This window comes from Electrona antarctica, assembly GCF_951216825.1.
Source record: "Electrona antarctica genome assembly, contig: scaffold_272, whole genome shotgun sequence".
Classification (NCBI taxonomy): Eukaryota; Metazoa; Chordata; class Actinopteri; order Myctophiformes; family Myctophidae; genus Electrona; species Electrona antarctica.
In genome coordinates, this window is record NW_027637832.1 from 62,471 (window position 1) to 134,559 (window position 72,089).

The window sequence follows — 72,089 nt, forward strand, 5'->3', positions numbered from 1 at the left end:
GGGACCCCCATTAGAAGAGATATGCCAGGGACCCCCATTTTAAGAGATATGCCAGGGACCCCCATTTGAAGAGATATGCCAGGGACCCCCATTAGAAGAGATATGCCAGGGACCCCCATTTGAAAAGATATGCCAGGGACCCCCATTAGAAGAGATATGCCAGGGACCCCCATTTGAAGAGATATGCCTGGGACCCCCATTAGAAGAGATATGCCAGGGACCCCCATTTGAAGAGATATGCCAGGGACCCCCATTTGAAGAGATATGCCAGGGACCCCCATTAGAAGAGATATGCCAGGGACCCCCATTTGAAGAGATATGCCAGGGACCCCCATTTGAAGAGATATGCCTGGGACCCCCATTTGAAGAGATATGCCAGGGACCCCCATTTGAAGAGATATGCCAGGGACCCCATTTGAATAGATAATTCCAGGGACCCCCAGTTTGACATGCATTAGGCTACGGACCTCCATTTAATGGCATTTCTATCTCTGGGACCCCAATTTATATTGTAAAATCAATGTTAATTGAACTCTGAGAGTGGACAAATGGAACCAAATGGACCCGTTCCATTTGTACACTCTCAGAGTTACAGACCCATAAGGGTCCATTTGTACACTCTCAGAGTTACAGACCCATAAGGGTCCATTTGTACACTCTCAGAGTTACAGACCCATAAGGGTCCATTTGTACACTCTCAGAGTTACAGACCCATAAAGGGGTCCATTTGGTTCCAAACTATCATTTAGCTGGGGACCCTGGAACTCCCTCAAGGACCCCTGGGGGTCCCCGGACCCCACTTTGGGAACCACACCCCACACACACACGCACGCGCATGCACGCGCGCACACACACACACACACACACACACACACACACACACACACACACACACACACACACACACACACACACACACACACACACACACACACACACACACACACACGAGCAATGAGTCGATCAATATAATAGAATATACGATAAAAGTAAAACTCCTGATTCAGGATAGTTTTATCCTATATTCTATTATATTGATCGACTCACTGCTCGTGTGTGTGTGTGTGTGTGTGTGTGTGTGTGCTATGAGCTTGTAGATCTGCTATTTTTCAATAGCTAAAGCATAACATAATGGTAACACCAAAAGGGGTTCCCGCCCAAAATGGGTTAATGCCACAGGAGGGAAAGCTCAGTTTTTCAGCCTCATTTTACTTCAAACAGGATGTCACTCTTTAAAACATGTGTTTAGTGTCAATTTGGGTCATAATAACTCAAGTGTACACGTAAACTGTGTGTTGGTTTGTTTACTGTTTTACTGTTGAGTGAGACCCACAGTTTGGGAAAACACTGCATTATTGTTTATTGTTTATAAGGATCCCCATTAGCTTTTGCCTTCCTGGGGTCCGACCTTAGACCTTAGAGTATTAATATATACTCTAAGGGTCCGACCTTAGACCTTAGAGTATTAATATATACTCTAAGGGTCCGACCTTAGACCTTAGAGTATTAATATATACTCTAAGGGTCCGACCTTAGAGTATTAATATATACTCTAAGGGTCCGACCTTAGAGTATTAATATATACTCTAAGGGTCCGACCTTAGACCTTAGAGTATTAATATATACTCTAAGGGTCCGACCTTAGAGTATTAATATATACTCTAAGGGTCCGACCTTAGAGTATTAATATATACTCTAAGGGTCCGACCTTAGACCTTAGAGTATTAATATATACTCTAAGGGTCCGACCTTAGACCTTAGAGTATTAATATATACTCTAAGGGTCCGACCTTAGACCTTGGAGTATTAATATATACTCTAAGGGTCCGACCTTAGACCTTAGAGTATTAATATATACTCTAAGGGTCCGACCTTAGACCTTAGAGTATTAATATATACTCTAAGGGTCCGACCTTAGACCTTGGAGTATTAATATATACTCTAAGGGTCCGACCTTTGAGTATTAATATATACTCTAAGGGTCCGACCTTTGAGTATTAATATATACTCTAAGGGTCCGACCTTAGAGTATTAATCGTTTACCCGCCAGGAACATAGGAATTTTAAAACGTAGAATCTTGTAGCCTGCCACAAACGGAAAAGCCGTTTTAACAGCGATGTATTCATTAATGCATGTTTTAATACGATCGTATCGAAATCTACCGTCAGTTAGCTTTGTTATGCTTCTGACACAATGGGCGCGGCCATTTTGAAAATGCGCGCGCATCCACTAACATTGTCGGCTCTGTTTTCAGACGGCTTTATCTCACAGAAGCGACATTGCAGAGGACGCTTTGTCCCAGACAAGCGTTTTCAACGGCCTGTAGCAGGCGCTGTGATACTCGCGGTCCACTTTTTCCACCACCGACCGAGAGAACGAGCACCAGCTTCGTCAACACACACGGAATGGTTTCATAGTAAAATGCGATTACGGATATTTGGCTCTTCAAAGAGCGCGTGATTAAACCATGGCAATACGCAATCGAGGGATTAATTAATGGCGGCAGGCTAAGTTAATATATACTCTAAGGGTCCGACACAGACACACATTTAACATTTAACAAAGGCAATACTTACAATTGTTTACAAACACTAACTCAAAATAAAACATAGTAAAAATACAATATAAAATAAGAAGAAATATAAATAGTATAGCAAAAATAGTATAGCATTAGATCAAAGAGTCTCCCAAATAGAAGGGAGGGAAACAGAATAGATTGTTTTAAATGCTGGCTATTCCAATAAAGTAGAAAACAGGGGGTTATACAAAAAAGGAAGAGCTGTTATGTTATAATTTGCTATTATTTTTTGTGCATGTAAAGGCTGTGATTACAGAGCTGTCTGGGTGCTATAAATATTGATATGACAATTAAAATTGCATTGCTATATCACACAAATTACGTTGTTGTATTACTGTTGTATGGCAGGTAGACAATATATTAAAAGTGAGTTTCAGGTGTGGTAATCTGAACACAGCGTCTTTACACTCTATTGCATTTCATATTGAATGTAAACATACAACAGTACTAAGGTGAGACAGTCAGCAGGTCACAGTGATGTGGCTTCAACAGGACTAAGGTGAGGCAGTCAGCAGGTCACAGCTCTGTAGGGCTTCAACAGGACTAAGGTGAGGCAGTCAGCAGGTCACAGCTCTGTAGGGCTTCAACAGGACTAAGGTGAGGCAGTCAGCAGGTCACAGCGCTGTAGGGCTTCAACAGGACTAAGGTGAGGCAGTCAGCAGGTCACAGCGCTGTAGGGCTTCAACAGGACTAAGGTGAGGCAGTCAGCAGGTCACAGCTCTGTAGGGCTTCAACAGGACTAAGGTGAGGCAGTCAGCAGGTCACAGCTCTGTAGGGCTTCAACAGGACTAAGGTGAGGCAGTCAGCAGGTCACAGCGCTGTAGGGCTTCAACAGGACTAAGGTGAGGCAGTCAGCAGGTCACAGCGCTGTAGGGCTTCAACAGGACTAAGGTGAGGCAGTCAGCAGGTCACAGCTCTGTAGGGCTTCAACAGGACTAAGGTGAGGCAGTCAGCAGGTCACAGCTCTGTAGGGCTTCCAACCAGGACTAAGGTGAGGCAGTCAGCAGGTCACAGCTCTGTAGGGCTTCAACAGGACTAAGGTGAGGCAGTCAGCAGGTCACAGCGCTGTAGGGCTTCCAACCAGGACTAAGGTGAGGCAGTCAGCAGGTCACAGCGCTGTAGGGCTTCCAACCAGGACTAAGGTGAGGCAGTCAGCAGGTCACAGCTCTGTAGGGCTTCAACAGGACTAAGGTGAGGCAGTCAGCAGGTCACAGCTCTGTAGGGCTTCAACAGGACTAAGGTGAGGCAGTCAGCAGGTCACAGCTCTGTAGGGCTTCAACAGGACTAAGGTGAGGCAGTCAGCAGGTCACAGCGCTGTAGGGCTTCAACAGGACTAAGGTGAGGCAGTCAGCAGGTCACAGCGCTGTAGGGCTTCCAACCAGGACTAAGGTGAGGCAGTCAGCAGGTCACAGCTCTGTAGGGCTTCAACAGGACTAAGGTGAGGCAGTCAGCAGGTCACAGCGCTGTAGGGCTTCAACAGGACTAAGGTGAGGCAGTCAGCAGGTCACAGCTCTGTAGGGCTTCGAACCCTATATCCAGCAGAAGCTTGGATAGTACTTATGACTACCAGTGCTTTTTTTTGCTTTGCAACACCATGCCTTTACTTGCATGTGAATTATGTTGTTTTGGCGGTACTTGTAGGTTCTATATTTTTGTCTAAATAAAATAGGCTATTCATTTAATCAATCAATCAAAGTAAACCCATTAATTAACCTGTTACCCTCTAGGAGTCTCAATAACAGTTATATTAAAGTAACTGCTGTTTAATGTAGCAGAAGAGGCAATTCATTGAACACAGTTTTGCACAATTTTATCATCCCATATCGATTGAAATATGAATCCACTGTGCTACACCTCCATGATATAAATATGAATCCACTGTGCTGACTACACCTCCATGATATAAATATGAATCCACTGTGCTGACTACACCTCCATGATATAAATATGAATCCACTGTGCTGACTACACCTCCATGATATAAATATGAATCCACTGTGCTACACCTCCATGATATAAATATGAATCCACTGTGCTGACTACACCTCCATGATATAAATATGAATCCACTGTGCTGACTACACCTCCATGATATAAATATGAATCCACTGTGCTACACCTCCATGATATAAATATGAATCCACTGTGCTACACCTCCATGATATAAATATGAATCCACTGTGCTACACCTCCATGATATCAATATGAATCCACTGTGCTGACTACACCTCCATGATATCAATATGAATCCACTGTGCTGACTACACCTCCATGATACTGTATATAGGAGCACAATACAATTTACAATTTAGGCATTTAGCAGACGCTCTTAATCCAGAGCGATTTACATTAAGCAATAACAAAAAGCATGGCAATACATCACATAGGCCTACATAAAAGTAGTTTATGTATGCATGAAACATGCGTAAGATAAGAACGTAACAGTGGAATAATGAAACTATACATATATACTATATGCTATACATATGTACTATGAAGTGCTATGACTACATACAATGCAATTCTAGTGCTGTCTACGTAACATGCTATAAGTCTGTAATCAAATGCTATAATGACAATAACTTTGCATTTTGAATAAAAACTGTTATATAGTCTCTGAAAGAATCACTCAGTTGTTGGCAAGTAGTACTTTACTTTCGACTCCACATGTAACAACAACAAGCTGTTGTTACCTGACCTGTAACCCACAGTCCCCAAAGATAGTCCGTTGCTGCCCTCTAAAGGCCAGGCTGCATTGGCAGTTCTTGGAAAGTAACCAAAACCCAATATATCACAAAAACGTAACCAGTGTGGTTGCAGTGTAATGCTAAAGGTTTAATCACAGGGCTGTCTGATTATATGTACAACTACAGTACCAGTGCATTCTGGTATTGTGAATCAATGCACCAACTTCAGTGTTTACTGACTGACCTAGCTGACCTACAATCACAATATATAATAGCACAGTGAGTCTCAGACTGCAGGGTCCGTCCGGGGACCCCCAGATTTCATGTTTTTTTTTTTTTTAATATAGCATCAACATCAGCTGTAGCCACTATAAACCCTATAGGCTACACATCGGCTATTTGAAACTAGCCAATCTACGAGCTTGTTGATCAGCCATATGTTCAACAAATCAGACCTTTAAACTCAGTCAAATACATTTCAAATCATATGAAATAAAACATCGGGTCTTTAGTAGGGTCTAAGGGTCTAAGGGTCTTTAGTAGGGTCTAAGGGTCTAAGGGTCTTTAGTAGGGTCTAAGGGTCTAAGGGTCTTTAGTAGGGTCTAAGGGTCTTTAGTAGGGTCTAAGGGTCTTTAGTAGGGTCTAAGGGTCTAAGGGTCTTTAGTAGGGTCTAAGGGTCTTTAGTAGGGTCTAAGGGTCTAAGGGTCTTTAGTAGGGTCTAAGGGTCTAAGGGTCTAAGGGTCTAGGGTCTAAGGGTCTTTAGTAGGGTCTAAGGGTCTAAGGGTCTAGGGTCTAAGGGTCTTTAGTAGGGTCTAAGGGTCTAAGGGTCTTTAGTAGGGTCTAAGGGTCTAAGGGTCTAAGGGTCTTTAGTAGGGTCTAAGGGTCTAAGGGTCTAAGGGTCTTTAGTAGGGTCTAAGGGTCTAAGGGTCTTTAGTAGGGTCTAAGGGTCTAAGGGTCTAGGGTCTAAGGGTCTTTAGTAGGGTCTAAGGGTCTAGGGTCTAAGGGTCTTTAGTAGGGTCTAAGGGTCTTTAGTAGGGTCTAAGGGTCTAAGGGTATTTAGTAGGGTCTAAGGGTCTAAGGGTCTTTAGTAGGGTCTAAGGGTCTAAGGGTCTTTAGTAGGGTCTAAGGAGTAAACAGTGATCCTGTGAGTTATTATTAATCGTCTGCTGGTTGCTATGCAGCGTTCAGCCCCATCATGTACAGTAACAGTCAGCTGGTTGCTATGCAGCGTTCAGCCCCATCATGTACAGTAACAGTCAGCTGGTTGCTATGCAGCGTTCAGCCCCATCATGTACAGTAACAGTCAGCTGGTTGCTATGCAGCGTGCAGCCCCATCATGTACAGTAACAGTCAGCTGGTTGCTATGCAGCGTTCAGCCCCATCATGTACAGTAACAGTCAGCTGGTTGCTATGCAGCGTTCAGCCCCATCATGTACAGTAACAGTCAGCTGGTTGCTATGCAGCGTTCAGCCCCATCATGTACAGTAACAGTCAGCTGGTTGCTATGCAGCGTTCAGCCCCATCATGTACAGTAACAGTCTGCTGGTTGCTATGCAGCGTTCAGCCCCATCATGTACAGTAACAGTCAGCCCAGTGGGCTACAGTAGGCCTATTAAGTATTAACAGATCCCTGATTGATCTAAAAACGAATCCACCATATAGTAATTCACCAAATCACCAAGACTGCAAAGCATTAAAACGTTTCCTTTGGAAAGTCAGAAAGTGATCTATTAGACGTGCAAAATAAAAATAAAATCAGCCAATTTATACACACTACGTTACGTACCTTTTCTGTGGTCAAGAAAAAGCATTTTACCTGTCAGTGCTGCTGCTGCTCGGGTCTTGACTCTTCATGTAGCCTATAGCCTAGTTGTTGCGTAAACACTAAATCCAGGCCAAAATCGCGAGATAGTCAGCTAGTCATTAATTACAGTAAGTATTTCACAGACCTTGATTTGATTGTTCGCTGTGATAAAGGACTAACTAACTAACTAACTAAAAGGTGATCATGAAGAACAGCAGAGGTCAGTTGCAGCGCCACAGCCCATTGACACTCACCCACGTTGTGGCCAGAAATGTCATTCCGTTTATTACACATTTCTAGAGTTTCTCAGAGTTACATTAACCTTGATTTTACAATATAAATTGGGGGTCCCCGAGATAGAAATGCCATTAAATGGGGGTCCGTAGCCTAATGCAGGTCAAACTAACCCTCACAAAAACAAGTAATCCGTGGATGTTGGAAAAGTATCAGAGGGGCCTTGAACTCGCGATGTTGTGAAGTTTGGACTGAAAGACCGGTGTGGAGCGACTAGACCACTGAGAATGCTGCCAATTTGGGGATCAGGCTCTGTAATGACTATTTAAGCCATGACGTCAGCCGCTCTTCCACAGCCACTTCCGGGTCTTACACATCATTTATTACATGGCTTGGTTGAATGCTTGATTCTGATTGGTCAATCGCTTAATTCAGCGGTGAGTTATCTCATGATAATGACCGCTCCGCTGTATAATGACCGCTGCCTAATCAAACCCTCTGAGCACCACCAGCTGCGCCCCGCTTGATTTACTGCCGTTTCCAACATAACAGCCATGTAAACACACACACTAGTGACACACAATGTAATTTACAGCTAAACATTGCTCTTAAAAATGTTTTTGAAAACATTTGAGCGAGAAATAGACGAAGCAGGACCCCAAAATGGATTCTATTTGATCAACTCACTTCCTTGTTTTCCGACAGTGCTGCAGCCCTGCAGCTGGGCAGACGCAGCCAGCGCGAACTTATGGAATACTTTTTGTGTTGTGTTTTGGGTCAATGTATTCATTTATGTTAGTTAGCCATGTAATAAGCGGGATAATATCTGGCTAGGTGGTCATTGTCGGGATATAATTCACCTTCAGGGAGTGTAACCACCTCGGCTTCGCCTCGGTGGTTAAACTCCCTGTCGGTGAATTATCTCCCGACAATGACCACCTAGCCAGATATTATCCCTTACATATTTTATTTGTCGTGGACACTACAGTTACATTAATAATTCTAGTTCGAGTTGGAAGCATTAAGACCCATTTTAACCCTCAATGGCTTCCTTTCTGAAAAATAACGTCATTGTAAAAAGATTCACGCGTTGCTAGTATTTACAATCACAATGAGAAGCGGACGGGAGCTGGTGAGGACTAGGACCCGGATGTAACGTAGTAGGACTACAAATGACTACAACAGACTCGCGGGAAAAACTCGTGGGCGGAGCCTCACACCGGAAAGAAGTGACGCCCCCCATAAATACCGCGCAGACGCATTGCTGCGGGTTTGATCACAGTTTGTTGAGAATGCCACGTCACCCAGCGTGCTCGTCGTCTGCAGGTAAATAATTAATGTTATTTAATACTTAACGCTGTTTTTGTTGTTGTTCAAACATCTGTTATCACTTATAACGTTACTTATTATGTTATTTATATATTGTGGGAAGAAACAAACAGAATTTTTGGTAGTAGTAGGAATCGAACCCGGGCACTCATGTTTACGAGGTGCCGAGACTAACCATTCTACTATCAAGAACTACTAAGCAGTACTATCCACACGTTCCTTGATATGTTATTTATATGGTATGTTACTGCTATGACGTTGCATTGTGGTGGTGTAACCGTGTGGTTAGAATCCGGAGTTTTGTTAACATCAGGACCCGGCTTCTCGTCCCCGTCGAGGCAGGGGTTTTATACCTATTTACCAAACAAACAAACGACATTTTTTCACATCTAGTCGAGGTCCATTATTTATTCAGCATTTGAGCCACGACCATGACCATTGGGTCAAATGGGCCTGAGAGGCTAAATGGACCCAAATGGTGGTCCGTGGCTCAAATGCTGAATAAATAATCGACTAGATGTGAAAAGAGTACTATTTGTTTGTTTGGTAAAAGGACAAATATTCTGTGGAATTGGCGGGAAGCAACAAACATTGTTTGGAACTAGTAGGAATCGAACCCGGGCACTCATGTTTACAAGGTGCCGAGTATAACCATTCGGCTGCAGTAATATATTAGTACTATCAACACGTACCTTGATATTTTATTTCTGTTATGTTACTGCTAATGATCATTGTGGTGGTGTAGCCGTGTGTTTAGAGTCCTGCGTTTTGTTAACATCAGGGCCCGGCTTCTCGTTCCCGTCGAGGCAGGAGTCTTATACCTATTTACCAACCAAACAAAAAAATTCACATCTAGTCGAGGTCCATTATTTATTCAGCATTTGAGCCACGACCACCATTTTATGATATTCATAGACTCTCACAATGGTAGCCAGTGGCTCAAATGGGTCTGAGAGGCTAAATGTCACCAAATGGTGGTCCGTGGCTCAAATGCTGAATAAATAATCGACTAGATGTGAAAAGAGTATTGTTTGGTTGATAAAAGGACAAACATTCTGTGAAATTGGCCGGAAGAAGACAAATATTCTTAGGAATTGGCAGGAACCGAACCAAGGTCCTCAGGGTAACATGGCACAGTCACTAACCGCTTTGCTACAGTAATATATAAATGTTATCAGCATTATACAAACAAACGATCAAAAGTATTAATCTTCTACATTCTAGTTTTTTGGAAATTAAGCAGCTGCTTAACAACAATTAAACTATTGAGAGTGTAAAGATCTACTATTGGGGTCCATTTGGTTACCTAAATTAAATTGTTCTGTATTGTGACAGTAATCATTGCTATAGTGTGTGTTCAGTAACAGTGTTAAATAGCTCTATAGTGTGACAGTAATCATTGCTATAGTGTGTGTTCAGTAACAGTGTTAAATAGCTCTATAGTGTGACAGTAATCATTGCTATAGTGTGTGTTCAGTAACAGTGTTAAATAGCTCTATAGTGTGTGTTCAGTAACAGTGTTAAATAGCTCTATAGTGTGTGTTTAGTAACAGTGTTAAATAGCTCTATAGTGTGACAGTAATCATTGCTATAGTGTGTGTTCAGTAACAGTGTTAAATAGCTCTATAGTGTGACAGTAATCATTGCTATAGTGTGTGTTCAGTAACAGTGTTAAATAGCTCTATAGTGTGACAGTAATCATTGCTATAGAGTGTGTTCAGTAACAGTGTTAAATAGCTCTATATTGTGTGTTCAGTAACAGTGTTAAATAGCTCTATAGTGTGTGTTCAGTAACAGTGTTAAATAGCTCTATAGTGTGTGTTCAGTAACAGTGTTAAATAGCTCTATAGAGTGTGTTCAGTAACAGTGTTAAATAGCTCTATAGAGTGTGTTCAGTAACAGTGTTAAATAGCTCTATAGTGTGTGTTCAGTAACAGTGTTAAATAGCTCTATAGAGTGTGTTCAGTAACAGTGTTAAATAGCTCTATAGAGTGTGTTCAGTAACAGTGTTAAATAGCTCTATAGTGTGTGTTCAGTAACAGTGTTAAATAGCTCTATAGAGTGTGTTCAGTAACAGTGTTAAATAGCTCTATAGTGTGTGTTCAGTAACAGTGTTAAATAGCTCTATAGTGTGTGTTCAGTAACAGTGTTAAATAGCTCTATAGTGTGACAGTAATCATTGCTATAGTGTGTGTTCAGTAACAGTGTTAAATAGCTCTATAGAGTGTGTTCAGTAACAGTGTTAAATAGCTCTATAGTGTGTGTTCAGTAACAGTGTTAAATAGCTCTATAGTGTGTGTTCAGTAACAGTGTTAAATAGCTCTATAGTGTGTGTTCAGTAACAGTGTTAAATAGCTCTATAGTGTGACAGTAATCATTGCTATAGTGTGTGTTCAGTAACAGTGTTAAATAGCTCTATAGTGTGTGTTCAGTAACAGTGTTAAATAGCTCTATAGTGTGTGTTCAGTAACAGTGTTAAACAGCTCTATAGTGTGACAGTAATCATTGCTATAGTGTGTGTTCAGTAACAGTGTTAAATAGCTCTATAGTGTGACAGTAATCATTGCTATAGTGTGTGTTCAGTAACAGTGTTAAATAGCTCTATAGAGTGTGTTCAGTAACAGTGTTAAATAGCTCTATAGTGTGTGTTCAGTAACAGTGTTAAATAGCTCTATAGTGTGTGTTCAGTAACAGTGTTAAATAGCTCTATAGTGTGTGTTCAGTAACAGTGTTAAATAGCTCTATAGTGTGACAGTAATCATTGCTATAGTGTGTGTTCAGTAACAGTGTTAAATAGCTCTATAGAGTGTGTTCAGTAACAGTGTTAAATAGCTCTATAGTGTGTGTTCAGTAACAGTGTTAAATAGCTCTATAGTGTGTGTTCAGTAACAGTGTTAAATAGCTCTATAGTGTGTGTTCAGTAACAGTGTTAAATAGCTCTATAGTGTGACAGTAATCATTGCTATAGTGTGTGTTCAGTAACAGTGTTAAATAGCTCTATAGTGTGTGTTCAGTAACAGTGTTAAATAGCTCTATAGTGTGTGTTCAGTAACAGTGTTAAACAGCTCTATAGTGTGTGTTCAGTAACAGTGTTAAATAGCTCTATAGTGTGTGTTCAGTAACAGTGTTAAATAGCTCTATAGTGTGTGGAATTGTAATGTAACAGACAAAATGAGAACTGGAACATTAAGCTCATAACTAGCTACTTGCTCCTGATTGGCTGACATTTTGTCACCTACCTGATTTTTTTTAAAACCCTTTTCTATTTATTAAAGAGCTGGAGAGACAGGAATATTCCTGTTACTGAACACACACTCTATAGCAATGATTACTGTCACAATATAGAACTATTTAACACTGTTACTGAACACACTCTATAGCAATCATTACTGCACAATATAGAACTATTTAACACTGTTACTGAACACACTCTATAGCAATTATTACTGTCACAATAACTTTGTAATGCTACTGATGTTTGTGTGCAACATTTGAGCTGACAGGCCTTTTTTATGTCAATCAATCAAGTCACCTTAATTCAAGTGATAGATTATATACAGGGTCATGCCATGTGGTCTACCTGCACAGCCTTTGTGATCTACTGGTAGATCACGATGTACCTTTTGGGCACCCCTGCAATACAGGATTCCTGTCCAGAATTGTTTTATTAAATATAGAGGGTTTAAGTCGTTCTGAATTTATGTGTGTTTCTTTTTCTGTCTTTCTTTCTTAGGACGGAGATCAAGGTAGACGCCGTTGGAGGGCTCTAGCCAGCAAGCCCGCTCAGTCAACCAACGCAGTCAGCCAGCCCCGCCAGTCAGCCAGTGTAGAAAGTTAGGCTGCCAAGCCAACGCACTTCAGCCATTGCAGCCAAGGGTTAGGGTTAGTCAGCTCAGCCAGGCCTCTCTCGAGGCCTGGCTCTCTGTCTGCCTGGCCCGGTCTGCCCCGCCCTGCCTTGCAGCAACAGAACCAGCCGGCCTGGCAAGCCAGCCAGCTCAGAATGTGAGCTCAGCAAGTCATCGCAGCGAAAATCTTTACAAGCCCAGACTCAGGATGCCCAGCAGACAGCCAGACCCGCATTTGCAGCAAGCCAGGCTAACAGCCCTCTCAGCCCTAGCCCTAAGTGCAGTGCCTTTGATTAGTCATCCAAGCCAAAGGGTAGGGTTTGACTGCCCAGGCCTGTAGTGCCCTTGATTAGTCATCCAAGCCAAAGGGTAGGGTTTGACTGCCTGGGCCCAGTGCAGTGCCCTTGATTAGTCATCCAAGCCACAGGGTAGGGTTTGACTGCCCGGGCCTCCTGCCAGCTGCCAATGCTTTCCTGCGACCCTTCCTGCTTGCCAAGGTCTGCCACAAACTGTCTGTCCTGTCCTGGCCTGAAACTGTTTTTTTCTGAGTCTGGGCTTGTACATTTTTTCGCTGCGCTGGCTTGCTGAGCTCGGCTGGCTGGCCAGGCCGGCTGGTTCTGTTGCTGCAAGGCAGGGCGGGGCTGACCGGGCCAGGCAGACAGAGAGCCAGGCCTCGAGAGAGGCCTGGCTGAGCTGACTAACCCTAACCCTGGGCTGCCTCGGCCGGCCTACCTGCATGCCTGCCTCGGCCTGCTTGCTTGCCTGTCTCGTCCTGCCTGCCTGCCTGCCTGCCTGCCTGCCTGCCTGCCTGCCTGCCTGCCTGCCTGCCTGCCTGCCTGCCTGCCTGCAACTTGAATGAGGTGTGTAAACACTTATTTTACGGGTGTGGGTGTTGACCGTGGCTTTTGTGTTCTCCAGTTGTTTCTTGAAGGAGAGTGTTCTGTCCAGTGTAACTCCAAGTTACATGGGGTGGGTATGGTTAGGTTTTTGACCATCCCAAGTGACGCTCAGTTCTTTTTTCGCGTCTCGGTTCCTCAGGTGGAAGCTGCATAGTTGGGTTTTTGATGGGTGACTCAATCTTCTGGAAGTCTGCTTGTCGGGTGGTAATGCAGAGGTCGTCGGCGTAGATTAAACGCTGGCATTCTGTGGGTAGTGGCTGGTCGTTTGTGTAGATATTGAAAAGGAGGGGGTGAGCACGCTACCTTGTGGGAGGCCGTTCTTTTGGGATTTCCATTTACTCCTCTGGTCATTTAACTGGACATAGAAGCGCCTGTTGTGGAGGAGGCTTTTGATGACTTGACACAGGTCCAGGTCACCAGTCATGTCCAGTAGTTTCCTGACCATTGTGTGGTGTTGGACAGTGTTGTAGGCAGCAGAGAGATCTATGAATGCTGCTCCAGTTATTTGTTTTCCCTCAGACCCATCCTCAATGTGTTGGGTGAGGTTGAGCTCTGTCCAGCACAGGAGCGGCCGGAAACCAGCTTGGTCTTTAGTCAGCTTGGTGTCTATGAGTGGCATGAGGCGTTGGAGTAGCAGCCTCTCATAGAGCTTGTAGGTGATGCAGAGGTGGGAAATGGGTCGGTAGCTCTTTGGGGATGATGGGTCTTTGCCATGTTTGGGGATTGCAACCACTTTGGCCTTTCTCCAGACAGAAGGGATGGTTTTCTGTGCCATGTATGTGTTCAGCATCCCCAGGAGCCAGGTCTTTGCGTTAGGTCCCAGGTGCTGTATCAGACTCAGCATGCCCAGACAGCCTGTGCAGCCAACAGTCAGCCAGTCAGCCAGGCCTGGCTTGCAGCATTTGCAGCAAGCCAGGATCCAACCCTTGCAGTGCAGCCTTAGGCCGGATAGTCCCCCTGCCTGCACTTTGTTGCTTAACTGCGCCTTGCCTGCTTGCCTCGGTCTGCCACAAACTGTCTGCCCCTGCCTGGCTGCCTGCCTCGGCCGGCCTACCTGTGTGCCTGCCTCGGCCTGCTTGCCTGCTTGCCTGTGTGCTTAAAATGGTAAATGGTAAATGGTGCATTTATATAGCGCCTTTATCCAAGGCGCTTTACATAGATTGTGCATTACATTCACCCATTCACACACACATTCATACACCGATTGCGGCGGAAGCCATGCAAGGTACCAACCAGCACATCGGGAGCAATTTGGGGTTCAGTGTCTTGCCCAAGGACACTTCAACATGTAGACAGGAGGAGCCGGGATTCGAACCGCCGATTCATGGATCATTGGACGACCTGCTCTACCTCTTGAGCCACAGTCGCCCCGTGCTTGCCTGTCTCGTCCTGCCTGCCTGCCTGCCTGCCTGCCTGCCTGCCTGCCTTCCTGCAACTTGAATGAGGTGTGTAAACATTGTGTTGACCTTGGCTTTTGTGTTCTCCAGGTGTTTTTTGAAGGAGAGTGTCTTGTCCAGTGTAACTCCAAGTTACATGGGGTGGGTATGGTTGGAGAGTTTGTGACCATCCCAAGTGACGCTCAGTTCTTTTTTCGCGTCTCGGTTCCTCAGGTGGAAGCTGCATAGTTGGGTTTTTGATGGGTTGGGTTTCAGGTGGTTGTATTGTAGTAGCTTGACATTTCTTGGAGGGCACTTTCAAGGACAGACTCAATCTTCTGGAAGTCTGCTTGTTGGGTGGTGCGGGGGGAGGTGCCTTTCACACAATGTGACTACCAGACCACAGACACCTTCTGAATGTGAACTACAGCGCTTAAAGCGACCAGAGTACCGTCCTGTCCTCCTATCTTTATACCAGAGTACCGTCCTGTCCTATCTTTTCAATGCAACATTGATATTCTCTTCAGGAACACAATTCTTACCGCGCTCTTATAACAACATTTGCTATCGTACCAATACCACAATCGCACAGGGCGTAACTCAATGTCTCAGGACACTCACAGTGAAAACAAAAATTGCGTTTGACTTGTACTTTTTCTGCTGTGTGCACACACGCACGCACACACACATGCACACGCACATACGGCGTGCACGCACATGCTAACCAAATGTAACTCTGAGAGTGTAAAACATGTAACCAAATGGACCCTTTCAGGTCTGTAACTCAGAGTGTACAGATGAAACAAAATGGGAAGGTCCAACACTGGTTATCGAAGCGTGCACACACGCACACACACATACACGTGCACACGCACGTGTAACCAAATGGACCCTTACAGGTCCAACACTGTTTTTGTGTTAATCATCGAATGAAATGTGTGAGGTCGGCAAGAGAAAGTTAAATAAAATCATAGCAAATACCGGTAATTCGAAAATGTTAGTTTTGTCCTATGTTTTTCTTCTTTATATATTACTTTACTGTTGAAATGTAAATTTTACATTTCAACGAATGGACCTGTAAATGACAACAACACAAAAACTAAGGCACTGGTGTCGTACTTCTGGTTTACCGGAACGGGGTTCAACTCCCTGCAGTGCCCTGCTCAATGTGTTGTATTTACATGGTTCAACTCCCTGCAGTGCCCTGCTCAATGTGTTGTATTTACATGGTTCAACTCCCTGCAGTGCCCTGCTCAATGTGTTGTATTTACATGGTTCAACTCCCTGCGGTGCCCTGCTCAATGTGTTGTATTTACATGGTTCAACTCCCTGCAGTGCCCTGCTCAATGTGTTGTATTTACATGGTTCAACTCCCTGCAGTGCCCTGCTCAATGTGTTGTATTTACATGGTTCAACTCCCTGCAGTGGCCTGCTCAATGTGTTGTATTTACATGGTTCAACTCCCTGCGGTGCCCTGCTCAATGTGTTGTATTTACATGGTTCAACTCCCTGCGGTGCCCTGCTCAATGTGTTGTATTTACATGGTTCAACTCCCTGCAGTGCCCTGCTCAATGTGTTGTATTTACATGGTTCAACTCCCTGCAGTGCCCTGCTCAATGTGTTGTATTTACATGGTTCAACTCCCTGCAGTGCCCTGCTCAATGTGTTGTATTTACATGGTTCAACTCCCTGCAGTGCCCTGCTCAATGTGTTGTATTTACATGGTTCAACTCCCTGCAGTGCCGGGAGTTGGTCAAGGTCATTGAGTGGCGCGCTATAGTGCGCGATTCTTCATCATTGTTGAGGATTTGAAAAAAGGTGAAAATCAAGGAAAAGCGAAAGGCAATAGTCCATCGTCTCTGAGCGCATGCTATAGGGTGCCATTTTTCACAATTTCGGAGGATAAAAAAAGAAGGTGAAAATCGCGGAAAAGCAACAGGCTCTAGTCCATAGTCTCGGAGCGCATGCTATAGGGTGCCATTTTTCACGATTTCCAAAGATTTGAAAAAAAAGGTGAAAATCACGGAAAAGCGGCAGGCTATAGTCCATGGTCACGGACCGCATACTAGTCAAGGTCATTTATACTGGTCAAGGTCATTTACTAGTCTTCTAAAGGTCATTTAATAGTCTTATGAAGGTCATTTATACTGGTCAAGGTCATTTATACTGGTCAAGGTCATTCATACTGGTCAAGGTCATTCACTAGTCTTATGAAGGTCATTTATACTGCTCAAGGTCATTCATACTGGTCAAGGTCATTTACTAGTCTTATGAAGGTCATTTATACTGCTCAAGGTCATTGATATTGGTCAAGGTCATTGAGCGGCGCGCTATAGTGCGCAATTCTTCATCATTGTTGAGGATTTGAAAAAAGGTGAAATCGTGGAAAAGCGAAAGGCTATAGTCCATGGTGTCGGAGGGCATACTATAGTATGTTGTTTTTACGATTTAGGAGGATTTGAAAAAAAGGTGAAAATCGTGGAAAAGCGAAAGGCTATAGTCCATGGTCTCGGAGCACATGCTACAGGGTGGCATTTTTCACGGTTTCAGGGGATTTGAAAAAAAGGTGAAAATCACTGAAAAGCGACAGGCTATAGTCCATGGTCTCGGAGCACATGCTACAGGGTGGCATTTTTCACGGTTTCGGAGGATTTGAAAAAAAGGTGAAAATCACTGAAAAGCTACAGGCTATAGTCCATGGTCTCGGAGCACATGCTACAGGGTGGCATTTTTCACGGTTTCAGGGGATTTGAAAAAAAGGTGAAAATCACTGAAAAGCGACAGGCTATAGTCCATGGTCTCGGAGCACATGCTACAGGGTGGCATTTTTCACTGTTTCGGAGGATTTGAAAAAAAGGTGAAAATCACTGAAAAGCGACAGGCTATAGTCCATGGTTTCGGAGCACATGCTACAGGGTGCCATTTTTCACGGTTTCGGAGCATTTGAAAAAAAGGTGAAAATCACTGAAAAGCGACAGGCTATAGTCCATGGTCTCGGAGCACATGCTACAGGGTGGCTTTTTTCACGGTTTTCGGAGGATTTGAAAAAAAGTTGAAAATCACTGAAAAGCGACAGGCTATAGTCCATGGTCTCGGAGCACATGCTACAGGGTTGCATTTTTCACGGTTTTCGGAGGATTTGAAAAAAAGGTGAAAATCACTGAAAAGCGACAGGCTATAGTCCTTGGTCTCGGAGCACATGCTACTGGGTGGCATTTTTCACGGTTTCGAAGGATTTGAGAAAAAGGTGAAAATCACTGAAAAGCGACAGGCTATAGTCCATGGTCTCGGAGCACATGCTACAGGGTGGCATTTTTCACGGTTTCGGAGGATTTGAAAAAAAGGTGAAAATCACTGAAAAGCGACAGGCTATAGTCCATGGTCTCGGAGCACATGCTACAGGGTGGCATTTTTCACGGTTTCGGAGGATTTGAAAAAAAGGTGAAAATCACTGAAAAGCGACAGGCTATAGTCCATGGTCTCGGAGCACATGCTACAGGGTGGCATTTTTCACGGTTTCGGAGGATTAAAAAAAAATGTGAAAATCACTGAAAAGCGACAGGCTATAGTCCATGGTCTCGGAGCACATGCTACAGGGTGGCATTTTTCACTGTTTCGGAGGATTTGAAATTTTTTTGAAAATCACTGAAAAGCGACAGGCTATAGTCCATGGTCTCGGAGCACTTGCTACAGGGTGGAATTTTTCACGGTTTCGGAGGATTTGAAAAAAAGGTGAAAATCACTGAAAAGCGACAGGCTATAGTCCATGGTCTCGGAGCACATGCTACAGGGTGGCATTTTTCACGGTTTCGGAGGATTTGAAAAAAAGGTGAAAATCACTGAAAAGCGACAGGTGATAGTCCATGGTCTCGGAGCACATGCTACAGGGTGGCATTTTTCACGGTTTTCGGAGGATTTGAAAAAAAGGTGAAAATCACTGAAAAGCGACAGGCTATAGTCCATGGTATCGGAGCACATGCTACAGGGTGGCATTTTTCACGGTTTCGGAGGATTTGAAAAAAAGGTGAAAATCACTGAAAAGCGACAGGCTATAGTCCATGGTCTCGGAGCACATGCTACAGGGTGGCATTTTTCACTGTTTCGGAGGATTTGAAAAAAAGGTGAAAATCACTGAAAAGCGACAGGCTATAGTCCATGGTCTCGGAGCACATGCTACAGGGTGCTATTTTTCACGGTTTTGGAGGATTTGAAAAAAAGGTGAAAATCACTGAAAAGCGACAGGCTATAGTCCATGGTCTCGGAGCACATGCTACAGGGTGGCATTTTTCACGGTTTCGGAGGATTTAAAAAAAAGGTGAAAATCACTGAAAAGCGACAGGCTATAGTCCATGGTCTCGGAGCACATGCTACAGGGTGGCATTTTTCACGGTTTTCGGAGGATTTGAAAAAAAGGTGAAAATCACTGAAAAGCGACAGGCTATAGTCCATGGTCTCGGAGCACATGCTACAGGGTGGCATTTTTCAAGGTTTCGGAGGATTTGAAAAAAGGTGAAAATCGTGGAAAAGCGAAAGGCTATATTCCATGGTGTCGGAGGGTCGGAGGATTTGAAAAAAAGGTGAAAATCACTGAAAAGCGACAGGCTATAGTCCATGGTCTCGGAGCACATGCTACAGGGTGGCATTTTTCACGGTTTTCGGAGGATTTGAAAAAAAGGTGAAAATCACTGAAAAGCGACAGGCTATAGTCCATGGTCTCGGAGCACATGCTACAGGGTGGCATTTTTCACGGTTTCAGAGGATTTGAAAAAAAGGTGAAAATCACTGAAAAGCGACAGGCTATAGTCCATGGTCTCGGAGCACATGCTACAGGGTGGCATTTTTCACGGTTTTCGGAGGATTTGAAAAAAAGGTGAAAATCACTGAAAAGCGACAGGCTATAGTCCATGGTCTCGGAGCACATGCTACAGGGTGGCATTTTTCACGGTTTTCGGAGGATTTGAAAAAAAGGTGAAAATCACTGAAAAGCGACAGGCTATAGTCCATGGTCTCGGAGCACATGCTACAGGGTGGCATTTTTCACGGTTTCGGAGGATTTGAAAAAAAGTTGAAAATCACTGAAAAGCGACAGGCTATAGTCCATGGTCTCGGAGCACATGCTACAGGGTGGCATTTTTCACGGTTTCGGAGGATTTGAAAAAAAGGTGAAAATCACTGAAAAGCGACAGGCTATAGTCCATGGTCTCGGAGCACATGCTACAAGGTGGCATTTTTCACGGTTTTCGGAGGATTTGATAAAAAGGTGGAAATCACTGAAAAGCGACAGGCTATAGTCCATGGTTTTGGAGCACATGCTACAGGAGTACAGGGTGCCATTTTTCACGGTTTCGGAGGATTTGAAAAAAAGGGTGAAAATCACTGAAAAGCGACAGGCTATAGTCCATGGTCTCGGAGCACATGCTACAGGGTGGCATTTTTCACGGTTTCGGATGATTTGAAAAAAAAGGTGAAAATCACTGAAAAGCGACAGGCTATAGTCCATGGTCTCGGAGCACATGCTACAGGGTGGCATTTTTCACTGTTTCGGAGGATTTGAAAAAAAGGTGAAAATCACTGAAAAGCGACAGGCTATAGTCCATGGTCTCGGAGCACATGCTACAGGGTTGCATTTTTCACGGTTTTCGGAGGATTTGAAAAAAAGGTGAAAATCACTGAAAAGCGACAGGCTATAGTCCTTGGTCTCGGAGCACATGCTACTGGGTGGCATCTTTCACGGTTTCGAAGGATTTGAGAAAAAGGTGAAAATCACTGAAAAGCGACAGGCTATAGTCCATGGTCTCGGAGCACATGCTACAGGGTGGCATTTTTCACGGTTTCGGAGGATTTGAAAAAAAGGTGAAAATCACTGAAAAGCGACAGGCTATAGTCCATGGTCTCGGAGCACATGCTACAGGGTGGCATTTTTCACGGTTTCGGAGGATTTGAAAAAAAGGTGAAAATCACTGAAAAGCGACAGGCTATAGTCCATGGTCTCGGAGCACATGCTACAGGGTGGCATTTTTCACGGTTTCGGAGGATTAAAAAAAAATGTGAAAATCACTGAAAAGCGACAGGCTATAGTCCATGGTCTCGGAGCACATGCTACAGGGTGGCATTTTTCACTGTTTCGGAGGATTTGAAAAAAAATTGAAAATCACTGAAAAGCGACAGGCTATAGTCCATGGTCTCGGAGCACTTGCTACAGGGTGGAATTTTTCACGGTTTCGGAGGATTTGAAAAAAAGGTGAAAATCACTGAAAAGCGACAGGCTATAGTCCATGGTCTCGGAGCACATGCTACAGGGTGGCATTTTTCACGGTTTCGGAGGATTTGAAAAAAAGGTGAAAATCACTGAAAAGCGACAGGTGATAGTCCATGGTCTCGGAGCACATGCTACAGGGTGCCATTTTTCACGGTTTCGGAGGATTTGAAAAAAAGGTGAAAATCACTGAAAAGCGACAGGCTATAGTCCATGGTCTCGGAGCACATGCTACAGGGTGGCATTTTGCACTGTTTCGGAGGATTTGAAAAAAAGGTGAAAATCACTGAAAAGCGACAGGCTATAGTCCATGGTCTCGGAGCACATGCTACAGGGTGCTATTTTTCACGGTTTTGGAGGATTTGAAAAAAAGGTGAAAATCACTGAAAAGCGACAGGCTATAGTCCATGGTCTCGGAGCACATGCTACAGGGTGGCATTTTTCACGGTTTCGGAGGATTTAAAAAAAAGGTGAAAATCACTGAAAAGCGACAGGCTATAGTCCATGGTCTCGGAGCACATGCTACAGGGTGGCATTTTTCACGGTTTTCGGAGGATTTGAAAAAAAGGTGAAAATCACTGAAAAGCGACAGGCTATAGTCCATGGTCTCGGAGCACATGCTACAGGGTGGCATTTTTCAAGGTTTCGGAGGATTTGAAAAAAGGTGAAAATCGTGGAAAAGCGAAAGGCTATATTCCATGGTGTCGGAGGGTCGGAGGATTTGAAAAAAAGGTGAAAATCACTGAAAAGCGACAGGCTATAGTCCATGGTCTCGGAGCACATGCTACAGGGTGGCATTTTTCACGGTTTTCGGAGGATTTGAAAAAAAGGTGAAAATCACTGAAAAGCGACAGGCTATAGTCCATGGTCTCGGAGCACATGCTACAGGGTGGCATTTTTCACGGTTTCAGAGGATTTGAAAAAAAGGTGAAAATCACTGAAAAGCGACAGGCTATAGTCCATGGTCTCGGAGCACATGCTACAGGGTGGCATTTTTCACGGTTTTCGGAGGATTTGAAAAAAAGGTGAAAATCACTGTAAAGCGACAGGCTATAGTCCATGGTCTCGGAGCACATGCTACAGGGTGGCATTTTTCACGGTTTTCGGAGGATTTGAAAAAAAGGTGAAAATCACTGAAAAGCGACAGGCTATAGTCCATGGTCTCGGAGCACATGCTACAGGGTGGCATTTTTCACGGTTTCGGAGGATTTGAAAAAAAGTTGAAAATCACTGAAAAGCGACAGGCTATAGTCCATGGTCTCGGAGCACATGCTACAGGGTGGCATTTTTCACGGTTTCGGAGGATTTGAAAAAAAGGTGAAAATCACTGAAAAGCGACAGGCTATAGTCCATGGTCTCGGAGCACATGCTACAAGGTGGCATTTTTCACGGTTTTCGGAGGATTTGATAAAAAGGTGGAAATCACTGAAAAGCGACAGGCTATAGTCCATGGTCTCGGAGCACATGCTACAGGGTGGCATTTTTCACGGTTTCGGAGGATTTGAAAAAAGGTGAAAATCGCAGAAAAGCGAAAGGCTATAGTCCATGGTTTTGGAGCACATGCTACAGGAGTACAGGGTGCCATTTTTCACGGTTTCGGAGGATTTGAAAAAAAGGGTGAAAATCACTGAAAAGCGACAGGCTATAGTCCATGGTCTCGGAGCACATGCTACAGGGTGGCATTTTTCACGGTTTCGGATGATTTGAAAAAAAAGGTGAAAATCACTGAAAAGCGACAGGCTATAGTCCATGGTCTCGGAGCACATGCTACAGGGTGGCATTTTTCACTGTTTCGGAGGATTTGAAAAAAAGGTGAAAATCACTGAAAAGCGACAGGCTATAGTCCATGGTCTCGGAGCACATGCTACAGGGTTGCATTTTTCACGGTTTTCGGAGGATTTGAAAAAAAGGTGAAAATCACTGAAAAGCGACAGGCTATAGTCCTTGGTCTCGGAGCACATGCTACTGGGTGGCATTTTTCACGGTTTCGAAGGATTTGAGAAAAAGGTGAAAATCACTGAAAAGCGACAGGCTATAGTCCATGGTCTCGGAGCACATGCTACAGGGTGGCATTTTTCACGGTTTCGGAGGATTTGAAAAAAAGGTGAAAATCACTGAAAAGCGACAGGCTATAGTCCATGGTCTCGGAGCACATGCTACAGGGTGGCATTTTTCACGGTTTCGGAGGATTTGAAAAAAAGGTGAAAATCACTGAAAAGCGACAGGCTATAGTCCATGGTCTCGGAGCACATGCTACAGGGTGGCATTTTTCACGGTTTCGGAGGATTAAAAAAAAATGTGAAAATCACTGAAAAGCGACAGGCTATAGTCCATGGTCTCGGAGCACATGCTACAGGGTGGCATTTTTCACTGTTTCGGAGGATTTGAATTTTTTTTGAAAATCACTGAAAAGCGACAGGCTATAGTCCATGGTCTCGGAGCACTTGCTACAGGGTGGAATTTTTCACGGTTTCGGAGGATTTGAAAAAAAGGTGAAAATCACTGAAAAGCGACAGGCTATAGTCCATGGTCTCGGAGCACATGCTACAGGGTGGCATTTTTCACGGTTTCGGAGGATTTGAAAAAAAGGTGAAAATCACTGAAAAGCGACAGGTGATAGTCCATGGTCTCGGAGCACATGCTACAGGGTGGCATTTTTCACGGTTTTCGGAGGATTTGAAAAAAAGGTGAAAATCACTGAAAAGCGACAGGCTATAGTCCATGGTATCGGAGCACATGCTACAGGGTGGCATTTTTCACGGTTTCGGAGGATTTGAAAAAAAGGTGAAAATCACTGAAAAGCGACAGGCTATAGTCCATGGTCTCGGAGCACATGCTACAGGGTGGCATTTTTCACGGTTTCGGAGGATTTGAAAAAAAGGTGAAAATCACTGAAAAGCGACAGGCTATAGTCCATGGTCTCGGAGCACATGCTACAGGGTGCCATTTTTCACGGTTTCGGAGGATTTGAAAAAAAGGTGAAAATCACTGAAAAGCGACAGGCTATAGTCCATGGTCTCGGAGCACATGCTACAGGGTGGCATTTTTCACTGTTTCGGAGGATTTGAAAAAAAGGTGAAAATCACTGAAAAGCGACAGGCTATAGTCCATGGTCTCGGAGCACATGCTACAGGGTGCTATTTTTCACGGTTTTGGAGGATTTGAAAAAAAGGTGAAAATCACTGAAAAGCGACAGGCTATAGTCCATGGTCTCGGAGCACATGCTACAGGGTGGCATTTTTCACGGTTTCGGAGGATTTAAAAAAAAGGTGAAAAATCACTGAAAAGCGACAGGCTATAGTCCATGGTCTCGGAGCACATGCTACAGGGTGGCATTTTTCACGGTTTCGGAGGATTTGAAAAAAGGTGAAAATCGCAGAAAAGCGAAAGGCTATAGTCCATGGTTTTGGAGCACATGCTACAGGAGTACAGGGTGCCATTTTTCACGGTTTCGGAGGATTTGAAAAAAAGGGTGAAAATCACTGAAAAGCGACAGGCTATAGTCCATGGTCTCGGAGCACATGCTACAGGGTGGCATTTTTCACGGTTTCGGATGATTTGAAAAAAAAGGTGAAAATCACTGAAAAGCGACAGGCTATAGTCCATGGTCTCGGAGCACATGCTACAGGGTGGCATTTTTCACTGTTTCGGAGGATTTGAAAAAAAGGTGAAAATCACTGAAAAGCGACAGGCTATAGTCCATGGTCTCGGAGCACATGCTACAGGGTTGCATTTTTCACGGTTTTCGGAGGATTTGAAAAAAAGGTGAAAATCACTGAAAAGCGACAGGCTATAGTCCTTGGTCTCGGAGCACATGCTACTGGGTGGCATTTTTCACGGTTTCGAAGGATTTGAGAAAAAGGTGAAAATCACTGAAAAGCGACAGGCTATAGTCCATGGTCTCGGAGCACATGCTACAGGGTGGCATTTTTCACGGTTTCGGAGGATTTGAAAAAAAGGTGAAAATCACTGAAAAGCGACAGGCTATAGTCCATGGTCTCGGAGCACATGCTACAGGGTGGCATTTTTCACGGTTTCGGAGGATTTGAAAAAAAGGTGAAAATCACTGAAAAGCGACAGGCTATAGTCCATGGTCTCGGAGCACATGCTACAGGGTGGCATTTTTCACGGTTTCGGAGGATTAAAAAAAAATGTGAAAATCACTGAAAAGCGACAGGCTATAGTCCATGGTCTCGGAGCACATGCAAAAGGGTGGCATTTTTCACTGTTTCGGAGGATTTGAAAAAAAATTGAAAATCACTGAAAAGCGACAGGCTATAGTCCATGGTCTCGGAGCACTTGCTACAGGGTGGAATTTTTCACGGTTTCGGAGGATTTGAAAAAAAGGTGAAAATCACTGAAAAGCGACAGGTGATAGTCCATGGTCTCGGAGCACATGCTACAGGGTGGCATTTTTCACGGTTTTCGGAGGATTTGAAAAAAAGGTGAAAATCACTGAAAAGCGACAGGCTATAGTCCATGGTATCGGAGCACATGCTACAGGGTGGCATTTTTCACGGTTTCGGAGGATTTGAAAAAAAGGTGAAAATCACTGAAAAGCGACAGGCTATAGTCCATGGTCTCGGAGCACATGCTACAGGGTGGCATTTTTCACGGTTTCGGAGGATTTGAAAAAAAGGTGAAAATCACTGAAAAGCGACAGGCTATAGTCCATGGTCTCGGAGCACATGCTACAGGGTGCCATTTTTCACGGTTTCGGAGGATTTGAAAAAAAGGTGAAAATCACTGAAAAGCGACAGGCTATAGTCCATGGTCTCGGAGCACATGCTACAGGGTGGCATTTTTCACTGTTTCGGAGGATTTGAAAAAAAGGTGAAAATCACTGAAAAGCGACAGGCTATAGTCCATGGTCTCGGAGCACATGCTACAGGGTGCTAATTTTCACGGTTTTGGAGGATTTGAAAAAAAGGTGAAAATCACTGAAAAGCGACAGGCTATAGTCCATGGTCTCGGAGCACATGCTACAGGGTGGCATTTTTCAAGGTTTCGGAGGATTTGAAAAAAGGTGAAAATCGTGGAAAAGCGAAAGGCTATATTCCATGGTGTCGGAGGGTCGGAGGATTTGAAAAAAAGGTGAAAATCACTGAAAAGCGACAGGCTATAGTCCATGGTCTCGGAGCACATGCTACAGGGTGGCATTTTTCACGGTTTTCGGAGGATTTGAAAAAAAGGTGAAAATCACTGAAAAGCGACAGGCTATAGTCCATGGTCTCGGAGCACATGCTACAGGGTGGCATTTTTCACGGTTTCAGAGGATTTGAAAAAAAGGTGAAAATCACTGAAAAGCGACAGGCTATAGTCCATGGTCTCGGAGCACATGCTACAGGGTGGCATTTTTCACGGTTTTCGGAGGATTTGAAAAAAAGGTGAAAATCACTGAAAAGCGACAGGCTATAGTCCATGGTCTCGGAGCACATGCTACAGGGTGGCATTTTTCACGGTTTTCGGAGGATTTGAAAAAAAGGTGAAAATCACTGAAAAGCGACAGGCTATAGTCCATGGTCTCGGAGCACATGCTACAGGGTGGCATTTTTCACGGTTTCGGAGGATTTGAAAAAAAGTTGAAAATCACTGAAAAGCGACAGGCTATAGTCCATGGTCTCGGAGCACATGCTACAGGGTGGCATTTTTCACGGTTTCGGAGGATTTGAAAAAAGGTGAAAATCGCAGAAAAGCGAAAGGCTATAGTCCATGGTTTTGGAGCACATGCTACAGGAGTACAGGGTGCCATTTTTCACGGTTTCGGAGGATTTGAAAAAAAGGGTGAAAATCACTGAAAAGCGACAGGCTATAGTCCATGGTCTCGGAGCACATGCTACAGGGTGGCATTTTTCACGGTTTCGGATGATTTGAAAAAAAGTTGAAAATCACTGAAAAGCGACAGGCTATAGTCCATGGTCTCGGAGCACATGCTACAGGGTGGCATTTTTCACGGTTTCGGAGGATTTGAAAAAAAGGTGAAAATCACTGAAAAGCGACAGGCTATAGTCCATGGTCTCGGAGCACATGCTACAAGGTGGCATTTTTCACGGTTTTCGGAGGATTTGATAAAAAGGTGGAAATCACTGAAAAGCGACAGGCTATAGTCCATGGTCTCGGAGCACATGCTACAGGGTGGCATTTTTCACGGTTTCGGAGGATTTGAAAAAAGGTGAAAATCGCAGAAAAGCGAAAGGCTATAGTCCATGGTTTTGGAGCACATGCTACAGGAGTACAGGGTGCCATTTTTCACGGTTTCGGAGGATTTGAAAAAAAGGGTGAAAATCACTGAAAAGCGACAGGCTATAGTCCATGGTCTCGGAGCACATGCTACAGGGTGGCATTTTTCACGGTTTCGGAGGATTTGAAAAAAAGGTGAAAATCACTGAAAAGCGACAGGCTATAGTCCATGGTCTCGGAGCACATGCTACAGGGTGGCATTTTTCACGGTTTCGGAGGATTTGAAAAAAAGGTGAAAATCACTGAAAAGCGACAGGCTATAGTCCATGGTCTCGGAGCACATGCTACAGGGTGGCATTTTTCACGGTTTCGGAGGATTAAAAAAAAATGTGAAAATCACTGAAAAGCGACAGGCTATAGTCCATGGTCTCGGAGCACATGCTACAGGGTGGCATTTTTCACTGTTTCGGAGGATTTGAAAAAAAATTGAAAATCACTGAAAAGCGACAGGCTATAGTCCATGGTCTCGGAGCACTTGCTACAGGGTGGAATTTTTCACGGTTTCGGAGGATTTGAAAAAAAGGTGAAAATCACTGAAAAGCGACAGGCTATAGTCCATGGTCTCGGAGCACATGCTACAGGGTGGCATTTTTCACGGTTTCGGAGGATTTGAAAAAAAGGTGAAAATCACTGAAAAGCGACAGGTGATAGTCCATGGTCTCGGAGCACATGCTACAGGGTGCCATTTTTCACGGTTTCGGAGGATTTGAAAAAAAGGTGAAAATCACTGAAAAGCGACAGGCTATAGTCCATGGTCTCGGAGCACATGCTACAGGGTGGCATTTTTCACTGTTTCGGAGGATTTGAAAAAAAGGTGAAAATCACTGAAAAGCGACAGGCTATAGTCCATGGTCTCGGAGCACATGCTACAGGGTGCTATTTTTCACGGTTTTGGAGGATTTGAAAAAAAGGTGAAAATCACTGAAAAGCGACAGGCTATAGTCCATGGTCTCGGAGCACATGCTACAGGGTGGCATTTTTCACGGTTTCGGAGGATTTAAAAAAAAGGTGAAAATCACTGAAAAGCGACAGGCTATAGTCCATGGTCTCGGAGCACATGCTACAGGGTGGCATTTTTCACGGTTTTCGGAGGATTTGAAAAAAAGGTGAAAATCACTGAAAAGCGACAGGCTATAGTCCATGGTCTCGGAGCACATGCTACAGGGTGGCATTTTTCAAGGTTTCGGAGGATTTGAAAAAAGGTGAAAATCGTGGAAAAGCGAAAGGCTATATTCCATGGTGTCGGAGGGTCGGAGGATTTGAAAAAAAGGTGAAAATCACTGAAAAGCGACAGGCTATAGTCCATGGTCTCGGAGCACATGCTACAGGGTGGCATTTTTCACGGTTTTCGGAGGATTTGAAAAAAAGGTGAAAATCACTGAAAAGCGACAGGCTATAGTCCATGGTCTCGGAGCACATGCTACAGGGTTGCATTTTTCACGGTTTTCGGAGGATTTGAAAAAAAGGTGAAAATCACTGAAAAGCGACAGGCTATAGTCCTTGGTCTCGGAGCACATGCTACTGGGTGGCATTTTTCACGGTTTCGAAGGATTTGAGAAAAAGGTGAAAATCACTGAAAAGCGACAGGCTATAGTCCATGGTCTCGGAGCACATGCTACAGGGTGGCATTTTTCACGGTTTCGGAGGATTTGAAAAAAAGGTGAAAATCACTGAAAAGCGACAGGCTATAGTCCATGGTCTCGGAGCACATGCTACAGGGTGGCATTTTTCACGGTTTCGGAGGATTTGAAAAAAAGGTGAAAATCACTGAAAAGCGACAGGCTATAGTCCATGGTCTCGGAGCACATGCTACAGGGTGGCATTTTTCACGGTTTCGGAGGATTAAAAAAAAATGTGAAAATCACTGAAAAGCGACAGGCTATAGTCCATGGTCTCGGAGCACATGCTACAGGGTGGCATTTTTCACTGTTTCGGAGGATTTGAATTTTTTTTGAAAATCACTGAAAAGCGACAGGCTATAGTCCATGGTCTCGGAGCACTTGCTACAGGGTGGAATTTTTCACGGTTTCGGAGGATTTGAAAAAAAGGTGAAAATCACTGAAAAGCGACAGGCTATAGTCCATGGTCTCGGAGCACATGCTACAGGGTGGCATTTTTCACGGTTTCGGAGGATTTGAAAAAAAGGTGAAAATCACTGAAAAGCGACAGGTGATAGTCCATGGTCTCGGAGCACATGCTACAGGGTGGCATTTTTCACGGTTTTCGGAGGATTTGAAAAAAAGGTGAAAATCACTGAAAAGCGACAGGCTATAGTCCATGGTATCGGAGCACATGCTACAGGGTGGCATTTTTCACGGTTTCGGAGGATTTGAAAAAAAGGTGAAAATCACTGAAAAGCGACAGGCTATAGTCCATGGTCTCGGAGCACATGCTACAGGGTGGCATTTTTCACGGTTTCGGAGGATTTGAAAAAAAGGTGAAAATCACTGAAAAGCGACAGGCTATAGTCCATGGTCTCGGAGCACATGCTACAGGGTGCCATTTTTCACGGTTTCGGAGGATTTGAAAAAAAGGTGAAAATCACTGAAAAGCGACAGGCTATAGTCCATGGTCTCGGAGCACATGCTACAGGGTGGCATTTTTCACTGTTTCGGAGGATTTGAAAAAAAGGTGAAAATCACTGAAAAGCGACAGGCTATAGTCCATGGTCTCGGAGCACATGCTACAGGGTGCTATTTTTCACGGTTTTGGAGGATTTGAAAAAAAGGTGAAAATCACTGAAAAGCGACAGGCTATAGTCCATGGTCTCGGAGCACATGCTACAGGGTGGCATTTTTCACGGTTTCGGAGGATTTAAAAAAAAGGTGAAAAATCACTGAAAAGCGACAGGCTATAGTCCATGGTCTCGGAGCACATGCTACAGGGTGGCATTTTTCACGGTTTCGGAGGATTTGAAAAAAGGTGAAAATCGCAGAAAAGCGAAAGGCTATAGTCCATGGTTTTGGAGCACATGCTACAGGAGTACAGGGTGCCATTTTTCACGGTTTCGGAGGATTTGAAAAAAAGGGTGAAAATCACTGAAAAGCGACAGGCTATAGTCCATGGTCTCGGAGCACATGCTACAGGGTGGCATTTTTCACGGTTTCGGATGATTTGAAAAAAAAGGTGAAAATCACTGAAAAGCGACAGGCTATAGTCCATGGTCTCGGAGCACATGCTACAGGGTGGCATTTTTCACTGTTTCGGAGGTTTTGAAAAAAAGGTGAAAATCACTGAAAAGCGACAGGCTATAGTCCATGGTCTCGGAGCACATGCTACAGGGTTGCATTTTTCACGGTTTTCGGAGGATTTGAAAAAAAGGTGAAAATCACTGAAAAGCGACAGGCTATAGTCCTTGGTCTCGGAGCACATGCTACTGGGTGGCATTTTTCACGGTTTCGAAGGATTTGAGAAAAAGGTGAAAATCACTGAAAAGCGACAGGCTATAGTCCATGGTCTCGGAGCACATGCTACAGGGTGGCATTTTTCACGGTTTCGGAGGATTTGAAAAAAAGGTGAAAATCACTGAAAAGCGACAGGCTATAGTCCATGGTCTCGGAGCACATGCTACAGGGTGGCATTTTTCACGGTTTCGGAGGATTTGAAAAAAAGGTGAAAATCACTGAAAAGCGACAGGCTATAGTCCATGGTCTCGGAGCACATGCTACACGGTGGCATTTTTCACGGTTTCGGAGGATTAAAAAAAAATGTGAAAATCACTGAAAAGCGACAGGCTTGCTACAGGGTGGCATTTTTCACTGTTTCGGAGGATTTGAAAAAAATTTGAAAATCACTGAAAAGCGACAGGCTATAGTCCATGGTCTCGGAGCACTTGCTACAGGGTGGAATTTTTCACGGTTTCGGAGGAAAAGCGACAGGCTATAGTCCATGGTCTCGGAGCACATGCTACAGGGTGGCATTTTTCACTGTTTCGGAGGATTTGAAAAAAAGGTGAAAATCACTGAAAAGCGACAGGCTATAGTCCATGGTCTCGGAGCACATGCTACAGGGTGCTAATTTTCACGGTTTTGGAGGATTTGAAAAAAAGGTGAAAATCACTGAAAAGCGACAGGCTATAGTCCATGGTCTCGGAGCACATGCTACAGGGTGGCATTTTTCAAGGTTTCGGAGGATTTGAAAAAAGGTGAAAATCGTGGAAAAGCGAAAGGCTATATTCCATGGTGTCGGAGGGTCGGAGGATTTGAAAAAAAGGTGAAAATCACTGAAAAGCGACAGGCTATAGTCCATGGTCTCGGAGCACATGCTACAGGGTGGCATTTTTCACGGTTTTCGGAGGATTTGAAAAAAAGGTGAAAATCACTGAAAAGCGACAGGCTATAGTCCATGGTCTCGGAGCACATGCTACAGGGTGCTAATTTTCACGGTTTTGGAGGATTTGAAAAAAAGGTGAAAATCACTGAAAAGCGACAGGCTATAGTCCATGGTCTCGGAGCACATGCTACAGGGTGGCATTTTTCAAGGTTTCGGAGGATTTGAAAAAAGGTGAAAATCGTGGAAAAGCGAAAGGCTATATTCCATGGTGTCGGAGGGTCGGAGGATTTGAAAAAAAGGTGAAAATCACTGAAAAGCGACAGGCTATAGTCCATGGTCTCGGAGCACATGCTACAGGGTGGCATTTTTCACGGTTTTCGGAGGATTTGAAAAAAAGGTGAAAATCACTGAAAAGCGACAGGCTATAGTCCATGGTCTCGGAGCACATGCTACAGGGTGGCATTTTTCACGGTTTCAGAGGATTTGAAAAAAAGGTGAAAATCACTGAAAAGCGACAGGCTATAGTCCATGGTCTCGGAGCACATGCTACAGGGTGGCATTTTTCACGGTTTTCGGAGGATTTGAAAAAAAGGTGAAAATCACTGAAAAGCGACAGGCTATAGTCCATGGTCTCGGAGCACATGCTACAGGGTGGCATTTTTCACGGTTTTCGGAGGATTTGAAAAAAAGGTGAAAATCACTGAAAAGCGACAGGCTATAGTCCATGGTCTCGGAGCACATGCTACAGGGTGGCATTTTTCACGGTTTCGGAGGATTTGAAAAAAAGTTGAAAATCACTGAAAAGCGACAGGCTATAGTCCATGGTCTCGGAGCACATGCTACAGGGTGGCATTTTTCACGGTTTCGGAGGATTTGAAAAAAAGGTGAAAATCACTGAAAAGCGACAGGCTATAGTCCATGGTCTCGGAGCACATGCTACAGGGTGGCATTTTTCACTGTTTCGGAGGATTTGAAAAAAAGGTGAAAATCACTGAAAAGCGACAGGCTATAGTCCATGGTCTCGGAGCACATGCTACAGGGTGCTATTTTTCACGGTTTTGGAGGATTTGAAAAAAAGGTGAAAATCACTGAAAAGCGACAGGCTATAGTCCATGGTCTCGGAGCACATGCTACAGGGTGGCATTTTTCACGGTTTCGGAGGATTTAAAAAAAAGGTGAAAAATCACTGAAAAGCGACAGGCTATAGTCCATGGTCTCGGAGCACATGCTACAGGGTGGCATTTTTCACGGTTTCGGAGGATTTGAAAAAAGGTGAAAATCGCAGAAAAGCGAAAGGCTATAGTCCATGGTTTTGGAGCACATGCTACAGGAGTACAGGGTGCCATTTTTCACGGTTTCGGAGGATTTGAAAAAAAGGGTGAAAATCACTGAAAAGCGACAGGCTATAGTCCATGGTCTCGGAGCACATGCTACAGGGTGGCATTTTTCACGGTTTCGGATGATTTGAAAAAAAAGGTGAAAATCACTGAAAAGCGACAGGCTATAGTCCATGGTCTCGGAGCACATGCTACAGGGTGGCATTTTTCACTGTTTCGGAGGTTTTGAAAAAAAGGTGAAAATCACTGAAAAGCGACAGGCTATAGTCCATGGTCTCGGAGCACATGCTACAGGGTTGCATTTTTCACGGTTTTCGGAGGATTTGAAAAAAAGGTGAAAATCACTGAAAAGCGACAGGCTATAGTCCTTGGTCTCGGAGCACATGCTACTGGGTGGCATTTTTCACGGTTTCGAAGGATTTGAGAAAAAGGTGAAAATCACTGAAAAGCGACAGGCTATAGTCCATGGTCTCGGAGCACATGCTACAGGGTGGCATTTTTCACGGTTTCGGAGGATTTGAAAAAAAGGTGAAAATCACTGAAAAGCGACAGGCTATAGTCCATGGTCTCGGAGCACATGCTACAGGGTGGCATTTTTCACGGTTTCGGAGGATTTGAAAAAAAGGTGAAAATCACTGAAAAGCGACAGGCTATAGTCCATGGTCTCGGAGCACATGCTACACGGTGGCATTTTTCACGGTTTCGGAGGATTAAAAAAAAATGTGAAAATCACTGAAAAGCGACAGGCTTGCTACAGGGTGGCATTTTTCACTGTTTCGGAGGATTTGAAAAAAATTTGAAAATCACTGAAAAGCGACAGGCTATAGTCCATGGTCTCGGAGCACTTGCTACAGGGTGGAATTTTTCACGGTTTCGGAGGAAAAGCGACAGGCTATAGTCCATGGTCTCGGAGCACATGCTACAGGGTGGCATTTTTCACTGTTTCGGAGGATTTGAAAAAAAGGTGAAAATCACTGAAAAGCGACAGGCTATAGTCCATGGTCTCGGAGCACATGCTACAGGGTGCTAATTTTCACGGTTTTGGAGGATTTGAAAAAAAGGTGAAAATCACTGAAAAGCGACAGGCTATAGTCCATGGTCTCGGAGCACATGCTACAGGGTGGCATTTTTCAAGGTTTCGGAGGATTTGAAAAAAGGTGAAAATCGTGGAAAAGCGAAAGGCTATATTCCATGGTGTCGGAGGGTCGGAGGATTTGAAAAAAAGGTGAAAATCACTGAAAAGCGACAGGCTATAGTCCATGGTCTCGGAGCACATGCTACAGGGTGGCATTTTTCACGGTTTTCGGAGGATTTGAAAAAAAGGTGAAAATCACTGAAAAGCGACAGGCTATAGTCCATGGTCTCGGAGCACATGCTACAGGGTGCTAATTTTCACGGTTTTGGAGGATTTGAAAAAAAGGTGAAAATCACTGAAAAGCGACAGGCTATAGTCCATGGTCTCGGAGCACATGCTACAGGGTGGCATTTTTCAAGGTTTCGGAGGATTTGAAAAAAGGTGAAAATCGTGGAAAAGCGAAAGGCTATATTCCATGGTGTCGGAGGGTCGGAGGATTTGAAAAAAAGGTGAAAATCACTGAAAAGCGACAGGCTATAGTCCATGGTCTCGGAGCACATGCTACAGGGTGGCATTTTTCACGGTTTTCGGAGGATTTGAAAAAAAGGTGAAAATCACTGAAAAGCGACAGGCTATAGTCCATGGTCTCGGAGCACATGCTACAGGGTGGCATTTTTCACGGTTTCAGAGGATTTGAAAAAAAGGTGAAAATCACTGAAAAGCGACAGGCTATAGTCCATGGTCTCGGAGCACATGCTACAGGGTGGCATTTTTCACGGTTTTCGGAGGATTTGAAAAAAAGGTGAAAATCACTGAAAAGCGACAGGCTATAGTCCATGGTCTCGGAGCACATGCTACAGGGTGGCATTTTTCACGGTTTTCGGAGGATTTGAAAAAAAGGTGAAAATCACTGAAAAGCGACAGGCTATAGTCCATGGTCTCGGAGCACATGCTACAGGGTGGCATTTTTCACGGTTTCGGAGGATTTGAAAAAAAGTTGAAAATCACTGAAAAGCGACAGGCTATAGTCCATGGTCTCGGAGCACATGCTACAGGGTGGCATTTTTCACGGTTTCGGAGGATTTGAAAAAAGGTGAAAATCGCAGAAAAGCGAAAGGCTATAGTCCATGGTTTTGGAGCACATGCTACAGGAGTACAGGGTGCCATTTTTCACGGTTTCGGAGGATTTGAAAAAAAGGGTGAAAATCACTGAAAAGCGACAGGCTATAGTCCATGGTCTCGGAGCACATGCTACAGGGTGGCATTTTTCACGGTTTCGGATGATTTGAAAAAAGTTGAAAATCACTGAAAAGCGACAGGCTATAGTCCATGGTCTCGGAGCACATGCTACAGGGTGGCATTTTTCACGGTTTCGGAGGATTTGAAAAAAAGGTGAAAATCACTGAAAAGCGACAGGCTATAGTCCATGGTCTCGGAGCACATGCTACAAGGTGGCATTTTTCACGGTTTTCGGAGGATTTGATAAAAAGGTGGAAATCACTGAAAAGCGACAGGCTATAGTCCATGGTCTCGGAGCACATGCTACAGGGTGGCATTTTTCACGGTTTCGGAGGATTTGAAAAAAGGTGAAAATCGCAGAAAAGCGAAAGGCTATAGTCCATGGTTTTGGAGCACATGCTACAGGAGTACAGGGTGCCATTTTTCACGGTTTCGGAGGATTTGAAAAAAAGGGTGAAAATCACTGAAAAGCGACAGGCTATAGTCCATGGTCTCGGAGCACATGCTACAGGGTGGCATTTTTCACGGTTTCGGAGGATTTGAAAAAAAGGTGAAAATCACTGAAAAGCGACAGGCTATAGTCCATGGTCTCGGAGCACATGCTACAGGGTGGCATTTTTCACGGTTTCGGAGGATTTGAAAAAAAGGTGAAAATCACTGAAAAGCGACAGGCTATAGTCCATGGTCTCGGAGCACATGCTACAGGGTGGCATTTTTCACGGTTTCGGAGGATTAAAAAAAAATGTGAAAATCACTGAAAAGCGACAGGCTATAGTCCATGGTCTCGGAGCACATGCTACAGGGTGGCATTTTTCACGGTTTCGGAGGATTTGAAAAAAAGGTGAAAATCACTGAAAAGCGACAGGCTATAGTCCATGGTCTCGGAGCACATGCTACAGGGTGGCATTTTTCACGGTTTCGGAGGATTTGAAAAAAAGGTGAAAATCACTGAAAAGCGACAGGTGATAGTCCATGGTCTCGGAGCACATGCTACAGGGTGCCATTTTTCACGGTTTCGGAGGATTTGAAAAAAAGGTGAAAATCACTGAAAAGCGACAGGCTATAGTCCATGGTCTCGGAGCACATGCTACAGGGTGGCATTTTTCACGGTTTTGGAGGATTTGAAAAAAAGGTGAAAATCACTGAAAAGCGACAGGCTATAGTCCATGGTCTCGGAGCACATGCTACAGGGTGGCATTTTTCACGGTTTCGGAGGATTTAAAAAAAAGGTGAAAATCACTGAAAAGCGACAGGCTATAGTCCATGGTCTCGGAGCACATGCTACAGGGTGGCATTTTTCACGGTTTTCGGAGGATTTGAAAAAAAGGTGAAAATCACTGAAAAGCGACAGGCTATAGTCCATGGTCTCGGAGCACATGCTACAGGGTGGCATTTTTCAAGGTTTCGGAGGATTTGAAAAAAGGTGAAAATCGTGGAAAAGCGAAAGGCTATATTCCATGGTGTCGGAGGGTCGGAGGATTTGAAAAAAAGGTGAAAATCACTGAAAAGCGACAGGCTATAGTCCATGGTCTCGGAGCACATGCTACAGGGTGGCATTTTTCACGGTTTTCGGAGGATTTGAAAAAAAGGTGAAAATCACTGAAAAGCGACAGGCTATAGTCCATGGTCTCGGAGCACATGCTACAGGGTGGCATTTTTCACGGTTTCAGAGGATTTGAAAAAAAGGTGAAAATCACTGAAAAGCGACAGGCTATAGTCCATGGTCTCGGAGCACATGCTACAGGGTGGCATTTTTCACGGTTTTCGGAGGATTTGAAAAAAAGGTGAAAATCACTGTAAAGCGACAGGCTATAGTCCATGGTCTCGGAGCACATGCTACAGGGTGGCATTTTTCACGGTTTTCGGAGGATTTGAAAAAAAAGGTGAAAATCACTGAAAAGCGACAGGCTATAGTCCATGGTCTCGGAGCACATGCTACAGGGTGGCATTTTTCACGGTTTCGGAGGATTTGAAAAAAAGTTGAAAATCACTGAAAAGCGACAGGCTATAGTCCATGGTCTCGGAGCACATGCTACAGGGTGGCATTTTTCACGGTTTCGGAGGATTTGAAAAAAAGGTGAAAATCACTGAAAAGCGACAGGCTATAGTCCATGGTCTCGGAGCACATGCTACAAGGTGGCATTTTTCACGGTTTTCGGAGGATTTGATAAAAAGGTGGAAATCACTGAAAAGCGACAGGCTATAGTCCATGGTCTCGGAGCACATGCTACAGGGTGGCATTTTTCACGGTTTCGGAGGATTTGAAAAAAGGTGAAAATCGCAGAAAAGCGAAAGGCTATAGTCCATGGTTTTGGAGCACATGCTACAGGAGTACAGGGTGCCATTTTTCACGGTTTCGGAGGATTTGAAAAAAAGGGTGAAAATCACTGAAAAGCGACAGGCTATAGTCCATGGTCTCGGAGCACATGCTACAGGGTGGCATTTTTCACGGTTTCGGATGATTTGAAAAAAAAGGTGAAAATCACTGAAAAGCGACAGGCTATAGTCCATGGTCTCGGAGCACATGCTACAGGGTGGCATTTTTCACTGTTTCGGAGGATTTGAAAAAAAGGTGAAAATCACTGAAAAGCGACAGGCTATAGTCCATGGTCTCGGAGCACATGCTACAGGGTTGCATTTTTCACGGTTTTCGGAGGATTTGAAAAAAAGGTGAAAATCACTGAAAAGCGACAGGCTATAGTCCTTGGTCTCGGAGCACATGCTACTGGGTGGCATTTTTCACGGTTTCGAAGGATTTGAGAAAAAGGTGAAAATCACTGAAAAGCGACAGGCTATAGTCCATGGTCTCGGAGCACATGCTACAGGGTGGCATTTTTCACGGTTTCGGAGGATTAAAAAAAAATGTGAAAATCACTGAAAAGCGACAGGCTATAGTCCATGGTCTCGGAGCACATGCTACAGGGTGGCATTTTTCACTGTTTCGGAGGATTTGAAATTTTTTTGAAAATCACTGAAAAGCGACAGGCTATAGTCCATGGTCTCGGAGCACTTGCTACAGGGTGGAATTTTTCACGGTTTCGGAGGATTTGAAAAAAAGGTGAAAATCACTGAAAAGCGACAGGCTATAGTCCATGGTCTCGGAGCACATGCTACAGGGTGGCATTTTTCACGGTTTCGGAGGATTTGAAAAAAAGGTGAAAATCACTGAAAAGCGACAGGCTATAGTCCATGGTCTCGGAGCACATGCTACAGGGTGGCATTTTTCACGGTTTCGGAGGATTTGAAAAAAAGGTGAAAATCACTGAAAAGCGACAGGCTATAGTCCATGGTCTCGGAGCACATGCTACAGGGTGCCATTTTTCACGGTTTCGGAGGATTTGAAAAAAAGGTGAAAATCACTGAAAAGCGACAGGCTATAGTCCATGGTCTCGGAGCACATGCTACAGGGTGGCATTTTTCACTGTTTCGGAGGATTTGAAAAAAAGGTGAAAATCACTGAAAAGCGACAGGCTATAGTCCATGGTCTCGGAGCACATGCTACAGGGTGCTATTTTTCACGGTTTTGGAGGATTTGAAAAAAAGGTGAAAATCACTGAAAAGCGACAGGCTATAGTCCATGGTCTCGGAGCACATGCTACAGGGTGGCATTTTTCACGGTTTCGGAGGATTTAAAAAAAAGGTGAAAAATCACTGAAAAGCGACAGGCTATAGTCCATGGTCTCGGAGCACATGCTACAGGGTGGCATTTTTCACGGTTTCGGAGGATTTGAAAAAAGGTGAAAATCGCAGAAAAGCGAAAGGCTATAGTCCATGGTTTTGGAGCACATGCTACAGGAGTACAGGGTGGCATTTTTCACGGTTTTCGGAGGATTTGAAAAAAAGGTGAAAATCACTGAAAAGCGACAGGCTATAGTCCATGGTCTCGGAGCACATGCTACAGGGTGGCATTTTTCACGGTTTCAGAGGATTTGAAAAAAAGGTGAAAATCACTGAAAAGCGACAGGCTATAGTCCATGGTCTCGGAGCACATGCTACAGGGTGGCATTTTTCACGGTTTTCGGAGGATTTGAAAAAAAGGTGAAAATCACTGAAAAGCGACAGGCTATAGTCCATGGTCTCGGAGCACATGCTACAGGGTGGCATTTTTCACGGTTTTCGGAGGATTTGAAAAAAAGGTGAAAATCACTGAAAAGCGACAGGCTATAGTCCATGGTCTCGGAGCACATGCTACAGGGTGGCATTTTTCACGGTTTCGGAGGATTTGAAAAAAAGTTGAAAATCACTGAAAAGCGACAGGCTATAGTCCATGGTCTCGGAGCACATGCTACAGGGTGGCATTTTTCACGGTTTCGGAGGATTTGAAAAAAGGTGAAAATCGCAGAAAAGCGAAAGGCTATAGTCCATGGTTTTGGAGCACATGCTACAGGAGTACAGGGTGCCATTTTTCACGGTTTCGGAGGATTTGAAAAAAAGGGTGAAAATCACTGAAAAGCGACAGGCTATAGTCCATGGTCTCGGAGCACATGCTACAGGGTGGCATTTTTCACGGTTTCGGATGATTTGAAAAAAGTTGAAAATCACTGAAAAGCGACAGGCTATAGTCCATGGTCTCGGAGCACATGCTACAGGGTGGCATTTTTCACGGTTTCGGAGGATTTGAAAAAAAGGTGAAAATCACTGAAAAGCGACAGGCTATAGTCCATGGTCTCGGAGCACATGCTACAAGGTGGCATTTTTCACGGTTTTCGGAGGATTTGATAAAAAGGTGGAAATCACTGAAAAGCGACAGGCTATAGTCCATGGTCTCGGAGCACATGCTACAGGGTGGCATTTTTCACGGTTTCGGAGGATTTGAAAAAAGGTGAAAATCGCAGAAAAGCGAAAGGCTATAGTCCATGGTTTTGGAGCACATGCTACAGGAGTACAGGGTGGCATTTTTCACGGTTTCGGAGGATTTGAAAAAAAGGGTGAAAATCACTGAAAAGCGACAGGCTATAGTCCATGGTCTCGGAGCACATGCTACAGGGTGGCATTTTTCACGGTTTCGGAGGATTTGAAAAAAAGGTGAAAATCACTGAAAAGCGACAGGCTATAGTCCATGGTCTCGGAGCACATGCTACAGGGTGGCATTTTTCACGGTTTCGGAGGATTTGAAAAAAAGGTGAAAATCACTGAAAAGCGACAGGCTATAGTCCATGGTCTCGGAGCACATGCTACAGGGTGGCATTTTTCACGGTTTCGGAGGATTAAAAAAAAATGTGAAAATCACTGAAAAGCGACAGGCTATAGTCCATGGTCTCGGAGCACATGCTACAGGGTGGCATTTTTCACGGTTTCGGAGGATTTGAAAAAAAGGTGAAAATCACTGAAAAGCGACAGGCTATAGTCCATGGTCTCGGAGCACATGCTACAGGGTGGCATTTTTCACGGTTTCGGAGGATTTGAAAAAAAGGTGAAAATCACTGAAAAGCGACAGGTGATAGTCCATGGTCTCGGAGCACATGCTACAGGGTGCCATTTTTCACGGTTTCGGAGGATTTGAAAAAAAGGTGAAAATCACTGAAAAGCGACAGGCTATAGTCCATGGTCTCGGAGCACATGCTACAGGGTGGCATTTTTCACGGTTTTGGAGGATTTGAAAAAAAGGTGAAAATCACTGAAAAGCGACAGGCTATAGTCCATGGTCTCGGAGCACATGCTACAGGGTGGCATTTTTCACGGTTTCGGAGGATTTAAAAAAAAGGTGAAAATCACTGAAAAGCGACAGGCTATAGTCCATGGTCTCGGAGCACATGCTACAGGGTGGCATTTTTCACGGTTTTCGGAGGATTTGAAAAAAAGGTGAAAATCACTGAAAAGCGACAGGCTATAGTCCATGGTCTCGGAGCACATGCTACAGGGTGGCATTTTTCAAGGTTTCGGAGGATTTGAAAAAAGGTGAAAATCGTGGAAAAGCGAAAGGCTATATTCCATGGTGTCGGAGGGTCGGAGGATTTGAAAAAAAGGTGAAAATCACTGAAAAGCGACAGGCTATAGTCCATGGTCTCGGAGCACATGCTACAGGGTGGCATTTTTCACGGTTTTCGGAGGATTTGAAAAAAAGGTGAAAATCACTGAAAAGCGACAGGCTATAGTCCATGGTCTCGGAGCACATGCTACAGGGTGGCATTTTTCACGGTTTCAGAGGATTTGAAAAAAAGGTGAAAATCACTGAAAAGCGACAGGCTATAGTCCATGGTCTCGGAGCACATGCTACAGGGTGGCATTTTTCACGGTTTTCGGAGGATTTGAAAAAAAGGTGAAAATCACTGTAAAGCGACAGGCTATAGTCCATGGTCTCGGAGCACATGCTACAGGGTGGCATTTTTCACGGTTTTCGGAGGATTTGAAAAAAAAGGTGAAAATCACTGAAAAGCGACAGGCTATAGTCCATGGTCTCGGAGCACATGCTACAGGGTGGCATTTTTCACGGTTTCGGAGGATTTGAAAAAAAGTTGAAAATCACTGAAAAGCGACAGGCTATAGTCCATGGTCTCGGAGCACATGCTACAGGGTGGCATTTTTCACGGTTTCGGAGGATTTGAAAAAAAGGTGAAAATCACTGAAAAGCGACAGGCTATAGTCCATGGTCTCGGAGCACATGCTACAAGGTGGCATTTTTCACGGTTTTCGGAGGATTTGATAAAAAGGTGGAAATCACTGAAAAGCGACAGGCTATAGTCCATGGTCTCGGAGCACATGCTACAGGGTGGCATTTTTCACGGTTTCGGAGGATTTGAAAAAAGGTGAAAATCGCAGAAAAGCGAAAGGCTATAGTCCATGGTTTTGGAGCACATGCTACAGGAGTACAGGGTGCCATTTTTCACGGTTTCGGAGGATTTGAAAAAAAGGGTGAAAATCACTGAAAAGCGACAGGCTATAGTCCATGGTCTCGGAGCACATGCTACAGGGTGGCATTTTTCACGGTTTCGGATGATTTGAAAAAAAAGGTGAAAATCACTGAAAAGCGACAGGCTATAGTCCATGGTCTCGGAGCACATGCTACAGGGTGGCATTTTTCACTGTTTCGGAGGATTTGAAAAAAAGGTGAAAATCACTGAAAAGCGACAGGCTATAGTCCATGGTCTCGGAGCACATGCTACAGGGTTGCATTTTTCACGGTTTTCGGAGGATTTGAAAAAAAGGTGAAAATCACTGAAAAGCGACAGGCTATAGTCCTTGGTCTCGGAGCACATGCTACTGGGTGGCATTTTTCACGGTTTCGAAGGATTTGAGAAAAAGGTGAAAATCACTGAAAAGCGACAGGCTATAGTCCATGGTCTCGGAGCACATGCTACAGGGTGGCATTTTTCACGGTTTCGGAGGATTAAAAAAAAATGTGAAAATCACTGAAAAGCGACAGGCTATAGTCCATGGTCTCGGAGCACATGCTACAGGGTGGCATTTTTCACTGTTTCGGAGGATTTGAATTTTTTTTGAAAATCACTGAAAAGCGACAGGCTATAGTCCATGGTCTCGGAGCACTTGCTACAGGGTGGAATTTTTCACGGTTTCGGAGGATTTGAAAAAAAGGTGAAAATCACTGAAAAGCGACAGGCTATAGTCCATGGTCTCGGAGCACATGCTACAGGGTGGCATTTTTCACGGTTTCGGAGGATTTGAAAAAAAGGTGAAAATCACTGAAAAGCGACAGGTGATAGTCCATGGTCTCGGAGCACATGCTACAGGGTGGCATTTTTCACGGTTTTCGGAGGATTTGAAAAAAAGGTGAAAATCACTGAAAAGCGACAGGCTATAGTCCATGGTATCGGAGCACATGCTACAGGGTGGCATTTTTCACGGTTTCGGAGGATTTGAAAAAAAGGTGAAAATCACTGAAAAGCGACAGGCTATAGTCCATGGTCTCGGAGCACATGCTACAGGGTGGCATTTTTCACGGTTTCGGAGGATTTGAAAAAAAGGTGAAAATCACTGAAAAGCGACAGGCTATAGTCCATGGTCTCGGAGCACATGCTACAGGGTGCCATTTTTCACGGTTTCGGAGGATTTGAAAAAAAGGTGAAAATCACTGAAAAGCGACAGGCTATAGTCCATGGTCTCGGAGCACATGCTACAGGGTGGCATTTTTCACTGTTTCGGAGGATTTGAAAAAAAGGTGAAAATCACTGAAAAGCGACAGGCTATAGTCCATGGTCTCGGAGCACATGCTACAGGGTGCTATTTTTCACGGTTTTGGAGGATTTGAAAAAAAGGTGAAAATCACTGAAAAGCGACAGGCTATAGTCCATGGTCTCGGAGCACATGCTACAGGGTGGCATTTTTCACGGTTTCGGAGGATTTAAAAAAAAGGTGAAAAATCACTGAAAAGCGACAGGCTATAGTCCATGGTCTCGGAGCACATGCTACAGGGTGGCATTTTTCACGGTTTCGGAGGATTTGAAAAAAGGTGAAAATCGCAGAAAAGCGAAAGGCTATAGTCCATGGTTTTGGAGCACATGCTACAGGAGTACAGGGTGCCATTTTTCACGGTTTCGGAGGATTTGAAAAAAAGGGTGAAAATCACTGAAAAGCGACAGGCTATAGTCCATGGTCTCGGAGCACATGCTACAGGGTGGCATTTTTCACGGTTTCGGATGATTTGAAAAAAAAGGTGAAAATCACTGAAAAGCGACAGGCTATAGTCCATGGTCTCGGAGCACATGCTACAGGGTGGCATTTTTCACTGTTTCGGAGGATTTGAAAAAAAGGTGAAAATCACTGAAAAGCGACAGGCTATAGTCCATGGTCTCGGAGCACATGCTACAGGGTTGCATTTTTCACGGTTTTCGGAGGATTTGAAAAAAAGGTGAAAATCACTGAAAAGCGACAGGCTATAGTCCTTGGTCTCGGAGCACATGCTACTGGGTGGCATTTTTCACGGTTTCGAAGGATTTGAGAAAAAGGTGAAAATCACTGAAAAGCGACAGGCTATAGTCCATGGTCTCGGAGCACATGCTACAGGGTGGCATTTTTCACGGTTTCGGAGGATTTGAAAAAAAGGTTAAAATCACTGAAAAGCGACAGGCTATAGTCCATGGTCTCGGAGCACATGCTACAGGGTGGCATTTTTCACGGTTTCGGAGGATTTGAAAAAAAGGTGAAAATCACTGAAAAGCGACAGGCTATAGTCCATGGTCTCGGAGCACATGCTACAGGGTGGCATTTTTCACGGTTTCGGAGGATTAAAAAAAAATGTGAAAATCACTGAAAAGCGACAGGCTATAGTCCATGGTCTCGGAGCACATGCTACAGGGTGGCATTTTTCACTGTTTCGGAGGATTTGAAAAAAAATTGAAAATCACTGAAAAGCGACAGGCTATAGTCCATGGTCTCGGAGCACTTGCTACAGGGTGGAATTTTTCACGGTTTCGGAGGATTTGAAAAAAAGGTGAAAATCACTGAAAAGCGACAGGCTATAGTCCATGGTCTCGGAGCACATGCTACAGGGTGGCATTTTTCACGGTTTCGGAGGATTTGAAAAAAAGGTGAAAATCACTGAAAAGCGACAGGTGATAGTCCATGGTCTCGGAGCACATGCTACAGGGTGGCATTTTTCACGGTTTTCGGAGGATTTGAAAAAAAGGTGAAAATCACTGAAAAGCGACAGGCTATAGTCCATGGTATCGGAGCACATGCTACAGGGTGGCATTTTTCACGGTTTCGGAGGATTTGAAAAAAAGGTGAAAATCACTGAAAAGCGACAGGCTATAGTCCATGGTCTCGGAGCACATGCTACAGGGTGGCATTTTTCACGGTTTCGGAGGATTTGAAAAAAAGGTGAAAATCACTGAAAAGCGACAGGCTATAGTCCATGGTCTCGGAGCACATGCTACAGGGTGCCATTTTTCACGGTTTCGGAGGATTTGAAAAAAAGGTGAAAATCACTGAAAAGCGACAGGCTATAGTCCATGGTCTCGGAGCACATGCTACAGGGTGGCATTTTTCACTGTTTCGGAGGATTTGAAAAAAAGGTGAAAATCACTGAAAAGCGACAGGCTATAGTCCATGGTCTCGGAGCACATGCTACAGGGTGCTAATTTTCACGGTTTTGGAGGATTTGAAAAAAAGGTGAAAATCACTGAAAAGCGACAGGCTATAGTCCATGGTCTCGGAGCACATGCTACAGGGTGGCATTTTTCACGGTTTCGGAGGATTTTAAAAAAAGGTGAAAAATCACTGAAAAGCGACAGGCTATAGTCCATGGTCTCGGAGCACATGCTACAGGGTGGCATTTTTCAAGGTTTCGGAGGATTTGAAAAAAGGTGAAAATCGTGGAAAAGCGAAAGGCTATATTCCATGGTGTCGGAGGGTCGGAGGATTTGAAAAAAAGGTGAAAATCACTGAAAAGCGACAGGCTATAGTCCATGGTCTCGGAGCACATGCTACAGGGTGGCATTTTTCACGGTTTTCGGAGGATTTGAAAAAAAGGTGAAAATCACTGAAAAGCGACAGGCTATAGTCCATGGTCTCGGAGCACATGCTACAGGGTGGCATTTTTCACGGTTTCAGAGGATTTGAAAAAAAGGTGAAAATCACTGAAAAGCGACAGGCTATAGTCCATGGTCTCGGAGCACATGCTACAGGGTGGCATTTTTCACGGTTTTCGGAGGATTTGAAAAAAAGGTGAAAATCACTGAAAAGCGACAGGCTATAGTCCATGGTCTCGGAGCACATGCTACAGGGTGGCATTTTTCACGGTTTTCGGAGGATTTGAAAAAAAGGTGAAAATCACTGAAAAGCGACAGGCTATAGTCCATGGTCTCGGAGCACATGCTACAGGGTGGCATTTTTCACGGTTTCGGAGGATTTGAAAAAAAGTTGAAAATCACTGAAAAGCGACAGGCTATAGTCCATGGTCTCGGAGCACATGCTACAGGGTGGCATTTTTCACGGTTTCGGAGGATTTGAAAAAAGGTGAAAATCGCAGAAAAGCGAAAGGCTATAGTCCATGGTTTTGGAGCACATGCTACAGGAGTACAGGGTGCCATTTTTCACGGTTTCGGAGGATTTGAAAAAAAGGGTGAAAATCACTGAAAAGCGACAGGCTATAGTCCATGGTCTCGGAGCACATGCTACAGGGTGGCATTTTTCACGGTTTCGGATGATTTGAAAAAAAGTTGAAAATCACTGAAAAGCGACAGGCTATAGTCCATGGTCTCGGAGCACATGCTACAGGGTGGCATTTTTCACGGTTTCGGAGGATTTGAAAAAAAGGTGAAAATCACTGAAAAGCGACAGGCTATAGTCCATGGTCTCGGAGCACATGCTACAAGGTGGCATTTTTCACGGTTTTCGGAGGATTTGATAAAAAGGTGGAAATCACTGAAAAGCGACAGGCTATAGTCCATGGTCTCGGAGCACATGCTACAGGGTGGCATTTTTCACGGTTTCGGAGGATTTGAAAAAAGGTGAAAATCGCAGAAAAGCGAAAGGCTATAGTCCATGGTTTTGGAGCACATGCTACAGGAGTACAGGGTGCCATTTTTCACGGTTTCGGAGGATTTGAAAAAAAGGGTGAAAATCACTGAAAAGCGACAGGCTATAGTCCATGGTCTCGGAGCACATGCTACAGGGTGGCATTTTTCACGGTTTCGGATGATTTGAAAAAAAAGGTGAAAATCACTGAAAAGCGACAGGCTATAGTCCATGGTCTCGGAGCACATGCTACAGGGTGGCATTTTTCACTGTTTCGGAGGATTTGAAAAAAAGGTGAAAATCACTGAAAAGCGACAGGCTATAGTCCATGGTCTCGGAGCACATGCTACAGGGTTGCATTTTTCACGGTTTTCGGAGGATTTGAAAAAAAGGTGAAAATCACTGAAAAGCGACAGGCTATAGTCCTTGGTCTCGGAGCACATGCTACTGGGTGGCATTTTTCACGGTTTCGAAGGATTTGAGAAAAAGGTGAAAATCACTGAAAAGCGACAGGCTATAGTCCATGGTCTCGGAGCACATGCTACAGGGTGGCATTTTTCACGGTTTCGGAGGATTTGAAAAAAAGGTGAAAATCACTGAAAAGCGACAGGCTATAGTCCATGGTCTCGGAGCACATGCTACAGGGTGGCATTTTTCACGGTTTCGGAGGATTTGAAAAAAAGGTGAAAATCACTGAAAAGCGACAGGCTATAGTCCATGGTCTCGGAGCACATGCTACAGGGTGGCATTTTTCACGGTTTCGGAGGATTAAAAAAAAATGTGAAAATCACTGAAAAGCGACAGGCTATAGTCCATGGTCTCGGAGCACATGCTACAGGGTGGCATTTTTCACTGTTTCGGAGGATTTGAAAAAAATTTGAAAATCACTGAAAAGCGACAGGCTATAGTCCATGGTCTCGGAGCACTTGCTACAGGGTGGAATTTTTCACGGTTTCGGAGGATTTGAAAAAAAGGTGAAAATCACTGAAAAGCGACAGGCTATAGTCCATGGTCTCGGAGCACATGCTACAGGGTGGCATTTTTCACGGTTTCGGAGGATTTGAAAAAAAGGTGAAAATCACTGAAAAGCGACAGGTGATAGTCCATGGTCTCGGAGCACATGCTACAGGGTGGCATTTTTCACGGTTTTCGGAGGATTTGAAAAAAAGGTGAAAATCACTGAAAAGCGACAGGCTATAGTCCATGGTATCGGAGCACATGCTACAGGGTGGCATTTTTCACGGTTTCGGAGGATTTGAAAAAAAGGTGAAAATCACTGAAAAGCGACAGGCTATAGTCCATGGTCTCGGAGCACATGCTACAGGGTGGCATTTTTCACGGTTTCGGAGGATTTGAAAAAAAGGTGAAAATCACTGAAAAGCGACAGGCTATAGTCCATGGTCTCGGAGCACATGCTACAGGGTGCCATTTTTCACGGTTTCGGAGGATTTGAAAAAAAGGTGAAAATCACTGAAAAGCGACAGGCTATAGTCCATGGTCTCGGAGCACATGCTACAGGGTGGCATTTTTCACTGTTTCGGAGGATTTGAAAAAAAGGTGAAAATCACTGAAAAGCGACAGGCTATAGTCCATGGTCTCGGAGCACATGCTACAGGGTGCTAATTTTCACGGTTTTGGAGGATTTGAAAAAAAGGTGAAAATCACTGAAAAGCGACAGGCTATAGTCCATGGTCTCGGAGCACATGCTACAGGGTGGCATTTTTCACGGTTTCGGAGGATTTAAAAAAAAGGTGAAAAATCACTGAAAAGCGACAGGCTATAGTCCATGGTCTCGGAGCACATGCTACAGGGTGGCATTTTTCAAGGTTTCGGAGGATTTGAAAAAAGGTGAAAATCGTGGAAAAGCGAAAGGCTATATTCCATGGTGTCGGAGGGTCGGAGGATTTGAAAAAAAGGTGAAAATCACTGAAAAGCGACAGGCTATAGTCCATGGTCTCGGAGCACATGCTACAGGGTGGCATTTTTCACGGTTTTCGGAGGATTTGAAAAAAAGGTGAAAATCACTGAAAAGCGACAGGCTATAGTCCATGGTCTCGGAGCACATGCTACAGGGTGGCATTTTTCACGGTTTCAGAGGATTTGAAAAAAAGGTGAAAATCACTGAAAAGCGACAGGCTATAGTCCATGGTCTCGGAGCACATGCTACAGGGTGGCATTTTTCACGGTTTTCGGAGGATTTGAAAAAAAGGTGAAAATCACTGAAAAGCGACAGGCTATAGTCCATGGTCTCGGAGCACATGCTACAGGGTGGCATTTTTCACGGTTTTCGGAGGATTTGAAAAAAAGGTGAAAATCACTGAAAAGCGACAGGCTATAGTCCATGGTCTCGGAGCACATGCTACAGGGTGGCATTTTTCACGGTTTCGGAGGATTTGAAAAAAAGTTGAAAATCACTGAAAAGCGACAGGCTATAGTCCATGGTCTCGGAGCACATGCTACAGGGTGGCATTTTTCACGGTTTCGGAGGATTTGAAAAAAGGTGAAAATCGCAGAAAAGCGAAAGGCTATAGTCCATGGTTTTGGAGCACATGCTACAGGAGTACAGGGTGCCATTTTTCACGGTTTCGGAGGATTTGAAAAAAAGGGTGAAAATCACTGAAAAGCGACAGGCTATAGTCCATGGTCTCGGAGCACATGCTACAGGGTGGCATTTTTCACGGTTTCGGATGATTTGAAAAAAAAGTGAAAATAACTGAAAAGCGACAGGCTATAGTCCATGGTCTCGGAGCACATGCTACAGGGTGGCATTTTTCACGGTTTCGGAGGATTTGAAAAAAAGGTGAAAATCACTGAAAAGCGACAGGCTATAGTCCATGGTCTCGGAGCACATGCTACAGGGTGCTAATTTTCACGGTTTTGGAGGATTTGAAAAAAAGGTGAAAATCACTGAAAAGCGACAGGCTATAGTCCATGGTCTCGGAGCACATGCTACAGGGTGGCATTTTTCACGGTTTCGGAGGATTTAAAAAAAAGGTGAAAAATCACTGAAAAGCGACAGGCTATAGTCCATGGTCTCGGAGCACATGCTACAGGGTGGCATTTTTCAAGGTTTCGGAGGATTTGAAAAAAGGTGAAAATCGTGGAAAAGCGAAAGGCTATATTCCATGGTGTCGGAGGGTCGGAGGATTTGAAAAAAAGGTGAAAATCACTGAAAAGCGACAGGCTATAGTCCATGGTCTCGGAGCACATGCTACAGGGTGGCATTTTTCACGGTTTTCGGAGGATTTGAAAAAAAGGTGAAAATCACTGAAAAGCGACAGGCTATAGTCCATGGTCTCGGAGCACATGCTACAGGGTGGCATTTTTCACGGTTTCAGAGGATTTGAAAAAAAGGTGAAAATCACTGAAAAGCGACAGGCTATAGTCCATGGTCTCGGAGCACATGCTACAGGGTGGCATTTTTCACGGTTTTCGGAGGATTTGAAAAAAAGGTGAAAATCACTGAAAAGCGACAGGCTATAGTCCATGGTCTCGGAGCACATGCTACAGGGTGGCATTTTTCACGGTTTTCGGAGGATTTGAAAAAAAGGTGAAAATCACTGAAAAGCGACAGGCTATAGTCCATGGTCTCGGAGCACATGCTACAGGGTGGCATTTTTCACGGTTTCGGAGGATTTGAAAAAAAGTTGAAAATCACTGAAAAGCGACAGGCTATAGTCCATGGTCTCGGAGCACATGCTACAGGGTGGCATTTTTCACGGTTTCGGAGGATTTGAAAAAAGGTGAAAATCGCAGAAAAGCGAAAGGCTATAGTCCATGGTTTTGGAGCACATGCTACAGGAGTACAGGGTGCCATTTTTCACGGTTTCGGAGGATTTGAAAAAAAGGGTGAAAATCACTGAAAAGCGACAGGCTATAGTCCATGGTCTCGGAGCACATGCTACAGGGTGGCATTTTTCACGGTTTCGGATGATTTGAAAAAAAAGTGAAAATAACTGAAAAGCGACAGGCTATAGTCCATGGTCTCGGAGCACATGCTACAGGGTGGCATTTTTCACGGTTTCGGAGGATTTGAAAAAAAGGTGAAAATCACTGAAAAGCGACAGGCTATAGTCCATGGTCTCGGAGTATTTGCTACAGGGTGGCATTTTTCACGGTTTCGGAGGATTAAAAAAAATGTGAAAATCACTGAAAAGCGACAGGCTATAGTCCATGGTCTCGGAGCACATGCTACAGGGTGGCATTTTTCACGGTTTTGGACGATTTGATAAAAAGGTGGAAATCACTGAAAAGCGACAGGCTATAGTCCATGGTCTCGGAGCACATGCTACAGGGTGGAATTTTTCACGGTTTTCGGAGGATTTGAAAAAAAGGTGGAAATCACTGAAAAGCGACAGGCTATAGTCCATGGTCTCGGAGCACATGCTACAGGGTGGCATTTTTCACGGTTTTGGAGGATTTGAGAAAAGGGTGAAAATCACTGAAAAGCGACAGGCTATAGTCCATGGTCTCGGAGCACATGCTACAGGGTGGCATTTTTCACGGTTTCGGAGGATTTGAAAAAAGGTGAAAATCGCGGAAAAGCGAAAGGCTATAGTCCATGGTGTCGGAGGGCATACTATAGTATGTTGTTTTTACGATTTCGGAGGATTTGAAAAAAAGGTGAAAATCACGGAAAAGCGAAAGGCTATAGTCCATGGTCTCGGAGCACATGCTACAGGGTGGCATTTTTCACGGTTTCGGAGGATTTGAAAAAAAGGTGAAAATCACTGAAAAGCGACAGGCTATAGTCCATGGTCTCGGAGCACATGCTACAGGGTGGCATTTTTCACGGTTTCGGAGGATTTGAAAAAAAGGTGAAAATCACTGAAAAGCGACAGGCTATAGTCCATGGTCTCGGAGCACATGCTACAGGGTGGCATTTTTCACGGTTTCGGAGGATTTGAAAAAAAGGTGAAAATCACTGAAAAGCGACAGGCTATAGTCCATGGTCTCGGAGCACATGCTACAGGGTGGCATTTTTCACGGTTTCGGAGGATTTGAAAAAAAGGTGAAAATCACTGAAAAGCTACAGGCTATAGTCCATGGTCTCGGAGCACATGCTACAGGGTGGCATTTTTCACGGTTTCAGGGGATTTGAAAAAAAGGTGAAAATCACTGAAAAGCGACAGGCTATAGTCCATGGTCTCGGAGCACATGCTACTGGGTGGCATTTTTCACGGTTTCGAAGGATTTGAGAAAAAGGTGAAAATCACTGAAAAGCGACAGGCTATAGTCCATGGTCTCGGAGCACATGCTACAGGGTGGCATTTTTCACGGTTTCGGAGGATTTGAAAAAAAGGTGAAAATAACTGAAAAGCGACAGGCTATAGTCCATGGTCTCGGAGCACATGCTACAGGGTGGCATTTTTCACGGTTTCGGAGGATTTGAAAAAAAGGTGAAAATCACTGAAAAGCGACAGGCTATAGTCCATGGTCTCGGAGCACATGCTACAGGGTGGCATTTTTCACGGTTTCGGAGGATTTGAAAAAAAGGTGAAAATCACTGAAAAGCGACAGGCTATAGTCCATGGTCTCGGAGCACATGCTACAGGGTGGCATTTTTCACGGTTTCGGAGGATTAAAAAAAAATGTGAAAATCACTGAAAAGCGACAGGCTATAGTCCATGGTCTCGGAGCACATGCTACAGGGTGGCATTTTTCACTGTTTCGGAGGATTTGAAAAAAAAATTAAAATCACTGAAAAGCGACAGGCTATAGTCCATGGTCTCGGAGCACTTGCTACAGGGTGGAATTTTTCACGGTTTCGGAGGATTTGAAAAAAAGGTGAAAATCACTGAAAAGCGACAGGCTATAGTCCATGGTCTCGGAGCACATGCTACAGGGTGGCATTTTTCACGGTTTCGGAGGATTTGAAAAAAAGGTGAAAATCACTGAAAAGCGACAGGTGATAGTCCATGGTCTCGGAGCACATGCTACAGGGTGGCATTTTTCACGGTTTTCGGAGGATTTGAAAAAAAGGTGAAAATCACTGAAAAGCGACAGGCTATAGTCCATGGTATCGGAGCACATGCTACAGGGTGGCATTTTTCACGGTTTCGGAGGATTTGAAAAAAAGGTGAAAATCACTGAAAAGCGACAGGCTATAGTCCATGGTCTCGGAGCACATGCTACAGGGTGCCATTTTTCACGGTTTCGGAGGATTTGAAAAAAAGGTGAAAATCACTGAAAAGCGACAGGCTATAGTCCATGGTCTCGGAGCACATGCTACAGGGTGGCATTTTTCACTGTTTCGGAGGATTTGAAAAAAAGGTGAAAATCACTGAAAAGCGACAGGCTATAGTCCATGGTCTCGGAGCACATGCTACAGGGTGGCATTTTTCACGGTTTCGGAGGATTTAAAAAAAGGTGAAAATCGTGGAAAAGCGAAAGGCTATATTCCATGGTGTCGGAGGGTCGGAGGATTTGAAAAAAAGGTGAAAATCACTGAAAAGCGACAGGCTATAGTCCATGGTCTCGGAGCACATGCTACAGGGTGGCATTTTTCACGGTTTTCGGAGGATTTGAAAAAAAGGTGAAAATCACTGAAAAGCGACAGGCTATAGTCCATGGTCTCGGAGCACATGCTACAGGGTGGCATTTTTCACGGTTTCAGAGGATTTGAAAAAAAGGTGAAAATCACTGAAAAGCGACAGGCTATAGTCCATGGTCTCGGAGCACATGCTACAGGGTGGCATTTTTCACGGTTTTCGGAGGATTTGAAAAAAAGGTGAAAATCACTGAAAAGCGACAGGCTATAGTCCATGGTCTCGGAGCACATGCTACAGGGTGGCATTTTTCACGGTTTTCGGAGGATTTGAAAAAAAGGTGAAAATCACTGAAAAGCGACAGGCTATAGTCCATGGTCTCGGAGCACATGCTACAGGGTGGCATTTTTCACGGTTTCGGAGGATTTGAAAAAAAGTTGAAAATCACTGAAAAGCGACAGGCTATAGTCCATGGTGTCGGAGCACATGCTACAGGGTGGCATTTTTCACGGTTTCGGAGGATTTGAAAAAAAGGTGAAAATCACTGAAAAGCGACAGGCTATAGTCCATGGTCTCGGAGCACTTGCTACAGGGTGGAATTTTTCACGGTTTCGGAGGATTTGAAAAAAAGGTGAAAATCACTGAAAAGCGACAGGCTATAGTCCATGGTCTCGGAGCACATGCTACAGGGTGGCATTTTTCACGGTTTCGGAGGATTTGAAAAAAAGGTGAAAATCACTGAAAAGCGACAGGTGATAGTCCATGGTCTCGGAGCACATGCTACAGGGTGGCATTTTTCACGGTTTTCGGAGGATTTGAAAAAAAGGTGAAAATCACTGAAAAGCGACAGGCTATAGTCCATGGTATCGGAGCACATGCTACAGGGTGGCATTTTTCACGGTTTCGGAGGATTTGAAAAAAAGGTGAAAATCACTGAAAAGCGACAGGCTATAGTCCATGGTCTCGGAGCACATGCTACAGGGTGCCATTTTTCACGGTTTCGGAGGATTTGAAAAAAAGGTGAAAATCACTGAAAAGCGACAGGCTATAGTCCATGGTCTCGGAGCACATGCTACAGGGTGGCATTTTTCACTGTTTCGGAGGATTTGAAAAAAAGGTGAAAATCACTGAAAAGCGACAGGCTATAGTCCATGGTCTCGGAGCACATGCTACAGGGTGGCATTTTTCACGGTTTCGGAGGATTTAAAAAAAGGTGAAAATCGTGGAAAAGCGAAAGGCTATATTCCATGGTGTCGGAGGGTCGGAGGATTTGAAAAAAAGGTGAAAATCACTGAAAAGCGACAGGCTATAGTCCATGGTCTCGGAGCACATGCTACAGGGTGGCATTTTTCACGGTTTTCGGAGGATTTGAAAAAAAGGTGAAAATCACTGAAAAGCGACAGGCTATAGTCCATGGTCTCGGAGCACATGCTACAGGGTGGCATTTTTCACGGTTTCAGAGGATTTGAAAAAAAGGTGAAAATCACTGAAAAGCGACAGGCTATAGTCCATGGTCTCGGAGCACATGCTACAGGGTGGCATTTTTCACGGTTTTCGGAGGATTTGAAAAAAAGGTGAAAATCACTGAAAAGCGACAGGCTATAGTCCATGGTCTCGGAGCACATGCTACAGGGTGGCATTTTTCACGGTTTTCGGAGGATTTGAAAAAAAGGTGAAAATCACTGAAAAGCGACAGGCTATAGTCCATGGTCTCGGAGCACATGCTACAGGGTGGCATTTTTCACGGTTTCGGAGGATTTGAAAAAAAGTTGAAAATCACTGAAAAGCGACAGGCTATAGTCCATGGTGTCGGAGCACATGCTACAGGGTGGCATTTTTCACGGTTTCGGAGGATTTGAAAAAAAGGTGAAAATCACTGAAAAGCGACAGGCTATAGTCCATGGTCTCGGAGCACATGCTACAAGGTGGCATTTTTCACGGTTTTCGGAGGATTTGATAAAAAGGTGGAAATCACTGAAAAGCGACAGGCTATAGTCCATGGTCTCGGAGCACATGCTACAGGGTGGCATTTTTCACGGTTTTCGGAGGATTTGAAAAAAAGGTGAAAATCACTGAAAAGCGACAGGCTATAGTCCATGGTCTCGGAGCACATGCTACAGGGTGGCATTTTTCAAGGTTTCGGAGGATTTGAAAAAAGGTGAAAATCGTGGAAAAGCGAAAGGCTATATTCCATGGTGTCGGAGGGTCGGAGGATTTGAAAAAAAGGTGAAAATCACTGAAAAGCGACAGGCTATAGTCCATGGTCTCAGAGCACATGCTACAGGGTGGCATTTTTCACGGTTTTCGGAGGATTTGAAAAAAAGGTGAAAATCACTGAAAAGCGACAGGCTATAGTCCATGGTCTCGGAGCACATGCTACAGGGTGGCATTTTTCACGGTTTCAGAGGATTTGAAAAAAAGGTGAAAATCACTGAAAAGCGACAGGCTATAGTCCATGGTCTCGGAGCACATGCTACAGGGTGGCATTTTTCACGGTTTTCGGAGGATTTGAAAAAAAGGTGAAAATCACTGAAAAGCGACAGGCTATAGTCCATGGTCTCGGAGCACATGCTACAGGGTGGCATTTTTCACGGTTTCGGAGGATTTGAAAAAAAGTTGAAAATCACTGAAAAGCGACAGGCTATAGTCCATGGTCTCGGAGCACATGCTACAGGGTGGCATTTTTCACGGTTTCGGAGGATTTGAAAAAAAGGTGAAAATCACTGAAAAGCGACAGGCTATAGTCCATGGTCTCGGAGCACATGCTACAGGGTGCCATTTTTCACGGTTTCGGAGGATTTGAAAAAAAGGTGAAAATCACTGAAAAGCGACAGGCTATAGTCCATGGTCTCGGAGCACATGCTACAGGGTGGCATTTTTCACTGTTTCGGAGGATTTGAAAAAAAGGTGAAAATCACTGAAAAGCCACAGGCTATAGTCCATGGTCTCGGAGCACATGCTACAGGGTGCTAATTTTCACGGTTTTGGAGGATTTGAAAAAAATGTGAAAATCACTGAAAAGCGACAGGCTATAGTCCATGGTCTCGGAGCACATGCTACAGGGTGGCATTTTTCACGGTTTCGGAGGATTTAAAAAAAAGGTGAAAAATCACTGAAAAGCGACAGGCTATAGTCCATGGTCTCGGAGCACATGCTACAGGGTGGCATTTTTCAAGGTTTCGGAGGATTTGAAAAAAGGTGAAAATCGTGGAAAAGCGAAAGGCTATATTCCATGGTGTCGGAGGGTCGGAGGATTTGAAAAAAAGGTGAAAATCACTGAAAAGCGACAGGCTATAGTCCATGGTCTCGGAGCACATGCTACAGGGTGGCATTTTTCACGGTTTTCGGAGGATTTGAAAAAAAGGTGAAAATCACTGAAAAGCGACAGGCTATAGTCCATGGTCTCGGAGCACATGCTACAGGGTGGCATTTTTCACGGTTTTCGGAGGATTTGAAAAAAAGGTGAAAATCACTGAAAAGCGACAGGCTATAGTCCATGGTCTCGGAGCACATGCTACAGGGTGGCATTTTTCAAGGTTTTCGGAGGATTTGAAAAAAAGGTGAAAATCACTGAAAAGCGACAGGCTATAGTCCATGGTCTCGGAGCACATGCTACAGGGTGGCATTTTTCACGGTTTCGGAGGATTTGAAAAAAAGTTGAAAATCACTGAAAAGCGACAGGCTATAGTCCATGGTCTCGGAGCACATGCTACAGGGTGGCATTTTTCACGGTTTCGGAGGATTTGAAAAAAAGGTGAAAATCACTGAAAAGCGACAGGCTATAGTCCATGGTCTCGGAGCACATGCTACAGGGTGCCATTTTTCACGGTTTCGGAGGATTTGAAAAAAAGGTGAAAATCACTGAAAAGCGACAGGCTATAGTCCATGGTCTCGGAGCACATGCTACAGGGTGGCATTTTTCACTGTTTCGGAGGATTTGAAAAAAAGGTGAAAATCACTGAAAAGCGACAGGCTATAGTCCATGGTCTCGGAGCACATGCTACAGGGTGCTAATTTTCACGGTTTTGGAGGATTTGAAAAAAATGTGAAAATCACTGAAAAGCGACAGGCTATAGTCCATGGTCTCGGAGCACATGCTACAGGGTGGCATTTTTCACGGTTTCGGAGGATTTAAAAAAAAGGTGAAAAATCACTGAAAAGCGACAGGCTATAGTCCATGGTCTCGGAGCACATGCTACAGGGTGGCATTTTTCACGGTTTTCGGAGGATTTGAAAAAAGGTGAAAATCGTGGAAAAGCGAAAGGCTATATTCCATGGTGTCGGAGGGTCGGAGGATTTGAAAAAAAGGTGAAAATCACTGAAAAGCGACAGGCTATAGTCCATGGTCTCGGAGCACATGCTACAGGGTGGCATTTTTCACGGTTTTCGGAGGATTTGAAAAAAAGGTGAAAATCACTGAAAAGCGACAGGCTATAGTCCATGGTCTCGGAGCACATGCTACAGGGTGGCATTTTTCACGGTTTCAGAGGATTTGAAAAAAAGGTGAAAATCACTGAAAAGCGACAGGCTATAGTCCATGGTCTCGGAGCACATGCTACAGGGTGGCATTTTTCACGGTTTTCGGAGGATTTGAAAAAAAGGTGAAAATCACTGAAAAGCGACAGGCTATAGTCCATGGTCTCGGAGCACATGCTACAGGGTGGCATTTTTCACGGTTTTCGGAGGATTTGAAAAAAAGGTGAAAATCACTGAAAAGCGACAGGCTATAGTCCATGGTCTCGGAGCACATGCTACAGGGTGGCATTTTTCACGGTTTCGGAGGATTTGAAAAAAAGTTGAAAATCACTGAAAAGCGACAGGCTATAGTCCATGGTCTCGGAGCACATGCTACAGGGTGGCATTTTTCACGGTTTCGGAGGATTTGAAAAAAAGGTGAAAATCACTGAAAAGCGACAGGCTATAGTCCATGGTCTCGGAGCACATGCTACAAGGTGGCATTTTTCACGGTTTTCGGAGGATTTGATAAAAAGGTGGAAATCACTGAAAAGCGACAGGCTATAGTCCATGGTCTCGGAGCACATGCTACAGGGTGGCATTTTTCACGGTTTCGGAGGATTTGAAAAAAGGTGAAAATCGCAGAAAAGCGAAAGGCTATAGTCCATGGTTTTGGAGCACATGCTACAGGAGTACAGGGTGCCATTTTTCACGGTTTCGGAGGATTTGAAAAAAAGGGTGAAAATCACTGAAAAGCGACAGGCTATAGTCCATGGTCTCGGAGCACATGCTACAGGGTGGCATTTTTCACGGTTTCGGATGATTTGAACAAAAAGTGAAAATAACTGAAAAGCGACAGGCTATAGTCCATGGTCTCGGAGCACATGCTACAGGGTGGCATTTTTCACGGTTTCGGAGGATTTGAAAAAAAGGTGAAAATCACTGAAAAGCGACAGGCTATAGTCCATGGTCTCGGAGTATTTGCTACAGGGTGGCATTTTTCACGGTTTCGGAGGATTAAAAAAAATGTGAAAATCACTGAAAAGCGACAGGCTATAGTCCATGGTCTCGGAGCACATGCTACAGGGTGGCATTTTTCACGGTTTTGGACGATTTGATAAAAAGGTGGAAATCACTGAAAAGCGACAGGCTATAGTCCATGGTCTCGGAGCACATGCTACAGGGTGGCATTTTTCACTGTTTTGGAGGATTTGAAAAAAATGTGAAAATCACTGAAAAGCGACAGGCTATAGTCCATGGTCTCGGAGCACATGCTACAGGGTGCTAATTTTCACGGTTTTGGAGGATTTGAAAAAAATGTGAAAATCACTGAAAAGCGACAGGCTATAGTCCATGGTCTCGGAGCACATGCTACAGGGTGGCATTTTTCACGGTTTCGGAGGATTTAAAAAAAAGGTGAAAAATCACTGAAAAGCGACAGGCTATAGTCCATGGTCTCGGAGCACATGCTACAGGGTGGCATTTTTCAAGGTTTCGGAGGATTTGAAAAAAGGTGAAAATCGTGGAAAAGCGAAAGGCTATATTCCATGGTGTCGGAGGGTCGGAGGATTTGAAAAAAAGGTGAAAATCACTGAAAAGCGACAGGCTATAGTCCATGGTCTCGGAGCACATGCTACAGGGTGGCATTTTTCACGGTTTTCGGAGGATTTGCAAAAAAGGTGAAAATCACTGAAAAGCGACAGGCTATAGTCCATGGTCTCGGAGCACATGCTACAGGGTGGCATTTTTCACGGTTTCAGAGGATTTGAAAAAAAGGTGAAAATCACTGAAAAGCGACAGGCTATAGTCCATGGTCTCGGAGCACATGCTACAGGGTGGCATTTTTCACGGTTTTCGGAGGATTTGAAAAAAAGGTGAAAATCACTGAAAAGCGACAGGCTATAGTCCATGGTCTCGGAGCACATGCTACAGGGTGGCATTTTTCACGGTTTTCGGAGGATTTGAAAAAAAGGTGAAAATCACTGAAGAGCGACAGGCTATAGTCCATGGTCTCGGAGCACATGCTACAGGGTGGCATTTTTCACGGTTTCGGAGGATTTGAAAAAAAGTTGAAAATCACTGAAAAGCGACAGGCTATAGTCCATGGTCTCGGAGCACATGCTACAGGGTGGCATTTTTCACGGTTTCGGAGGATTTGAAAAAAAGGTGAAAATCACTGAAAAGCGACAGGCTATAGTCCATGGTCTCGGAGCACATGCTACAAGGTGGCATTTTTCACGGTTTTCGGAGGATTTGATAAAAAGGTGGAAATCACTGAAAAGCGACAGGCTATAGTCCATGGTCTCGGAGCACATGCTACAGGGTGGCATTTTTCACGGTTTCGGAGGATTTGAAAAAAGGTGAAAATCGCAGAAAAGCGAAAGGCTATAGTCCATGGTTTTGGAGCACATGCTACAGGAGTACAGGGTGCCATTTTTCACGGTTTCGGAGGATTTGAAAAAAAGGGTGAAAATCACTGAAAAGCGACAGGCTATAGTCCATGGTCTCGGAGCACATGCTACAGGGTGGCATTTTTCACGGTTTCGGATGATTTGAACAAAAAGTGAAAATAACTGAAAAGCGACAGGCTATAGTCCATGGTCTCGGAGCACATGCTACAGGGTGGCATTTTTCACGGTTTCGGAGGATTTGAAAAAAAGGTGAAAATCACTGAAAAGCGACAGGCTATAGTCCATGGTCTCGGAGTATTTGCTACATGGTGGCATTTTTCACGGTTTCGGAGGATTAAAAAAAATGTGAAAATCACTGAAAAGCGACAGGCTATAGTCCATGGTCTCGGAGCACATGCTACAGGGTGGCATTTTTCACGGTTTTGGACGATTTGATAAAAAGGTGGAAATCACTGAAAAGCGACAGGCTATAGTCCATGGTCTCGGAGCACATGCTACAGGGTGGCATTTTTCACGGTTTTGGAGGATTTGAGAAAAGGGTGAAAATCACTGAAAAGCGACAGGCTATAGTCCATGGTCTCGGAGCACATGCTACAGGGTGGCATTTTTCACGGTTTCGGAGGATTTGAAAAAAGGTGAAAATCGCGGAAAAGCGAAAGGCTATAGTCCATGGTGTCGGAGGGCATACTATAGTATGTTGTTTTTACGATTTCGGAGGATTTGAAAAAAAGGTGAAAATCACGGAAAAGCGAAAGGCTATAGTCCATGGTCTCGGAGCACATGCTACAGGGTGGCATTTTTCACGGTTTCGGAGGATTTGAAAAAAAGGTGAAAATCACTGAAAAGCGACAGGCTATAGTCCATGGTCTCGGAGCACATGCTACAGGGTGGCATTTTTCACGGTTTCGGAGGATTTGAAAAAAAGGTGAAAATCACTGAAAAGCGACAGGCTATAGTCCATGGTCTCGGAGCACATGCTGCAGGGTGGCATTTTTCACGGTTTCGGAGGATTTGAAAAAAAGGTGAAAATCACTGAAAAGCGACAGGCTATAGTCCATGGTCTCGGAGCACATGCTACAGGGTGGCATTTTTCACGGTTTCGGAGGATTTGAAAAAAAGGTGAAAATCACTGAAAAGCTACAGGCTATAGTCCATGGTCTCGGAGCACATGCTACAGGGTGGCATTTTTCACGGTTTCAGGGGATTTGAAAAAAAGGTGAAAATCACTGAAAAGCGACAGGCTATAGTCCATGGTCTCGGAGCACATGCTACTGGGTGGCATTTTTCACGGTTTCGAAGGATTTGAGAAAAAGGTGAAAATCACTGAAAAGCGACAGGCTATAGTCCATGGTCTCGGAGCACATGCTACAGGGTGGCATTTTTCACGGTTTCGGAGGATTTGAAAAAAAGGTGAAAATAACTGAAAAGCGACAGGCTATAGTCCATGGTCTCGGAGCACATGCTACAGGGTGGCATTTTTCACGGTTTCGGAGGATTTGAAAAAAAGGTGAAAATCACTGAAAAGCGACAGGCTATAGTCCATGGTCTCGGAGCACATGCTACAGGGTGGCATTTTTCACGGTTTCGGAGGATTTGAAAAAAAGGTGAAAATCACTGAAAAGCGACAGGCTATAGTCCATGGTCTCGGAGCACATGCTACAGGGTGGCATTTTTCACGGTTTCGGAGGATTAAAAAAAAAAGTGAAAATCACTGAAAAGCGACAGGCTATAGTCCATGGTCTCGGAGCACATGCTACAGGGTGGCATTTTTCACTGTTTCGGAGGATTTGAAAAAAATTTGAAAATCACTGAAAAGCGACAGGCTATAGTCCATGGTCTCGGAGCACTTGCTACAGGGTGGAATTTTTCACGGTTTCGGAGGATTTGAAAAAAAGGTGAAAATCACTGAAAAGCGACAGGCTATAGTCCATGGTCTCGGAGCACATGCTACAGGGTGGCATTTTTCACGGTTTCGGAGGATTTGAAAAAAAGGTGAAAATCACTGAAAAGCGACAGGCTATAGTCCATGGTCTCGGAGCACATGCTACAGGGTGGCATTTTTCACGGTTTCGGAGGATTTGAAAAAAAGGTGAAAATCACTGAAAAGCGACAGGTGATAGTCCATGGTCTCGGAGCACATGCTACAGGGTGGCATTTTTCACGGTTTTCGGATGATTTGAAAAAAAGGTGAAAATCACTGAAAAGCGACAGGCTATAGTCCATGGTATCGGAGCACATGCTACAGGGTGGCATTTTTCACGGTTTCGGAGGATTTGAAAAAAAGGTGAAAATCACTGAAAAGCGACAGGCTATAGTCCATGGTCTCGGAGCACATGCTACAGGGTGGCATTTTTCACGGTTTCGGAGGATTTGAAAAAAAGGTGAAAATCACTGAAAAGCGACAGGCTATAGTCCATGGTCTCGGAGCACATGCTACAGGGTGCCATTTTTCACGGTTTCGGAGGATTTGAAAAAAAGGTGAAAATCACTGAAAAGCGACAGGCTATAGTCCATGGTCTCGGAGCACATGCTACAGGGTGGCATTTTTCACTGTTTCGGAGGATTTGAAAAAAAGGTGAAAATCACTGAAAAGCGACAGGTGATAGTCCATGGTCTCGGAGCACATGCTACAGGGTGGCATTTTTCACGGTTTCGGAGGATTTAAAAAAAAGGTGAAAATCACTGAAAAGCGACAGGCTATAGTCCATGGTCTCGGAGCACATGCTACAGGGTGGCATTTTTCACGGTTTTCGGAGGATTTGAAAAAAAGGTGAAAATCACTGAAAAGCGACAGGCTATAGTCCATGGTCTCGGAGCACATGCTACAGGGTGGCATTTTTCAAGGTTTCGGAGGATTTGAAAAAAGGTGAAAATCGTGGAAAAGCGAAAGGCTATATTCCATGGTGTCGGAGGGTCGGAGGATTTGAAAAAAAGGTGAAAATCACTGAAAAGCGACAGGCTATAGTCCATGGTCTCGGAGCACATGCTACAGGGTGGCATTTTTCACGGTTTTCGGAGGATTTGAAAAAAAGGTGAAAATCACTGAAAAGCGACAGGCTATAGTCCATGGTCTCGGAGCACATGCTACAGGGTGGCATTTTTCACGGTTTCAGAGGATTTGAAAAAAAGGTGAAAATCACTGAAAAGCGACAGGCTATAGTCCATGGTCTCGGAGCACATGCTACAGGGTGGCATTTTTCACGGTTTTCGGAGGATTTGAAAAAAAGGTGAAAATCACTGAAAAGCGACAGGCTATAGTCCATGGTCTCGGAGCACATGCTACAGGGTGGCATTTTTCACGGTTTTCGGAGGATTTGAAAAAAAGGTGAAAATCACTGAAAAGCGACAGGCTATAGTCCATGGTCTCGGAGCACATGCTACAGGGTGGCATTTTTCACGGTTTCGGAGGATTTGAAAAAAAGTTGAAAATCACTGAAAAGCGACAGGCTATAGTCCATGGTCTCGGAGCACATACTACAGGGTGGCATTTTTCACGGTTTCGGAGGATTTGAAAAAAAGGTGAAAATCACTGAAAAGCGACAGGCTATAGTCCATGGTCTCGGAGCACATGCTACAAGGTGGCATTTTTCACGGTTTTCGGAGGATTTGATAAAAAGGTGGAAATCACTGAAAAGCGACAGGCTATAGTCCATGGTCTCGGAGCACATGCTACAGGGTGGCATTTTTCACGGTTTCGGAGGATTTGAAAAAAGGTGAAAATCGCAGAAAAGCGAAAGGCTATAGTCCATGGTTTTGGAGCACATGCTACAGGAGTACAGGGTGCCATTTTTCACGGTTTCGGAGGATTTGAAAAAAAGGGTGAAAATCACTGAAAAGCGACAGGCTATAGTCCATGGTCTCGGAGCACATGCTACAGGGTGGCATTTTTCACGGTTTCGGATGATTTGAAAAAAAAGGTGAAAATCACTGAAAAGCGACAGGCTATAGTCCATGGTCTCGGAGCACATGCTACAGGGTGGCATTTTTCACTGTTTCGGAGGATTTGAAAAAAAGGTGAAAATCACTGAAAAGCGACAGGCTATAGTCCATGGTCTCGGAGCACATGCTACAGGGTTGCATTTTTCACGGTTTTCGGAGGATTTGAAAAAAAGGTGAAAATCACTGAAAAGCGACAGGCTATAGTCCTTGGTCTCGGAGCACATGCTACTGGGTGGCATTTTTCACGGTTTCGAAGGATTTGAGAAAAAGGTGAAAATCACTGAAAAGCGACAGGCTATAGTCCATGGTCTCGGAGCACATGCTACAGGGTGGCATTTTTCACGGTTTCGGAGGATTTGGAAAAAAAGGTGAAAATCACTGAAAAGCGACAGGCTATAGTCCATGGTCTCGGAGCACATGCTACAGGGTGGCATTTTTCACGGTTTCGGAGGATTTGAAAAAAAGGTGAAAATCACTGAAAAGCGACAGGCTATAGTCCATGGTCTCGGAGCACATGCTACAGGGTGGCATTTTTCACGGTTTCGGAGGATTAAAAAAAAATGTGAAAATCACTGAAAAGCGACAGGCTATAGTCCATGGTCTCGGAGCACATGCTACAGGGTGGCATTTTTCACTGTTTCGGAGGATTTGAAAAAAAATTGAAAATCACTGAAAAGCGACAGGCTATAGTCCATGGTCTCGGAGCACTTGCTAAAGGGTGGAATTTTTCACGGTTTCGGAGGATTTGAAAAAAAGGTGAAAATCACTGAAAAGCGACAGGCTATAGTCCATGGTCTCGGAGCACATGCTACAGGGTGGCATTTTTCACGGTTTCGGAGGATTTGAAAAAAAGGTGAAAATCACTGAAAAGCGACAGGTGATAGTCCATGGTCTCGGAGCACATGCTACAGGGTGGCATTTTTCACGGTTTTCGGAGGATTTGAAAAAAAGGTGAAAATCACTGAAAAGCGACAGGCTATAGTCCATGGTATCGGAGCACATGCTACAGGGTGGCATTTTTCACGGTTTCGGAGGATTTGAAAAAAAGGTGAAAATCACTGAAAAGCGACAGGCTATAGTCCATGGTCTAGGAGCACATGCTACAGGGTGGCATTTTTCACGGTTTCGGAGGATTTGAAAAAAAGGTGAAAATCACTGAAAAGCGACAGGCTATAGTCCATGGTCTCGGAGCACATGCTACAGGGTGCCATTTTTCACGGTTTCGGAGGATTTGAAAAAAAGGTGAAAATCACTGAAAAGCGACAGGCTATAGTCCATGGTCTCGGAGCACATGCTACAGGGTGGCATTTTTCACTGTTTCGGAGGATTTGAAAAAAAGGTGAAAATCACTGAAAAGCGACAGGCTATAGTCCATGGTCTCGGAGCACATGCTACAGGGTGCTATTTTTCACGGTTTTGGAGGATTTGAAAAAAAGGTGAAAATCACTGAAAAGCGACAGGCTATAGTCCATGGTCTCGGAGCACATGCTACAGGGTGGCATTTTTCACGGTTTCGGAGGATTTAAAAAAAAAGGTGAAAATCACTGAAAAGCGACAGGCTATAGTCCATGGTCTCGGAGCACATGCTACAGGGTGGCATTTTTCACGGTTTTCGGAGGATTTGAAAAAAAGGTGAAAATCACTGAAAAGCGACAGGCTATAGTCCATGGTCTCGGAGCACATGCTACAGGGTGGCATTTTTCAAGGTTTCGGAGGATTTGAAAAAAGGTGAAAATCGTGGAAAAGCGAAAGGCTATATTCCATGGTGTCGGAGGGTCGGAGGATTTGAAAAAAAGGTGAAAATCACTGAAAAGCGACAGGCTATAGTCCATGGTCTCGGAGCACATGCTACAGGGTGGCATTTTTCACGGTTTTCGGAGGATTTGAAAAAAAGGTGAAAATCACTGAAAAGCGACAGGCTATAGTCCATGGTCTCGGAGCACATGCTACAGGGTGGCATTTTTCACGGTTTCAGAGGATTTGAAAAAAAGGTGAAAATCACTGAAAAGCGACAGGCTATAGTCCATGGTCTCGGAGCACATGCTACAGGGTGGCATTTTTCACGGTTTTCGGAGGATTTGAAAAAAAGGTAAAAAACACTGAAAAGCGACAGGCTATAGTCCATGGTCTCGGAGCACATGCTACAGGGTGGCATTTTTCACGGTTTTCGGAGGATTTGAAAAAAAGGTGAAAATCACTGAAAAGCGACAGGCTATAGTCCATGGTCTCGGAGCACATGCTACAGGGTGGCATTTTTCACGGTTTCGGAGGATTTGAAAAAAAGTTGAAAATCACTGAAAAGCGACAGGCTATAGTCCATGGTCTCGGAGCACATGCTACAGGGTGGCATTTTTCACGGTTTCGGAGGATTTGAAAAAAAGGTGAAAATCACTGAAAAGCGACAGGCTATAGTCCATGGTCTCGGAGCACATGCTACAAGGTGGCATTTTTCACGGTTTTCGGAGGATTTGATAAAAAGGTGGAAATCACTGAAAAGCGACAGGCTATAGTCCATGGTCTCGGAGCACATGCTACAGGGTGGCATTTTTCACGGTTTTCGGAGGATTTGAAAAAAAGGTGAAAATCACTGAAAAGCGACAGGCTATAGTCCATGGTCTCGGAGCACATGCTACAGGGTGGCATTTTTCAAGGTTTCGGAGGATTTGAAAAAAGGTGAAAATCGTGGAAAAGCGAAAGGCTATATTCCATGGTGTCGGAGGGTCGGAGGATTTGAAAAAAAGGTGAAAATCACTGAAAAGCGACAGGCTATAGTCCATGGTCTCGGAGCACATGCTACAGGGTGGCATTTTTCACGGTTTTCGGAGGATTTGAAAAAAAGGTGAAAATCACTGAAAAGCGACAGGCTATAGTCCATGGTCTCGGAGCACATGCTACAGGGTGGCATTTTTCACGGTTTCAGAGGATTTGAAAAAAAGGTGAAAATCACTGAAAAGCGACAGGCTATAGTCCATGGTCTCGGAGCACATGCTACAGGGTGGCATTTTTCACGGTTTTCGGAGGATTTGAAAAAAAGGTGAAAATCACTGAAAAGCGACAGGCTATAGTCCATGGTCTCGGAGCACATGCTACAGGGTGGCATTTTTCACGGTTTCGGAGGATTTGAAAAAAAGTTGAAAATCACTGAAAAGCGACAGGCTATAGTCCATGGTCTCGGAGCACATGCTACAGGGTGGCATTTTTCACGGTTTCGGAGGATTTGAAAAAAAGGTGAAAATCACTGAAAAGCGACAGGCTATAGTCCATGGTCTCGGAGCACATGCTACAGGGTGCCATTTTTCACGGTTTCGGAGGATTTGAAAAAAAGGTGAAAATCACTGAAAAGCGACAGGCTATAGTCCATGGTCTCGGAGCACATGCTACAGGGTGGCATTTTTCACTGTTTCGGAGGATTTGAAAAAAAGGTGAAAATCACTGAAAAGCGACAGGCTATAGTCCATGGTCTCGGAGCACATGCTACAGGGTGCTAATTTTCACGGTTTTGGAGGATTTGAAAAAAAGGTGAAAATCACTGAAAAGCGACAGGCTATAGTCCATGGTCTCGGAGCACATGCTACAGGGTGGCATTTTTCACGGTTTCGGAGGATTTAAAAAAAAGGTGAAAAATCACTGAAAAGCGACAGGCTATAGTCCATGGTCTCGGAGCACATGCTACAGGGTGGCATTTTTCAAGGTTTCGGAGGATTTGAAAAAAGGTGAAAATCGTGGAAAAGCGAAAGGCTATATTCCATGGTGTCGGAGGGTCGGAGGATTTGAAAAAAAGGTGAAAATCACTGAAAAGCGACAGGCTATAGTCCATGGTCTCGGAGCACATGCTACAGGGTGGCATTTTTCACGGTTTTCGGAGGATTTGAAAAAAAGGTGAAAATCACTGAAAAGCGACAGGCTATAGTCCATGGTCTCGGAGCACATGCTACAGGGTGGCATTTTTCACGGTTTCAGAGGATTTGAAAAAAAGGTGAAAATCACTGAAAAACGACAGGCTATAGTCCATGGTCTCGGAGCACATGCTACAGGGTGGCATTTTTCACGGTTTTCGGAGGATTTGAAAAAAAGGTGAAAATCACTGAAAAGCGACAGGCTATAGTCCATGGTCTCGGAGCACATGCTACAGGGTGGCATTTTTCACGGTTTTCGGAGGATTTGAAAAAAAGGTGAAAATCACTGAAAAGCGACAGGCTATAGTCCATGGTCTCGGAGCACATGCTACAGGGTGGCATTTTTCACGGTTTCGGAGGATTTGAAAAAAAGTTGAAAATCACTGAAAAGCGACAGGCTATAGTCCATGGTCTCGGAGCACATGCTACAGGGTGGCATTTTTCACGGTTTTCGGAGGATTTGAAAAAAAGGTGAAAATCACTGAAAAGCGACAGGCTATAGTCCATGGTCTCGGAGCACATGCTACAGGGTGGCATTTTTCACGGTTTTCGGAGGATTTGAAAAAAAGGTGAAAATCACTGAAAAGCGACAGGCTATAGTCCATGGTCTCGGAGCACATGCTACAGGGTGGCATTTTTCACGGTTTCGGAGGATTTGAAAAAAAGTTGAAAATCACTGAAAAGCGACAGGCTATAGTCCATGGTCTCGGAGCACATGCTACAGGGTGGCATTTTTCACGGTTTCGGAGGATTTGAAAAAAAGGTGGAAATCACTGAAAAGCGACAGGCTATAGTCCATGGTCTCGGAGCACATGCTACAGGGTGGCATTTTTCACGGTTTCGGAGGATTTGAAAAAAGGTGAAAATCGCAGAAAAGCGAAAGGCTATAGTCCATGGTTTTGGAGCACATGCTACAGGAGTACAGGGTGCCATTTTTCACGGTTTCGGAGGATTTGAAAAAAAGGGTGAAAATCACTGAAAAGCGACAGGCTATAGTCCATGGTCTCGGAGCACATGCTACAGGGTGGCATTTTTCACGGTTTCGGATGATTTGAACAAAAAGTGAAAATAACTGAAAAGCGACAGGCTATAGTCCATGGTCTCGGAGCACATGCTACAGGGTGGCATTTTTCACGGTTTCGGAGGATTTGAAAAAAAGGTGAAAATCACTGAAAAGCGACAGGCTATAGTCCATGGTCTCGGAGTATTTGCTACAGGGTGGCATTTTTCACGGTTTCGGAGGATTAAAAAAAATGTGAAAATCACTGAAAAGCGACAGGCTATAGTCCATGGTCTCGGAGCACATGCTACAGGGTGGCATTTTTCACGGTTTTGGACGATTTGATAAAAAGGTGGAAATCACTGAAAAGCGACAGGCTATAGTCCATGGTCTCGGAGCACATGCTACAGGGTGGAATTTTTCACGGTTTTCGGAGGATTTGAAAAAAAGGTGGAAATCACTGAAAAGCGACAGGCTATAGTCCATGGTCTCGGAGCACATGCTACAGGGTGGCATTTTTCACGGTTTTGGAGGATTTGAGAAAAGGGTGAAAATCACTGAAAAGCGACAGGCTATAGTCCATGGTCTCGGAGCACATGCTACAGGGTGGCATTTTTCACGGTTTCGGAGGATTTGAAAAAAGGTGAAAATCGCGGAAAAGCGAAAGGCTATAGTCCATGGTGTCGGAGGGCATACTATAGTATGTTGTTTTTACGATTTCGGAGGATTTGAAAAAAAGGTGAAAATCACGGAAAAGCGAAAGGCTATAGTCCATGGTCTCGGAGCACATGCTACAGGGTGGCATTTTTCACGGTTTCGGAGGATTTGAAAAAAAGGTGAAAATCACTGAAAAGCGACAGGCTATAGTCCATGGTCTCGGAGCACATGCTACAGGGTGGCATTTTTCACGGTTTCGGAGGATTTGAAAAAAAGGTGAAAATCACTGAAAAGCGACAGGCTATAGTCCATGGTCTCGGAGCACATGCTACAGGGTGGCATTTTTCACGGTTTCGGAGGATTTGAAAAAAAGGTGAAAATCACTGAAAAGCGACAGGCTATAGTCCATGGTATCGGAGCACATGCTACAGGGTGGCATTTTTCACGGTTTCGGAGGATTTGAAAAAAAGGTGAAAATCACTGAAAAGCGACAGGCTATAGTCCATGGTCTCGGAGCACATGCTACAGGGTGGCATTTTTCACGGTTTCGGAGGATTTGAAAAAAAGGTGAAAATCACTGAAAAGCGACAGGCTATAGTCCATGGTCTCGGAGCACATGCTACAGGGTGGCATTTTTCACGGTTTCGGAGGATTTGAAAAAAAGGTGAAAATCACTGAAAAGCTACAGGCTATAGTCCATGGTCTCGGAGCACATGCTACAGGGTGGCATTTTTCACGGTTTCAGGGGATTTGAAAAAAAGGTGAAAATCACTGAAAAGCGACAGGCTATAGTCCATGGTCTCGGAGCACATGCTACTGGGTGGCATTTTTCACGGTTTCGAAGGATTTGAGAAAAAGGTGAAAATCACTGAAAAGCGACAGGCTATAGTCCATGGTCTCGGAGCACATGCTACAGGGTGGCATTTTTCACGGTTTCGGAGGATTTGAAAAAAAGGTGAAAATAACTGAAAAGCGACAGGCTATAGTCCATGGTCTCGGAGCACATGCTACAGGGTGGCATTTTTCACGGTTTCGGAGGATTTGAAAAAAAGGTGAAAATCACTGAAAAGCGACAGGCTATAGTCCATGGTCTCGGAGCACATGCTACAGGGTGGCATTTTTCACGGTTTCGGAGGATTTGAAAAAAAGGTGAAAATCACTGAAAAGCGACAGGCTATAGTCCATGGTCTCGGAGCACATGCTACAGGGTGGCATTTTTCACGGTTTCGGAGGATTAAAAAAAAATGTGAAAATCACTGAAAAGCGACAGGCTATAGTCCATGGTCTCGGAGCACATGCTACAGGGTGGCATTTTTCACTGTTTCGGAGGATTTGAAAAAAAATTGAAAATCACTGAAAAGCGACAGGCTATAGTCCATGGTCTCGGAGCACTTGCTACAGGGTGGAATTTTTCACGGTTTCGGAGGATTTGAAAAAAAGGTGAAAATCACTGAAAAGCGACAGGCTATAGTCCATGGTCTCGGAGCACATGCTACAGGGTGGCATTTTTCACGGTTTCGGAGGATTTGAAAAAAAGGTGAAAATCACTGAAAAGCGACAGGTGATAGTCCATGGTCTCGGAGCACATGCTACAGGGTGGCATTTTTCACGGTTTTCGGAGGATTTGAAAAAAAGGTGAAAATCACTGAAAAGCGACAGGCTATAGTCCATGGTATCGGAGCACATGCTACAGGGTGGCATTTTTCACGGTTTCGGAGGATTTGAAAAAAAGGTGAAAATCACTGAAAAGCGACAGGCTATAGTCCATGGTCTCGGAGCACATGCTACAGGGTGGCATTTTTCACGGTTTCGGAGGATTTGAAAAAAAGGTGAAAATCACTGAAAAGCGACAGGCTATAGTCCATGGTCTCGGAGCACATGCTACAGGGTGCCATTTTTCACGGTTTCGGAGGATTTGAAAAAAAGGTGAAAATCACTGAAAAGCGACAGGCTATAGTCCATGGTCTCGGAGCACATGCTACAGGGTGGCATTTTTCACTGTTTCGGAGGATTTGAAAAAAAGGTGAAAATCACTGAAAAGCGACAGGCTATAGTCCATGGTCTCGGAGCACATGCTACAGGGTGCTATTTTTCACGGTTTTGGAGGATTTGAAAAAAAGGTGAAAATCACTGAAAAGCGACAGGCTATAGTCCATGGTCTCGGAGCACATGCTACAGGGTGGCATTTTTCACGGTTTCGGAGGATTTAAAAAAAAGGTGAAAATCACTGAAAAGCGACAGGCTATAGTCCATGGTCTCGGAGCACATGCTACAGGGTGGCATTTTTCACGGTTTTCGGAGGATTTGAAAAAAAGGTGAAAATCACTGAAAAGCGACAGGCTATAGTCCATGGTCTCGGAGCACATGCTACAGGGTGGCATTTTTCAAGGTTTCGGAGGATTTGAAAAAAGGTGAAAATCGTGGAAAAGCGAAAGGCTATATTCCATGGTGTCGGAGGGTCGGAGGATTTGAAAAAAAGGTGAAAATCACTGAAAAGCGACAGGCTATAGTCCATGGTCTCGGAGCACATGCTACAGGGTGGCATTTTTCACGGTTTTCGGAGGATTTGAAAAAAAGGTGAAAATCACTGAAAAGCGACAGGCTATAGTCCATGGTCTCGGAGCACATGCTACAGGGTGGCATTTTTCAAGGTTTC